The sequence below is a fragment of the Somniosus microcephalus genome, chromosome 15 (assembly GCF_052327205.1).
Source record: "Somniosus microcephalus isolate GS21.2 chromosome 15, FLI_Smic_1.0, whole genome shotgun sequence".
NCBI lineage: Eukaryota > Metazoa > Chordata > Chondrichthyes > Squaliformes > Somniosidae > Somniosus > Somniosus microcephalus.
This window is the reverse complement of record NC_141001.1, coordinates 102856976-102929064: the sequence shown is the minus strand read 5'-3', so window position 1 is coordinate 102929064 and position 72089 is coordinate 102856976. Positions and strand designations below refer to the sequence as shown.

Here is a 72089-nt window from a genome sequence, read left to right as displayed (position 1 = left end):
CGGGGCCGAGCAGCGTTATTGGGAAGAGGAGAGAGAGAGAGGGTGGAGCACACTGGGCGCGGCCGGTGCTACGAAGACGGGCAGCATACAGACCAGAGAAGAGGGAGGCAAGAGTCCCACAGGGTTGTTCCGACGACGGGGAAATTAAAAAAAATTAAAATTAAACGCGCAAAAAGCCGCGAGGAGCTGCAGTTGCCACGGAAACCGCGGCGAGCGCCGTTAGCAGCAGCGCGGAGGGAAGTGCGCGAAGACCATAGGGCGTCGCCATCAAGGCATAAAACGCCAGCAACAGCGGAGAAGACAAAAGCGTGGGAGGCGCCATTTTGTTAAATCGGGGAAGAAGGCAAAGCGCGGGAGGCGCCATCTTAGATTTTCAAGATGCCAAAGACTGGCAATATCACTGCCTTCGATAATGCAATAGAAGACTGGACCACGTATGTGGAAAGAGTCGAGGTATATTGCGAGGCAAACGAAATAGCCGATGAGAAAAAGGCATCGGTATTGCTAAATTTAATGGGCGCAAGAACGTGTTGCCTATTGCGGGACCTGATTACTCCAGCCAAACCGAAGGCGAAGAGTTTTAAGGAAATTGTTGCTATCCTACAGGAACACCTAAATCCTACACCGCTGCTGATAGCAGAAAGATTTAAATTCCACAGGAGAAATCAGCATAAAAATGAGAGCAATGCTGATTACCTTATGGAACTACGCAAGCTATCAAAGCACTGCCAGCTCGGAGCAGGACTGGCAGATACCTTACGGGACAAATTTGTCTGTGGACTCCTGAGTGAAGGAACCCAGAAGAGGTTACTCTCAGAGAAAGAGCTGACGCTAGATAAGGCTTTCAGCGTGGTAGTATTGTACGAAGCAGCAGCAAGGGGAGATGCGGAAATACAACAAAAGCCACAGGAATACGGCACCCACGAAATGACACGGGGATTTGCAAAATGTTATCACTGCGGCAGAACAAACCATGACCAGAAGGACTGCTGGTCCAAGGACAAAATATGCAGGCAATGCGGAAAGATGGGACACATTGCACGAGTTTGCAGGTCTGGGAAGAAGACCAACGACAACAAAAAGGCTACTAAGGCACCGTACAGGAAAGTACAAAAGATGACAGACAGTAGTTCCGAAGACCAGATGAGCGATAGTGAATCCGGGAACAAGAGACTAAGCTGTCTCAAACTTCACAACATAATCGCAAAAGAGGATCACCGAACCATTTGGGTCACCCTCACGATAGCAGGGTCCCAAGTCAAAATGGAATTGGATACAGGATCAGCTCTTACCGTCGTGAATCGACGAGACTACGAGCGGCTATTCTCACACATACCCTTGAGAGAGACATCCATTGTCTTGAGGACGTATACGGGGCAAAAAGTATACCCCAGAGGAAAAATAAGGGTGCCTGTCGAATACAACGGCAAGAAAATACGGAAATTGTATCTCTACATTCTGCAAGATGGTGGACCACCGTTATTGGGACGTGAATGGATCAGAAAGATAAGTTTAGACTGGCACTCCATTCAGGCACTGACGGTGGCTGGTAAAAAGGATGACGACGTCATTCCTGGACAATTGTCAACGTTCTTAGCTGACGCCAAAGAGGTATTTCAACAAGAACTGGGCACTCTTAAATGCATAACTGCCTCGATAAAAATAGAGGAGAATGCAATTCCCAAGTTTTTCAAAGCAAGACCGGTACCATATGCAATTCGCCCAGCCGTCGAGGCAGAGCTGGAGAATCTGGAGAATGCAGGGCGTGTTATCTAAGGTAGACTGGAGCGAGTGGGCGACACCCATCGTCCCTGTCATGAAGAAAACGTTAAACAATAAGTCTGAGGAGCCAAGGAAGGTTCGCATCTGTGGGGACTTCAAGGTGACGGTGAACCCAGTCCTTCACACAGTACAATATCCTCTTCCAAGGATAGAAGATATCTTCGCCTCACTATCTGGAGGGAAGCGTTTTACAAAAATTGACCTAGCACAAGCATATTTGCAGATGGAGGTTGAAGAATCCTCTAGGAAGTATCTCACGATAAACACTCACAAAGGTCTTTACCAGTATAATCGACTGGTATTCGGATTAGCAGCAGCTCCGGCGATATGGCAAAGAGCAATGGAACAAGTCCTGCAAGGGATTCCGGGGACTCAGTGTTACTTGGACGACATCCTAGTGACAGGTGAAGATGACAGTGAACACCTTGCCAACCTAGAGCAGGTGCTCACTAGACTACGTGAACATGGGCTATGAGCCAATCGCCCCAAGTGTGAGTTTTTTAAGAAACAGATATCGTATTGTGGCCACGTGATTGATGAAGAGGGGTTGCATAAGTCCCCTGACAAAATTGAAGCGGTAGTTAAGGCTCCAGCGCCTGAAAATGTGTCGCAACTGAGGTCATTCCTCGGATTGGTAATTACTACCATAAGTTTTTGCCGAATTTGTCCACAATTCTGCACCCAATGAACGCCCTACTACGAATGGGAGTAGCATGGAAATGGAGCGATGAATGTAAGCGGGCCTTTCAGAAGAGTAAGGACCTAATCACTTCAAGAGAAGTATTGGCTCACTACACCCCATCACTACCGATAAGACTGGCGTGTGATGCGTCTCCCTATGGCATTGGGGCGGTACTGTCTCATAAATTCCTTGAAGGTTCAGAGAGGCCGATAGCTTTTGCGTCACGCTCGTTAACTTCAGCCGAGCGTAACTACGCCCAGATTGACAGAGAGGCCCTCAGCCTGGTGTGGGGGGGTGAAGAAGTTCAATCACTACCTGCACGGTCAGAAATTTACTCTACTAACTGATCATCAAGCTCTCGTCTCCATTTTCAACCCTCAGAAGGGCGTACCGATAATGACGGCACAACGGCTACAGAGGTGGTCCCTTTTCCTAGGGGCACACCAATATGACATCGAGTACAAAGGAACTAAACAGCATGGGAATGCTGATGGATTGTCGCGCCTACAGTTGCCGACGGTGGAAGAAGAACTGGCAGTGGATCCAGTGGAGTTATTCCACTCGACTATAGTCGAATGTCTCCCGGTGACGAATGCAATCATAGAAAAGGAAACACGAAATGACCCGACACTCTCCTGTGTCTATGATTTAACGGTGAAGGGATGGCCAGCACATGGCGAACCACTGCTGCCAGCATTCTCACCGAGAAGAGAACAGCTGTCAGTGTGCAGAGGAACCTTGATGTGTGGATCCAGAGTAGTAATTCCACCCAAATTGAAGGATAGAGTGCTCCATGAGCTTCATGAGGGTCATCTGGGAGGGGTAAAAATGAAGAACTTAGCCAGAGCGTTTGTGTGGTGGCCGGGAATTGATAGAGAAATCGAAGAGATGACCAAGAGCTGTACAGGATGCCAGAAGGTCCAAAACGCCCCACCACAAGCCCCTCTACATCCATGGGAGTGGCCCTCATCTCCATGGCAAAGGGTGCACATTGATTTTGCTGGTCCCTTTATGGACTCGATGTTTTTAATTGCGGTGGACGCACATTCAAAGTGGCCAGAGGTAATAAAAATGTCCTCAACCACCACAGAAAAAACTATCACAGTCTTACGAACCATATTCGCCAGGAATGGGCTGCCTGAACAGATTTGCTCTGACAATGGACCACAGTTTGTGTCTGAAGAGTTCCGGAGGTTCTTAAAGAACAATGGTGTTAAGCATTACACATCCGCCCCATATCATCCAGCCACTAATGGATTGGCCGAGAGGTTTGTTCAAACATTCAAGAAGGCTATCAAGGCAATGTGTAATGAAGATATACCCCTACAACACAAGGTGGACAACTTCTTGTTTGCCTACCGGAATGCGACACATGCGGTTACCAACCAAACTCCAGCCATGATGTTCTTCAATCGAAGACTACGATGCCGCTTGGATTTGGTTAAGCCAAACGTCAGAAGAGATGTGGAGAACAGGCAGTTTCAGAATATGAATGAAAGGCCGAGCAGGAGTTTTAAGATAGGTCAACCAGTTTTGGCCTGGGACTACCGCACAGAGAAATGGCAGCCAGGAACGATCTGTACACGGCAAGGACCTCTAATGTATACCGTGGACGTTGGAGAGAGCATTGTAAGACGCCATGCTGACCAGATTCTAGAGTCACTGGAAAACGTCAACTCCATACCACGATCTGATACACCTGGCGATGAAACCGAAGTACCAATGGCATCTACCGCAGAATCGGTGATATTGGAAGCAGACGAACCAAACAACGACATTGATCCCGACTCAACCTTGCCAGAAGAACCTGATACCCCAAGGAGGCGTTATCCAGACAGAATCAGGAAGCCTCCTCAAAGACTGAACTTATAATTGCTTAACTTCAACCAATGTATCTAGCAACCGTAATTGTAATTAATTATTATTTAGGTGTTAAATGAATGTTATGTACTGTTTATCTAAAAGGGGAGGAATTGTTGTGTATGTACCTTTAAGGGAATGACTGGTCTCAGACTGCAGTACCGTCAGTGACCACCCCTGTATAAAAGGCCCTAGCAGGCTTCTGTAGTTTCAGTTTCCAGATTGTCTCCATTCAGTAGAGACTTGTTATAATCAACTCCTGCAGTCTGTGTCTCAATTATACATGGACATAATACCGGTCAGGAAAGAAGACCAGCAGCAAAAAGTCACGGCAGGAGAAGTACAAAAAAGTACACAAGGTGACAGAGAACAGTTCGGATGAACAGAAGACGGATTCAGACTCCAGCAGTAAGGAACTGGGTTGTCTGAAAATACATAATGTGGGTAACACAGCAGACCACCAAACTATCTGGGTCATGCTCCAGATAGCAGGAGTCCAAGTGAAGATGGAATTGGACACAGGGTCGGCATTAACGGTCATAAATAAGCAAGACTTCAAAAGGTTATTCTCGCACATTCCCCTGAGGGATACGAAGATTGTATTGAAAACATACACGGGGCAAAAAATATACCCCAAAGGAAAAATAAAAGTAAATGTGGTCTACAATAGTAAAGAAAGTCAGAAAATGGACTTGTACGTGTTACCTGATGGAGGTCCGCCACTACTAGGACGGGAATGGATCCGGAGAATAAAATTGGACTGGCATTCCATACAAGCACTGACTGTGGATGCCTGTAAGGAGGACGACGTCAAACCTAAACGACTGTCCAAAATCTTAGACGATGCTAAGGAGGTGTTCCAACAGGGACTTGGAACACTGAAAGGAATTACTGCAACCATCAAGGTTGAAGAACATGCAAACCCAAAATTTTTCAAAGCCTTATGCGATACGACCTGCTGTGGAAGCAGAGCTGGAAGGGCTAGAATGTTCAGGGGTACTGTCCAAGGTGGACTGGAGCGAATGGGCTACACCCATTGTTCCTGTCATGAAGCGTTCGTTGAGCAACAAGCCTGGGGAACCTGGGAAGGTTCGCATCTGTGGCGATTTCAAGATCACTGTTAATCCAGTTCTTCACACGGTGCAATATCCGCTTCCGCGGATTGAAGATATCTTCGCTTCGCTGTCTGGCGGAAAGCACTTCACCAAGATAGACCTGGCACAAGCGTACCTACAGATGGAAGTTGATGAAGCGTCACGACAGTATCTCACGATCAACACACATAAGGGCTTATATCAGTATAATAGGCTGGTTTTTGGAGTGGCATCGGCTCCAGCGATTTGGCAAAGGGCCATGGAGCAGGTATTGCAGGGAATCCCAGGCACACAATGCTACCTGGATGACATCCTGATTACAGGAGATAACGATAATGATCACCTCGCGAATTTGGAGCAGGTGCTCATCAGATTGAAAGAATATGGGCTAAGAGCTAATCGCCAGAAATGCGAGTTCTTTCAAAAGCAAATCTCGTACTGCGGCCACGTCATTGACCAGGAGGGGCTCCATAAGTCCCCTGACAAGATCGAAGCTGTAGTCAAGGCTCCAGCACCGGAAAATGTATCCCAGTTGAGGTCGTTCCTCGGGTTGGTTAACTATTACCACAAGTTTCTTCCAAATTTATCCACGGTGTTACACCCACTAAACACTCTGTTGCAAACGGCAATACCATGGAAGTGGAGCGATGAGTGTAAGCGGGCTTTTCAAAAGAGCAAGGCATTGATCACCTCTAAAGAAGTGTTGGCTCACTTTAACCCAACGCTACCTATTCGCTTAGCTTGTGATGCATCTCCATATGGTATCGGGGCAGTGCTCTCACACAAGTTTCCAGATGGCTCGGAAAGGCCAGTCGCTTTTGCATCCAGATCATTGACCTCCGCTGAGCGCAACTATGCTCAGATAGATAGGGAGGCTCTCAGCCTCGTGTGGGGAGTTAAGAAATTTAACCATTACCTGCACGGCCAAAAGTTTACGCTGCTGACAGATCACCAGCCGTTGGTTTCCATTTTCAACCCTAAGAAGGGTGTTCCGGTAATGACGGCGCAGAGGCTCCAGAGATGGTCCCTTTTCCTAGGGGCACATCAATATGATATTGAGTTCAAAGGTACAAAGCAACATGGTAATGCTGATGGGCTGTCGTGTCTGCCACTACCTACGGCGGAAGAGGCACCGGCAGTTGACCCTGTTGAGATATTTCACTCGACCATCATCGAATGCTTACCAGTCACCAATGCGGGTATTGAGAGAGAGACCCGAAATGACCCGACACTGTCTCGGGTCTACGATTTGACAGTGAAGGGATGGCCAGCACATGGCGAACCACTGTTACCAGCATTCTCAGCCAGACGAGAACAGCTGTCCGTATGTCAAGGCACATTGATGTATGGAACAAGGGTGATTATTCCTCCTAAATTAAGGGAGAGAGTTCTAAAAGAATTGCACGAAGGTCATCTGGGGGGAGTCAAGATGAAAAGCCTTGCTAGGGCTTATGTGTGGTGGCCAGGTATAGACAAACAAATAGAGGATCTGACTAAAAGCTGCTCAGGGTGCCAAAAAGTTCAGAACGCACCTCCAATTGCACCGCTGCATCCGTGGGAATGGCCTTCAGCCCCATGACAACGTGTGCATATCGACTTTGCAGGTCCATTCATGGATTCCATGTTTTTGATAGCAGTAGACGCACATTCTAAATGGCCAGAAGTGATTAAGATGTCGACCACTACCTCTGAGAAGACGATTGCAGTTCTAAGAACCATATTTGCAAGGAATGGATTGCCGGGGCAAATATGTTCAGACAACGGACCACAGTTCGTGTCAGAAGAATTCCAGAAATTCATGAAAAAGAATGGGGTGAAACACTATACATCTGCCCCATATCATCCGGCTACAAATGGGTTGGCCGAGAGATTTGTACAAAAGTTCAAAAAGGCGATAAAGGCCATGAGTGAAGATCATATTCCACTACAACACAAGGTGGACAATTTCCTAATGGCGTATCGAAATGCCACGCATGCAGTGACAAATCAAAGCCCTGCCATAATGTTCTATAACAGAAAGTTGCGGTCCCGGTTGGATTTGTTAAAACCCAATGTGCGACGGGAAGTGGAACACAAGCAATTCCAGCATGTAAATAAAAAGGCCACTCGTAGTTTTGAAATAGGACAACCAGTGTTGGCCAGGGACTATAGGGATGATAAATGGCAACCTGGGACAATTTGTGCACGACAGGGACCCTTGATGTACACGGTAGACGTTGGAGAGAACGTAATACGACGTCATGCTGACCAACTTCTGGAATTGAGAACAAGGGTCGACCCCATGTCTACGGCAGAGACACCAGTTGAAGAACTTATTGAGCCTGTAGCATCTACCTCAGACTCGAACGTATTGGATGATGTTGAATCCATAGGAGATCAATTGGATGAGTCACCCCAGCAACGGGAACCAGAGATCCCTGAAAGGCGTTATCCGGGCCGGATCAGGAGGCCTCCTCAGAGACTGAATCTTTGAACAGTTCTTGTGTGTAAATTGTATATATGTATATTATCCATGTAGTGTATTAATTGGGGTGTCCACTGTTAAGCTAAAAGGGGAGGAATTGTAGTATATGTAACCTGTACTACCTTAAGAGGATACCTTAAGGTGATGGACTACTTTTTAACGGCTCCTGTACATTGTGGTACCGGTGGTGACCACACCGGTATATAAACCCTGCGGAGCAAAGTGTACCTCAGTTCCCGCCCTGACCCTCAATCACTAAAGACCTGTTTACTTACTTCTGTTGTCTGTGTCCTGTTATTCAGTATAACTGCACTTGTAAACACAGACTCAACACACATGATGCCACCCCACCCCCGACTTCCATGTCTCTGTCCCTGAAATAAAGAATAGATTTGCCTTTCTAATCTAGGCTTTATTAACTTAAAAATCCTGTAGCACATCTTTCAACACCCAGTCCCAACTAAAGGCTGGAAAGAACTGAATTTAAGATGGCCACCACAAATCACATGACATCAACTACCAATGAGATTACAACATATATCCCAAGGCAGGAAACAAACAACCAATCACAATACTTCTTACTAAACATAAAGAATAATCACCACAGTCCCCCTCTAATTCCTCACACTCAAGCTCTTCTGCAACCCCCTGTGCTTGCTCCCCGTCAGATACATAATCCTGCTCCCCATCAGATACTTCATCTCCCATAGAGAGTCTTCCTGCTATCGCCGTTTCTCCCACTGTGCTACTCCCTTCGACCACATCTCCACCTCTGACCCTTGCACCTTGTTCCCTCACTACATGGGACAATGGCGCACCTAAATTGTTCCCTTCTGACGTCTCTATCTCGCCGATCCCATCCTGCTGTCCCTTTAAGGCGCCTGCCTCTTGCACCCTCTCCCCATCCTGCCCCCGCCTGCTCACCAAGATATCCGACTCCCCACCTCTCCCCGGAGCACCCACATCCACCACACACCCCGCTCCTGCTTCCTCTCCCCCCACAGCCACCAGACTCCCCAGGGGGAGCCGAACTGCACTAAAGCTCGAGTCTGCACTCGACCCTCACTGCCCACTGCTGTCTTTGTTCCCCTCCACAGCACTTGGCATGTTTTCTGCCATCTCCATCCCGTTTTCCGCTCCGCCATCCTCTGCCTCTTCCTATGCTCCTTTCTCCTTCATTTTACCGGCTGTGTCCTCCGACTGCACCGCTCCTCCGGCTGTTCCACACTCATCTCCTGCGCCTTCTCCCATCTCCTCATCACTCATATCGCTCCCTTCTGCCACACACTCACAGCGGGTAGGGCCTTTGTGACACACCCCACAGCTCTCCGCCTTGCAGCTCCGAGCAATGTGTCCTGACTCACCACAATTGTAACAATACAGGTCTGGACAGTTTCTTACGAGATGGTCATGTCCAAGACAATAATAGCACACCTTTACTTGGTTATCATGAAGCACACGAAAGTACTGCACTCCTTCCAGTGTCTCGAACTTCATACTGTACGGCAATGACCTCACCCCCTCTGGGAACCGCACCTTTACATACCGGGTTCCGTCTGCTACCCGTGTTCCCGGATAATACCGCCTCTTTAGTGCAGAACAGATTTTTATGTCCCACGACTCCAACTTCTTGCTTAGTACTTCGTCCTCAATGTAAACTGGCAAGTTTAAAAATGAAACCACCACCTCCTCTGAATATAGCAGAGTCACCTCCAAGAATTTCTCACCAACTTTCAGACTGAGTAACAGTCTTTCCACCTCCTCATGACCACTGACCGTCACCTTGAATCCCACATTTGGCTTAGATCGGCAGGCAAAGCAGCTTCCCTCGCCACAGTCCTCATGAACCACCTGGATAATATCCCAAGCTCGAATCTTCTTATCTTCACACTGCACCACCACCGTGTTTTCTTTACCAAACCTCCTGAGGTCCCGGCCCAAATCTTTGGGCCTTTTTTTCCCCTTTCCCACCACAGTTTCTTCCCTAATTAAATTCCTCTCGGGAACATTGTCCTCTGAGGGGCCCGGCACTCCGGACCCCTCAGCAGCCATCTGGCTGTTTTTGTGGGCCCAAAAGGCCCTAAAACCTGAAAACCAAACCCCAAAACCCACCACCAACTTTTTACAAAACTCCCTCCAACTCCCAGCTGCAATCAGGCAACCACTAACACCTGCCTCACTCCTAGCCCCTCCCACCTAGAGAGTGCTACCCACTGAGCCACAGCTGATACTTTGCAGAAACGCTTGAGTTCAGTTCAGCAGGTTAAATGTGGACAGTGTAGAATGCATGGGGGTTAATGAGCTAGTACCGATTAGAACATTGGTTGTCACCTGGCACCTTGCTGATTTTGGTATACCAAATATTGGTTAAACTACAATTTAACATTTAGCTGCCACTTCACACTTAACTGCCTTACCTAGGTAGATGGGAAGTCAAGCGAACTTGCTAGGTGTCAAGCAACAGCTGCTATTGCAACCTCTTGTTGGTTCACTTCAGTGGCTGGTGCCATCACAAACGAAAGGGAAGCAGGTGCCCCCTTTTAAAGGGGAACAACCAATAAAACTGTAACTTAAACAAGAACTTTTAAAGTAAACTTAACAAATCAAATTACATTTTTTGTTTTGGGGGGAGATGAAACACTCCAGTCCCTGCGGTGCCCACCGGCCGCAGAAGGCCTCAAGCGTGCCGGTGGCCACTGTGTGCTCCACCTCCAGGTTACACCCGGGTGTAAACATAGCTGCGGAAGGGAGGTAGACAGTCAGGCAGGACGGCCCCCTCGACTGCCCGCTGCCCGGACCTGTTAATGGCCACCTTGGCCAGGCCCCCAGGAGCAGTCCTATGAGGAGGTCCTCCTACTTGCCCGCTCCCCTCCGCACCAGGTGGCCCAAAGATCAGGAGGGTGGGACCGAAGTGCAGCCAGAGTTTGAGGACCAGCCCCTTCAAATAGAGCAGCATTTGGGAACTCGGAGACAAAGTACAATAAACTGCCTTAAAAACATTTCGCAATGGACAGAAACCACCAGTGTAGCATAAAGTATTTCGAAAACATTTATTAGAGTGAGATGTCTCCTAACCCTGGACAGATGTGCTGCAGAACCCATGTTTTTACGCTAAAGAATTTGGTTAGGATTGCCTCAGGAATTGCCACAGAATTCTAAATGCTCTGGATGCAGGGCTATCCCCTGACCTAAAATAATTCCAATGTTTCACTGCCTGTGAATTTAAGGTAAATACAAAAGATTCTGCAAAGCATTGCGAAACGCACACTCCCATCCGTGAGCAACGAAAGTGCAGGAGCTTTCGGCAGCGTGTGTTTCTCCGGTGCTGTAGATCCGAGAAAAAAATTGGTTGAGCAGACTTGATGGGTGAATGGCCTACTTCTGTCGTTATATTTCTATTATTAGTTCTAAAAGTTAATGGGGCAGATCTTCATGTTCCTGTGCCTGGGGCTCTTGGATCACCTTGGGTGCAGTGAATACAGACATCAGGTGGAGAGGAGCTAATGACCCTTATGGGGCCAGCCTTATATTCCTTCCATAAACGGGCAGAAACTCAACATTACTCCTGATGTAAAAAAACTACTAGGCACTTGGTCTGAGTATTAAACAAGGCTTTAATCAACTGTTTTTCAACATGGAGATCTAGTTGTGTCCTTCACTAGTTCCTGTTAAAGAATGTCCTGAGCAAGCTGGCCCCATGCCCGAGTATTTATACTCTCCCTGGACAGCGCCACCAGCAGGCCACCCAGTATTATTTCATAAGTCATTTCCCATGAATGACAAGATTCATGTCAACTCCCACCCGGAGAATGCACTCCTCTCCACCTGATTTTCCTGCCTTCGCTGCACTTTGGAATAATCTGATTTTCATATTATTCAACACCATTTAGCCAGTGTTCCCCCTAATTTGCATGGGCGCGTGGCCCCACGGCAAATTTAAAGGGACCACGCACGGGAAAAAAATTAGAGGGAATATTGCATTCAGCTCCTTTTCAGGCTTTCATTCAAATAACCCACTAAATGAAGCAGTGAAACACAAGTAATTTGGAAGTATATGTTCACCCCAACAATTTTTTCTTTCTCTCAGTTTGCCAGGCAAGCTGTTGAAATGTTCAATTTCCTTCATCCGCTTTTTAATTATTATTAATAACAAGTGTTGCCCTAGGCGGAGGCCATTTTGTGCGATGGATTTTATATCCACTGGGAATTGGGTTGAGACTCACATCTGTTGAGGATTGTATTGAAAGGGGACAAAACTCTTAACTCCAACCTAATGAGGAATGTTCTGGAAAGTAACATACCAGCAAAATTGACACGAGCTCATATTATCTATGTGGGAACTAACAATGGGATTGAGTTCTCAGTAACATAGTGAAACCTGGGTCACATGCCGCAGTCTAACAGACCCATAAACATCAGTCGACATAGGAAACCACTGACATGTGACCTTTCAAATGATCACTTACACAGGTGTCAGCAGAATAAGAAAATGGAAAAGCCAAAACCTTTAACAACGTCTGTGGCCCATTCCCTTCATGTGTAACCAATCCACCGTGAAGTTTTATGCCGACATTCACTGACTTTTGTACTGCTTAAAAATTAAGAGACACTTTACATTTCTGAAGGATCAATGTCCAGTTCACAAACAGGCGTGGGCTTGCTCCTCTAGTGCAGAATCATTGTCACCGCACGAGCGTTAACGCATTTGTCCATCTGCTTTTTTTTGCAATTTTCTCCCTTCTTTTCGTCACAGCACTGACTCATGCCGAGGTACAATTCCACGGACGCTGGCGGCATTCCTGTCCTTTTCTCAAATGACCATTTTGCATATGTAAACCTAGATGGTGAGAGCCATATGGCTATTTCATAGAATCGTAGAATATTACAGCACAGAAGGAGGCCATTTGGGTTGTCGTGCCTGCGCCGGCTCTTTGAAAAAGTGATCCAATTAGTCCCACTCCATATTTGACCATGGAAGATACTACAGCCACACACGCACACATCTGATAAACAGATGATCTGGTCATTTATCTCATTGCTGTTTGTGGGACCTTGCTGTGTGTAAATTGGCTGCCGCATTTCCCTACATTTTAACAGTGAGAAGGTTAAGGGGAGATTTATTAGAGGTGTCCAAATTCATGAAGGGTTTTGATAGAGTAAATAAGGAGAAACTGTTTCCACTGGCAAAAACAAGTCAGTAACCAAAGGATGCCTGAAAGAGTGGTGGAAACAGATTCAATAATAACTTTCAAAAGGCAGTTGGATAAATACTTGAAAGGGAAAATGTTGCAGGGCTATGGGGAAAGAGCAAGGGAGTGGGACTAATTGGATGGCTCTTTCAAAGAGCCAACACAGGCACAATTGACCTCCTTCTGTGCTGTACCATTCTATGATTCTATGATTCCATGACTACGCTTCAACAGTACATCATTGACTGTTAAGTGCTTTGAGACGTCGTGAGGTCATGAAAGGCGCTATATAAATACAAGTTCTTTCTTTTGTAATCCAGAGACCTGAACTAATAATCCACCGTGGAGATTGAGAATTAATTTTTTTCTTAAATCTGGAAATAAATATCTGGTATCAGTAAATGTGACCATGAAGCTGTCGGATTGTTGTAAAAACCGAATTGGCTCACTAATGCCCTTTAGGGAAGGAAATCTGCTGTCCTTACCTGGCCTGACCTATATGTTACTCCAGTCGCCACGCCAACATGGTTGACACTTAACTGCCCTTTGAAGTGGCCTAGCAAGTTACTTAGTTGCATCAAACCTTTACAAAGAATACCACATGGACTGCAACGGTTCAAGAAGAAGGCCCACCATCATCTTCTCAAGGCAACTAGGAATGGGCAATAAATGCTGGCCTTACCAGCAATGCCCACATCCTGAGAATGAAAAAAATAGCACCCCAACTGCAGCTCAGGCCGAGCTCAATTAACTCAACACAGACCAAGGAACAAAGCGGAGACCTTCTGATGTATATGCGCAGTGTGCACTTACACAGTCAACCGTCCGAGAAGTTGCATTTCTGTTTTCAATGTGGTCATATATTAGTGTAACACATCCTGAAAGTATTGCCCACAGATGCACAGTGCCCTCTACACTTTTGTGTCTAAATCAGTTCATTATTGTTGGAGTAGTGACATTCTGCAATCACAGCGTGCCCTCATTATAATGAACATTTTGGGTACCAGTTAAGTTTTGCTTGTGACCAATTTCCTGTCAGAAAATGAATGCTGACCCTAAAAATTATGCAAGTTCAAATAATTCCTTCAAACAACACCGACAAATTTAATGAAAGCCTATGATGCTAAGAAAATGGATTCCAGAGGGTTTTTCAGAGAATTTTTCAGGAATAATGGCTGATCAATTTTTATATGATGAATTTCTATGTATATATTATACACTGGATCAAAAATATAAGCATTGAACAGATAGATTGCAGGCAATCTCCATGTAACTAGTGTTGGACCCTTGACCAGAAGATCTCCTCAGGACTGAGTTTGGTTGGGTCATATAGAAGAGTAACAGAAAGTTAGATATGGAAGTATCCTATCCCATCCCATCAAAGTGTGCCTCCTCCTAACTAATGAGAAACATTCTACTGAAGCTGGACCAATAACCCTTACCAGCTGTCTCCCCCCCCCCCCACAACACCCCCAGCTCCCTTCCTGAGGATAACATGGATGCAGAGGGCTAAAATTCAAGGGGAATGTCCCACGGTAGATGCTTGTGTTCATCATTCAAAAAACATTGTAGCTGGAGTAAAAAAAAAAGAGGATGTACGGACTTTTGTTTCCAACAATTTTTTCTACTAATTTCCTCCCTCAAAAAAATTATTTGTCTTGCTGGGCTATAGTACCACAGGGATCGATGCTAATTGGGACTTCAACTAAATGGCCATTCTTCATGCTTGAGCCTTGACAGTCAGAACGCTATTCAACCTGGGCCCTATCACAGCTGAGCTGGATCCCATCCACACAAGCCCACTCACGCACATAAGGCAAGAGTTGCTTGATTACGATGCTAGGTGCAAACTCTTGCAAATTTTTGCCTCCCTATCTCAATGATGCTGCTGCCAAACCCCAGTGACCCTTACCACGGCTCTTGGCGGGGGGATGGGATATGGAGTGGAGCTATAGTAGGGGGTGATGCACAGCCAAATATAGAGGAAAAAACAAGTCAGCCTGGAAGGGAGAGCAAATATGTAATGGCACAAGGGAGTATGGCAAGGCTGGATGGCAGTTATTTTAACGTAAGGAGTCTTGCGAGTAAAGCAGATTAATTGAAGGTGTTGATGAACACATGGGAGCATGATATTGTTGCTATCACAGAGACATGGTTGAGGGAGGGGCAGGATTGGCAGCTCAATATTCCGGGGTATAGAATCTTCAGGCGAGACAGAGGGGGGTGTAAAAGAGATGGGGTGTGTCGCAATGTTAATCATGGAGTCAATTACTGCTGTAAGGAGGGATGATGGCCTAGAAATTGAGTTGACGCCGCGCCAGGGCTTTAGCGCCAGAAATTTAGCGCCGGCGCTAATTCCCTTGCGCGCGCCAAAAATTCAGTAGCGCCGCGCCCAGACGGCTGCCGGCGCTACTGGCGGGCGTGAGCGCCTCCCAATGGGCGCTGACTGCCGCATTGCGGCGCTAATCCGGCGCTGCGGGACCCGATGCGGTGCGGCAGGCTGGGGAAGTGCAGGCCTCCTCCTTCAGTTAAGGAGGAGCTGCCTGCACCCGCCCGCTGTCCGTTCAAATATTGAAAAAAATGAGCCCGGCACCTCGGACAAGTGCCGGGCTTGCAGGCCAGACGCATCTGTTCCGCGGGGGGGGAGTGGAGGAGTCCGGGGAGGGAGGTGCGGGCAGGCGGCCGGCGGGAAAGCGGCCGGCCGCCGCGCGACCTTAATGCGCCGGCGCTAACTCGGGGAAGACTCGGTTGCCAGAGTCTTAGTTGCGGCTGCCACGGGCGAGGCGGCCGCAACTGAATTTCGGCGCTGGGGCCCGTCGGCATGGCAACCGGGACGCTGCGCACACCGATGACGTCATCGGTGCCGGCGCAGCGCTACCGGCTTAACGCCGACGGAAGGGCCCCACTCAATTTCCCAACTGGCCATAACTCCGGCGCTAGGCCCTCTAGCGCCTCAAATGCGGCGCTAAGGCTACTCAATTTCTAGGCCGATATCTTAGCAGGTTCCTCTAATGAGGCCATATAGGTAGAACTTAAAAACAAAAAGGGGGCAAGCACTTTGCTGGGAGTGTACTATAGGCCCCCAAACAGTCAGGGGGAGATAGAGGAACAGATATGTAGGCAAGTCTCAGAGAAGTGTAGAAATAATAGGGTAATAATAGCAGGGGATTGCAACTTCTCCAATATTAACTGGGATAGTCAGAGTGTGAAAGGCTTAGAGGGTACGGAATTCCTAAAGTGCATCCAGGAGAGCTTTTTGAGCCAGCATGTAGAAAGTCCTACAAGAGAGGGGGCGGTACTGGACCTAATTCTGGGGAAATAACAACAGAAAATGCTGGAACAACTCAGCAGGCCCGGCAACATCCGTGGAGAGAAAATAGAGTCAACGTTTCAGGTGAACCCTTTGTCAAGACTGTTATTTCGGATTTCCAGCATCTGCAGTATTTTGCTATCATACTAATTCTAGGGAATGTAGCCAGGCAAGTGGTAGATGTGTCAGTAGGAGAGCATTTTGGTGACAGTGACCATAATTCGATGAGATTAAAGGTAGTCATGGAAAAGGACAAAGATGGACCGGAAATAAAGGTTCTAAATTGGGGGAAGGCTGATTTTAATATGATGTGGCAGGATCTGGCCAAAATGGACTGGGATCAGCTATTTGTAGGAAAATTCACATCAGAGCAATGGGAGTCTTTCAGAAAGGAAATAGAGAGAGTACAACGCCAACATGTTACCGTAAAGGTCAAGGGTGGGACTAACAAACCTAGGGAACCCTGGATATCAAGGGATATACAAGAATAGATTAGGAAAAAAAGGGAGGCTTTTGGCAGATACAAAGGACTAAAAACAGTGGAAGCCCTAGAGGAGTATAGAAAGTGCAGGGGGGTATATAAAAAAGAAATTAGGAGAGTGAAGGGGGCATGAAAAAATATTGGCAGGCAAAATAAAGGAAAATCACAAGGGCCCAGAAATTCAGTTGTTTGCACCAGCCACTAGCGCCTTAGGAGGAGAAGTGGGGCGCTAAGCGGCTGGCGCAAACAACTGAATTTCTAGGCCCTTGTGCGCCTCTCGCGAAATTCAGTTAAGATTTAGCGGCGGCGCAAAACCTTTGCACGCACTCAGCTGCGCGCGCAGATCCTAACGTCATTTCATGGTGCAATGCGCTTTGTGCACCCCGAACCGGAAATTCAATGGCGCCGGCCTATTGTGAGCCTGGCGCCCCCTGCGACTGGTATAGGGGAACGGTTCCCAGTCGCTGTGGGGCGCGGGGGGCGCTAATTAAAGGGGACTCCTCCTGCAGTATAAATGGCAGCCATTTTGCTCCACTCCTTCTTTGTGAGGGACGGATATTTGGAGAGAGACAAAGGTAGAGAACTTTCTGGTTTGGTTCAACACTCGCACAGGTACTTGTGGCTTCAGGCCAGAGCTTTGCACTTGTATTTAACTTTCAGTGTCATAGCATTGATTGGAAACATATAATGGGGGCTGCAATGGGTGGAAACGTTGGTTTACTGCATTGCATTCAAAGGGCTCAGAGACGCTGTGAGAGAGGGCTAGTCATGGCCAGATGGAGAAGGGCCAACAGGTGTCGGCAAAGGAGGCCTTACCAACCCAGGGTATACCGCCAGCAGTTCTCATATCTGAACATGTCTGAGGAGCAGTGTGTTCGGAGGCTGCGATTCAGAAGGGAGGTGGTCACTGAGATCTGCCAGCTGCTTCGCAGAGACCTGCAGCCACAGCTGAGGAGCAGGACGTCTCTGTCGGTGGCAGTGAAGGTGATGGTGGCTCTCAACTTCTATGCCACCGGCTCCTTCCAATCCGCTGCTGGGGACATTTCCAACATCTCCCAGTTTGCGGTACATTGCTGCATCCGCCAGGTGACCAATGCCCTTTTCAGAAGGAGACGTCAGTTCATCTCCTTCCCCATGACCGTGGACAAGCAGCAAGAGTGCACAATGGGCTTTGCAGCATTAGCGGGCTTCCCCATGGTGCAGGGCGCCATTGACTGCATGCATGTGGCTTTGCGGGCACCTCTAGAGAATGCCGAGGATTACTGCAACCGGAAGGGCTACCATTCGCTCAACGTGCAGTTGGTGTGTGACCACAGGCAGCTCATCCTAGCTGTCAATGCCCGCTTTCCAGGCAGCAGCCACGATGCCTTCATCCTGCGCCAGACTTCTGTGGCAGACATGTTCGAGGCCCAGCCTCACCCACGAGGATGGCTTCTCGGGGACAAAGGCTATCCTTTGTGCACCTGGCTGCTGACCCCGCTCCGTGCGCCCAGCACCCCTGCTGTAGAGCGATACAATGACAGCCATCAAGCAACCAGGAACATCATTGAGCAAACAATCAGCGTGCTGAAGCAACGGTTCCGCTGTCTGGATCATTCCGGCGGAGCCCTACAGTACTTGCTTGAGCGAGTCTCCCATTTCGTTGTCGTGTGCTGCATGTTGCACAACCTGGCTATCCGCAGGACTCAGCCACTGCCAGCAGACATTGGAGGACTACCAGAGGAGGAGGAGGAGCACCAGCACGGGAGGGAGGCAGAAAGTGCAAGGGCCGCCCGTCGGCGGCTTATTGCAAGTTGGTTCTAGGCCCCCTCTCAGGGAATGGCTTGTGCCAATGACAGAAGATGAATGTAGCCGCTCCGCAAGCCCTCAGCCGATCAAGGCAACCAAGACTTCCAAAAGCAAACATGGACAGTGCAATTTAAGAACATTTTTTACTGTGAGACCTCTGTGCCCTTCCCACATGACAAACTAATGGAGAGAAACCCCCCAAAAAGCACAAATACACCAGCCTCGGCCTTTATATATAAAACAAATACATCAGTCTCGGCCTCTATATATAAAACAAATACATCAGTCTCGGCCTCTATATATAAAACAAATACACCAGTCTCGGCCTTTATATATAAAACAAATACACCAGTCTCAGCCTTTATATATAAAACAAATACACCAGTCTCGGCCTTTATATATCAAACAAATACACCAGTCTCGGCCTTTATATATCAAACAAATACACCAGTCTCGGCCTCTATATATAAAACAGCACATTTGGCCACACCTTCTACTTTTACCCCTGCGAGGGTGATCCATCTCGCTTCCGTGATTGGCCCCTTCCCTCCCTGCAGCTCCTCCTCAATGGGACCCTAGTGGCTGCAGCAAGGCTGGGGGAAGGCTGCTGAGGGTCAGATGGTGAGACGTCAGATGCCCTTGGGGGTCAGCCTGGACCAGCTCTGGGACTGGAGGGGCCGGCTGCTGACTGCTCCAACTCTGCTTGGGCGGCAGCAGTCTGTCCTATGGCTGGTGGCAGCTGCAGTGGAGGAGTGGCAGTGTTGGCTGCAGGAATGCTGCCAACCTGACAGAGCACAGGCACTCCCTGGTCGGCTGATACAGTGGCACTCGCACGGGCCAGCACTGCAGCATACGCAGCAATCTGCTGAAGCACAGGCTGCTGGGCTGCTGCAGCGCGGCGAGTGCCCCGGCGATGCCTGGCCGATCCTGCGAGTGTGGCAGCAGTTAGTGCCCGTGTGGCCCTGGTCTGTGTCTGCATGACAGCAGCCAGTGAATGCACGGCACGACTGAGCACTTGGCTAGAAGCCGCCTGTGATGCAGCGAAGTCCTGCTGACTCCTAGCCTGTGCTGCCGCGAAGTCCTGCAGACTACTGGCCTGTGCTGCCCCGAATTTCTGCACACTCCTTGCCAGTGACTCTATGGAGTCAGGCATCCTTGCCACTGCAGCCATGAGCTCAGTGTGCCTGCGCTCAGCCTGGGCGCCCATTTCCGCCAGGAACCGCACCTCCTCTGCGCTCACCATAGCAGGACTGGAGGCCGCACTCACCCTCCGGGGAGAAGGCCGCTGAGCTTCCCCACCCCTCCCGCGTTGCTGCAGCCCGCAGGGCCCCGGAGCTTCACTATCCTCCGACCCTTCCCCCCGCGCCCCTCCAGGGAAGACGTGTCACCATCATGGCCATGGGCTGCCTCGGCTGAGGGTGTCCCTGATGGGCCGGCTTCTTCTTCCTCCTCCTCTGTCAGACTCCGACACAGTGCCAGCTTGAGGGGCCGCCTCCTCACCTGGCGATTCACCATCTGAAAGCAGAGAGGCACAAGAGTTGCTTTAGAGTGAGGACAGGGCAGCAGCAAGGGAGGCGTGAGTGCTGCTATGCACTGCATTGGTTCGAGAGTGGCAAAGGATGCTGGTGTGAGGCGCAAGTAGAAAGAGAGAGGTCAAAAAGGTGATGACCTTACCATTGGTGCCCAGAACAGGGTTGGCATCTCCAGTGGCGACGGGGCCAATCAGCCGGCCTGCCATGATCCGTTCCACTCGCTGCTCTAGGTCACTGAGCTGTTTCAGGTCAGGACGGCCTCCCCCGGTCTGTCGCTGCTGTCTTCTGTTATGTGCCAGCTTGCCCTGCAAGAGAAAGGACGGCCTCTAAGTACAGTGTGAAGCCCTGATCTTGCTTGCACTGCCTCCCATGGTCGAATAGCCCTGACAGTGTGAAGCCCTGATCTTGCCTGCACTGCCTCCCATGGTCGAATAGCCCTGACAGTGTGAAGCCCTGATCTTGCCTGCACTGCCTCCCATGGTCGAATAGCCCTGACAGTGTGAAGCCCTGATCTTGCCTGCACTGCCTCCCGTGGTCGAATAGCCCTGACAGTGTTTAAAGTCCTGAATGTGCAAGTGCTTTTCATGACAGTCCCATAGCTGTTGGATGAGGGCTGGGCATTAGGGCTTACAGGTCCCTTTGGCCATAAAGTGAGGTGCACATGCAGGGATGAGGAGGATACTGGAAACGGTACTCACCCTGACAACCCGAGTGAGGTCGTTGAATTTTTTCCGGCATTGGGTTGGAGTCCTGCCAACCAGGCTGTTGGACGTGACCCTGTTTGCCACCTCCCTCCAGACTTTCCGATATTCGGCGGGCAGCGGCCTCCTGCCGCCCTCAGGGAAGAGGACATGGTGCCTGCGCTCCACTGCGCCAACCAGCACCCTCAGGTCACCCTCGCCAAAGCGCTGCGCTCTCTCCCTGGCCTTCTCCATTCTCCTGGGCGTGGAGCAGTTGCAGCAGCAGTGTTCAGGCCTTGCTTTAGGGCTGCAGTGTGCAAGGCGTGGCAGCCAAACAATTCCACCCTCCCCCTTTAAGAGCTGACCGGTGCCTGACTGTCTGCCCTCAATGAGCAACTCGCCGCACATGCGCTGCGCCCGCCCTCGGTGTTAGCGCCCCGGATCGCCGGCTTAGCGCCTAATGAGAGTCGTGCATCGCCTGCTTTAGCGCAGCAGCAACCTCTTGGGGCGTTGCAACTGAATATCGGCGAAGGTGGCGCTAAGTTGCGCCGGGCGCAAGCCCGGCTGTAGCGCCTCAAACGTGGCTACACTGAATTTCTAGGCCAAGGTGTTTTATAAGTATATTAAGGGCAAGCGGATAACTAGGGAAAGAGTAGGGCCCATTCGGAACCAAAGTGGCAATCTGTGTGTAGAGCCGGAAGATGTAGGTGAGGTTTTAAATGAATATTTTGCATCTGTGTTCACAAGGGTGATGTAGGCATAGAAATCAGGCAGGGGGATTGTGATATACATGAACAAATTAGTATTGAGAGGGAGGAGGTACTAGCGGTTTTAGTGGGTTTAAAAGTGGATAAATCCCCAGGGCCTGACTGGATGTATCCCAGGCTGCTGTGTGAGGCAAGGGAGGAGATTGCAGGGGCTCTGACACAAATTTTCAGAACCTCTCTGGCCACAGGGGAGGTGCCAGAGGACTGGTGGACAGCTAACGTAGTACCATTGTTCAAGAAGGGTAGTAGGGATAAACCAGGGAATTACAGGCCAGTGAGCCTAACATCAGTGGTAGGGAAATTATTGGAAAAAGTTCTGAGGGACAGAATTAGCATCCACTTGGAGAGGCAGGGATTAATCAAGGATAGTCAGCATGGCTTTGTCAGGGGGACATCATGTCTAACCAATTTGATTGAATTTTTCAACGGGGTGACTAGGTGTGTGGATGAGGGTAGTGCAGTTGATGTAGTCTACATGGACTTCAGTAAGGCTTTTGACAAAGCCCCACATGGGAGACTGGTCAAGAAGGTAAGAGCCCATGGGACCCAAGGCAATTTGGTACATTGGATCCGAAATTGGCTTAGTGGCATGAGGCAGAGAGTGATGGTTGGCAGACAGGAAGCAAAGAGTTGGAATAAACGGGTCTTTCTCCGAGTGGCAGGCAGTGACCACAGGGATCAGTGCTAGGACCCCAGCTATTCACAATATATATTAATGATCTAGACGAGGGAACTAGATGTAATATCTCCAAGTTTGCAGACGACACAAAGCTGGGTGGGCGTGTGAGGAGGATGCCGAGAAACTCCAGTATGATTTGGACAGGTTGGGTGATTGGGCAGATGCATGGCAGATGCAGTATAATGTGGATAAATGCGAAGTTATCCACTTTGGTGGCAAAAACAGGAAGGTAGATTTTTATCTGAACATCAATAGATTGGGAGAAGGGGAAGTGCAATGAGACCTGGGTGTCCTTGTGCACCAGTCGCTGACGATGCAGGTGCAGCAGGCGGTTAAGAAGGCAAATGATATGTTGGCCTTCATAGCAAGAGGATTTGAGTACAGGAGCAAGGATGTCTTGCTGCAGTTGTACAGGGCCTTGGTGAGACCACACCTTGAGTATTGTGTGCAGTTTTGGTTGCCTTAGCTGAGGAAGGATGTTCTTGCCATGGAGGGAGTACAGCGAAGATTCACCAGACTGATACCTGGGATGGCAGGAATGACATATGAGGAGAGATTGGGTCGATTGGGCTTATATTCGCTTGCGTTTAGAAGAATGAGAGGGGATCTCATTGAAACTTATAAAATTCTAACAGGACTAGACAGACTAGATGCAGGAAGGATGTTCCCGATGGCGGGGGAGTCCAGAACCAGGGGTCACAGTCTGAGGATGAGGATGAGGAGGAATTTCTTCACCCAGAGAGTGGTGAACCTGTGGAATTCTCTACCACAGAAGGCAGTTGCGGCCAATTCATTAAATATATTCAGGAAGGATTTAGATATATTTCTTAAGGCTAAAGGGATCAAGGGATATGGGGAGAAAGCAGGGACAGGGTACTGAATTTGGTTGATCAGCCATGATCTCATTAAATGGCGGAGCAGGCTTGAGGGGCCGAATGGCCTACTCCTGCTCCTATCTTCTATGTTTCTATGGTCGAAGGTTGTTTTTGTGACTGGAAGCCTGTGTCCAGTGGTGTACAGCAGGGATCGGTGCTGGGTCCTTTGCTGTTTGTAGTGTACATTAATGATTTAGATATGAATATAGGAGGTATGACCAGTAAGTTCGCAGATGGCACGAAAATTGGTAGAGTGGTAAATAGCGAGGAGGGAAGCCTCAGGCTACAGGACAGAGGGTCAGAGGGACCTTGGTGTGCATGTACATAGATCCCTGAAGGCAGCAGGACAGGTAGATAAGGTGGTTAAAAAGGCATATGGGATTCTTGCCTTCATTAGCTGAGGCATAGAATATAAGAGCAGGAAGGTTATGATGGAGCTGTACAAAATGTTAGTTAGGCCACAGCTGGAATACTGTGTGCAGTTCTGGTCACCACACTATAGGAAGGATGTGATTGCTTTGGAGAGGGTGCAGAGGAGATTCACCAGGATGTTACCTGGGCTGGAGCGCTTCAGCTATGAAGAGAGACTGGACAGGCTGGGGTTGTTTTCCTTAGAGCAGAGAAGGCTGAGGGGGGACCTGATTGAGGTGTACAAAATTATGAGGGGCATAGATAGGGTAGATAGAAAGGAACTTTTCCCCTTAGTAGAGGGGTCAATAACCAGGTGGCATAGTTTCAAGGTAAGGGGCAGGAGGTTTAGAGGAGATTTGAGGAAAAACTTTTTCACCCAGAGGATGGTTGGAATCTGGAACTCACTGCCTGAAAGGGTGGTAGAGGCAAGAACCCTCACAACATTCAAGAAGCATTTAGATGAGCACTTCAATCGCCATAGCATACAAGGCTACGGACCAAGTGCTGGAAAATGGGATTAGAATAGACAGGGCTTGATGGCCAGCGCGGACACGATGGGCCAAAGGGCCTCTTTCTGTGCTGTATAACTCTATGACTCTATGACAAGCTGGTGCATCACAGGCCAGGGATTGGAACTGTATCTCTCTGCTACTCACTGAGCCACCAGGGAACCTAATGATGTAGGGTTGGAGGAGGCTCGTGTGGAGCAGCAACACCGACATGCACCAGTTGGGCCGAATGTCTTGTTTCTGTGCTGTAGACTCTGTGTAATGTAACTCTAATCCTGATGAACATGGCACTAGAAGAGTTTATCTGAAAACCTACCATTGCTTTTTGGAGTGCAACAAAGGTTCACCAGACTGGTTCCTGGGATGGGGGATGGTCCTATGAAGACAGATTGTATAGACTAGGCCTATATTCTCTAGAGTTTAGAAGAATGAGAGGTGATCTTATTGAAACATACAAAATTCTTACAGTGCTTGACGGGGTAGATGCAGGGAGGATGTTTCCCCTGGCTGGGGTGTCTAGAGCCAGGGGTCACAGTCTCAGGACAAGGGGTCGGCCATTGAGGACTGAGATGAGGAGAAATTTCTTCACTCAGAGGATGGTGACTCTTTGGAATTCTCAACCCCAGAGGGCTGTGGAGGCTCAGCTGTTGAGTATATTCAAGACAGAGATCGATAGATTTTTGAATATTAAGGAGATCAAGGGATATGGCGATAGTTCAGGAAAATGGAGATGAGGTAGAAGATCAGCCATGATCTTATTGAATGGTGGAGCAGGCTCAAAGGGCCAAATGGCCTACTCCTCCTTCTATTTCTTAAGTTCTTATGTTTAGAACTGCTTTCCTTTGTAAATGTGGATTTCATTGCAATATAAAATGTTTAGGCTTTTAAGGCATGGTGTAAGTTCTAGCCTAACTCATTATTTAAACCAAGTCTGGTTAGATGAAGTCACTGATAAGTTTGAGTGAAATCTAATGAAGGATTATATTTGTTGAGATCTCATAATGATAGGCGATGGGACACATCAATGTTCTGTTTCTATCTACTTCTATACGATCAGTGAGGGGAAGGCACCCATTTTATGTTTGTTGATCTGCCTTTCACTTGCTGAGGTGACAAGTATTTTGTTCACAGAGAAAGGGTGCCAAAACATGGATGCCTTCAACCTACACAGAAAATCTGAAACAAATTGAGTGCTCACGTCAAAAGACTTTAATGGCTAGCATTTCGGTAACCCGTGCAATGTGACTGAGAGCTCGCTAGATAAACCTCAGAGTAAAAGATCCATTGAAAGTGTTACTTATTGACCTTTAGGGTCAATGGCAGATAAAAGCCACTGAGAGCAAATCACAGACGTGACTCTTAAAAACATCAAAGTACCAGTGAGTCGTGCATTGAAGATGATCCTGAAGAATAAATGCTAAAGCTTTCTTTCTCTCTCATTGTCCTGAGGGTTATTATTAACCACCCATATCAAACAAAGAGGATGCTTGGGTTTTTTTTTTTAAAAACAATCATTTATTTTTCTTCCTATAGATTACTCCCCCCACCCCCAACACCCTACCCAAAAAAATTACAGAACTGAAAAAGCAGCGTCATTCTTCAAAGCTCACGGCTATACAATGCGCAGCGCACTCTCTGCTTTGGAAAGAAAGAACAAAAGACACGATAAAAAGCCATGCGGTACAAACAACCTGCCACAGGCGTCTCGGGCAAGTGGTGCCTCTTCACCGCCACTGGACGGCAAATTACAGCAAATCATGCAGGATATCAGGATACAGCTCTTTGGGCCACTTGTTTTTACACCTTTGAAATTCCGACGCAAAATCCATTTACATGCTTTTTTTTTTAAGTCGCGTTTGGCTTTTCTGTGAACCCTTTTGTACGGGCTGCCTCTAAAGTGCAGGATAAACACATCACTTCCCGCCCACCCGAAGCCTCCAGGTAGCACCATCTTTCACACAGGCTGCTTGTTATTCATCCACTTTTGTCTAACATACCATTTGTCGAAGTTTGCTGCTGCTGCTTTTAATGCATTATATTCTTTTGGAATTTTCTGAATAGGCTTGGATTACACAGTTAACAAAATGGCTCTTCAAGTCTGAAGCAATATTTAACGTCATGCATGAAATAAGGTGATATATTGATAATGTTATGGTGATGTGTTCAATGGAGAATGCGTGATAACATCCACAAAGCAACCAGACAAAATTGAAAACCAGTTAAACAAACTCATCGAATGATACTGCACAGAAGGAGGCCATTCGGCCCATTGTGCCTGTGCCGGCTCTTTGAAGGAGCTATCCACTTAGTTTCACTCCCAACTCCGTCCCCATAGCCCTGCAACATTTCCCCTTCAAGTATTCCCTTTGGAACTGTGGGATTGAAAACTGAAACTGAGCTATACTTTCCAAAGTGAAAAATATGACATTTCTGATTTAATCGTGTCTCATTTTGCTACAGTTTTTTTTTATTCACCAGCTCTCCCATGGTGTTGCTCAGCTAAGTTGAAGGGCAGGTTGTTTTACAGGATATGGTAGCCTAGTAATTATGGTGCTGGACTAAGCAGTTGTGAGAGTTAAAATCCCATCATGGCAAGTTGACAAATTGAATTCAATAAATTTGGTGATTTGTGGGCTGGCACCGGCAAAAGATGACCATGGAAGCTGCTGGGATTGTGGTTTAAAGCCAAGTGTTTCACTAATGTCCTTCAGGAAAAGGAACCCGCTACCACAACCTGATCTGGCTTAAACATGACCCCAGGCCCATTGCCCTCATAGCAACTAAGGATGGGCAATAAATATTACTTGCCAGTGTTGCTCACATCCCATGAACAAATACTTTTTTAAAAAATCGACAGGGGCATTATACCATGTGGCGTACAATGTATTCTTCTGCTGTGAATTGGCACATCCAATATGGTAAGAATCTACGGAGCAGAAATTGGATTGAGCCCAAATTTGGCCGTGGCCCTGGCAACGGCAGCGACTGATGCACAAGAGCACCGCGCAAAATTGGTCCCCTAGCGTCATCAGGGCGCGACTGGCCAGTCACGCCCCCGCAGGCAGTGCGCCAGTCCTGAAGGGGATGAAAGTCAGCTTGTGGGGATGCTAACTCACGTTGAGTCCGGGGAGCGGAGGTGTGGAGGGTGGTGGTGGGGGGATGTGGGGGGGGGGAGAAAGATCAGCATAGCGGGAAGCGAATGGTGGGCAGCGGCAGCCCGCAGTTTCAATGGGCTCCTCCAGGCTCCACGTTCAGGAAGGTATTTTCTTTTACTTACCTTCTTGTGGTAGCTTCCAGAGGTCCCTTAAGGACTGCTAGCTGGGCTGCTTGAGGCCCGAGAAAACTGGCCACAGGAGAGCAGGAATTAAACCTCTATTGCACTATTAGTCAGTTTGCCAACTTTAATAGTGTTCGATAAACAAAATTTTCCATAAACAACCAAAAATTACTTCATAAAATGCTCATTGTTCATTATTTAAATGGTTCAGGAGAGATTTTTTTGCACTTAATTTCCAACAGCAGTAAACAGTAACTAATTTTCTATAAGCAGTTTTCCTGTTCCTACGCTGCAGGGTGTTGGATTTTCTGGCCTCTGCAAAGACAGGAAAATCAGGAGAGGAATAGTGCATGAGACCTGCTCCATTTTCAATCCAATAATTGAAATAGAATGGAAAATCAGGTGCGATCCTTTAACTATCAAGAATGACTGTGACTGCTGCCTCAATAAGAGCAGCAATCCATTCATTTGCAAAAATTCAGCTCATTACTTTGATATGCATTCTGACCTGGGACAAACATGACAAAGATTTCTAGGAAAGCTTCTTCCGTGATCTACAAAGCCTTCTGATGGAATATTACAATCTTCCTGTATTTGTTGCCTCAGGTGCATGAACAGAAAAATCTTCCCTAATCTCTCTTTTCTTTTCGAACCACAGTTGGCGTACATACATGCTGCCTTTCACAGGAATTGTTGTTTGTGCAGTGTTCATAACAGAAAAGCACATTAAGCATTTATATGTCATCACTTGCCTGAAGCGAAAGCATTGAGATTCACTTTCCCATTTCTATCAAAGGCCTAGAAATCAGTTGTTTGCGCCAGCCGCTAGCGCCTTAGGAGGAGGAGAAGTGGGGTGCTAAGCGGCTAGCGCCCGGGCGCAGCGCGATCTGCGCCTCTCGCGAACTTCAGTTAAGATTTAGCGGCGGCGCAAAACCTTTGCGCGCGCTCAGCTGCGCGCGCAGATCCTGACGTAATTTCATGGTGCAACGCCCTTTGTGCGCCCCGAACCGGAAATTCAGTGGCGTCGGCCTATTGTGCGCCTGGCGCCCCTAGCGACTGCTAGAGGGGAACAGTTCCCAGTCGCTGCGGGGCGCGGGGGCGCTAATTAAAGGGGACTCCTCCTGCAGTATAAATGGCAGCCATTTTGCACCACTCCTTCTTTGTGAGAGACGGATCTTTGGAGAGAGACAAAGGTAGAGAGCTTTCTGGTTTGGCTCAACACTCGCACAGGTACTTGTGGCTTCAGGCCACAGCTTTGCACTTGTCTTTAACTTCAGTGTCATAGCATTGATTGGAAACATATAATGGGGGCTGCAATGGGTGGAAACGTTGGGCTTCTCCATTGCATTCAAAGGGCTCAGAGACGCCATCAGAGAGTGCCAGTCATGGCCAGACGGAGAAGGGGCAACAGGCGTCGGCAAAGGAGGCCTTACCCACCCAGGGTATACCGCCAGCAGTTCCCATATCTGAACATGTCTGAGGAGCAGTGTGTTCGGAGGCTGCGATTCAGAAGGGCGGTGGTCACTGAGATCTGCCACCTGCTTCGCGGAGATCTGCAGCCACAGCTGAGGAGCAGGACGTCTCTGTCGGTGGCAGTGAAGGTGACGGTGGCTCTCAACTTCTATGCCACCGGCTCCTTCCAATCCGCTGCTGGGGACATTTCCAACATCTCCCAGTTTGCGGTACATTGCTGCATCCGCCAGGTGACCAATGCCCTTTTCAGAAGGAGACGTCAGTTCATCTCCTTCCCCATGACCATTGACAAGCAGCAAGAGCGTGCAATGGGCTTTGCAGCATTAGCGGGCTTCCCCATGGTGCAGGGCGCCATTGACTGCACGCATGTCGCTTTGCAGGCACCTCTAGAGAATGCCGAGGATTACCGCAACCGGAAGGGCTACCATTCGTTCAATGTGCAGTTGGTGTGTGACCACAGGCAGCTCATCCTAGCTGTCAATGCCCGCTTTCCAGGCAGCAGCAATACGATGCCTTCATCCTGCACCAGACTTCTGTGGCAGACATGTTCGAGGCCCAGCCTCACCCACGAGGATGGCTTCTCGGGGACAAAGGCTATCCTTTGTGCACCTGGCTGATGACCCCGCTCCGTGCTCCCAGCACCCCTGCTGAAGAGGGATACAATGACAGCCATCAAGCAACCAGGAACATCATTGAGCAAACAATCGGCGTGCTGAAGCAACGGTTCCGCTGTCTGGATCGTTCCGGGGGAGCCCTACAGCACTCGCCTGAGCGAGTCTCCCATTTCGTTGTCGTGTGCTGCATGCTGCACAACCTGGCAATCCGCAGGACTCAGCCACTGCCAGCAGACATTGGAGGACCACCAGAGGAGGAGGAGGAGGAGGAGGAGGAGGACCAGCACAGCAGGGAGGCAGAAAGTGCAAGGGCCGCCCGTCGGCGGCTTATTGCAAGTCGGTTCTAGGCCCCCTCTCAGGGAATGGCTTGTGCCAATGGAAGAAGATGAATGTAGCCACTCCACAAGCCCTCAGCCGAGCAGGGCAACCAGGACTTCCAAAAGAAAGCATAGACAGTGCGATTTAAGAATTTTTTTTACTGTGATACCTCTGTGCCCTTCCCACATGACAAACTAATGGAGAGAAACCCCCCCCAAAAACACAAATACACCAGTCTCGGCCTTTACAAGTAAAACAAATATACCAGTCTCGGCCTTTAAGTATGAAACAAATACAGCAGTCTCGGCCTTTATATATGAAACAAATACACCAGTCTCGGCCTTTAAATATGAAACAAATACAGCAGTCTCGGCCTTTATATATGAAACAAATACACCAGTCTCGGCTTTTATAAGTAAAACAAAACATTTGGCCACACCGTCTACTTTTTCCCCTGCGAGGGTGATCCGTTTCGCTTCTGTGACTGGTCCCTTCCCGCCCTGCAGCTCCTCCTCAATGGGACCCCAGTGGCTGCAGCAAGGCTGGGGGAAGGCTGCTGAGGGTCAGATGGTGAGACGGCAGATGCCCTTGGGGGTCGGCCTGGACGAGCTCTGGGACTGGAGGGGCCGGCTGCTGACTGCTCCAACTCTGCTTGGGCGGCAGCAGTCTGTCCAACAGCTGGTGGCAGCTGCAATGGAGGAGTGACAGTTTTGGCTGCAGGAATGCTGCCAACCTGACAGATCACAGGCACTCCCTGGTCGGCTGATACATTGGCACGCGCACGGGCCAGCACTGCAGCATGCGCAGCAATCTGCTGAGGCACAGACTGCTGGGCTGCTGCGGCACAGCGAGTGCCCCGGTGATGCCTGGCCGATCCAGCGAGTGTGGCAGCAGTTAGTGCCCGTGTGGCCCTGGTCTGTGTCTGCATGACAGCAGCCAGTGAATGCACGGCACGACTGAGCACTTGGCTAGAAGCCGCCTGTGAAGCAGCGAAGTCCTGCTGACTCCTAGCCTGTGCTGCCGCGATGTCCTGCAGACTCCTGGCCTGTGCTGCACTGAATTGTTGCAGACTCCTGGCCTGTGCTGCCCCGAATTCCTGCACACTCCTTGCCAGTGACTCTATGGAGTCAGGCATCCTTGGCACTGCAGCCATGAGCTCAGTGTGCCTGCGCTCAGCCTGGGCGCCCATTTCCGCTAGGAGCCGCACCTCCTCTGCGCTCACCGTAGCAGGACTGGAGGCCACACTCACCCTCCGGGGAGAAGGCCGCCGAGCTTCCCCACCCCTCCCGCGTTGCTGCAGCCCGCTGGTCCCCGGAGCTTCACTATCCTCCGACCCTTCCCCCCTGCTCCCCTCCAGGGAAGACGTGTCACCATCATGGCCATGGGCTGCCTCGGCTGAGGGTGTCCCTGATGGGCTGGCTTCCTTTTCCTCCTCCTCTATGTCTGACTCGGACACAGTGCCAGCTTGAGGGGCTGCCTCCTCACCTGGCGAGTCACCATCTGAAAGCAGGGAGGCACAAGACTTGCTTTAGAGTGAGGACAGGGCGGCAGCGAGGGAGGCATGAGTGCTGCTGTGCACTGCATTGGTTCGATAGTGGCAAAGGATGCTGGTGTGAGGCACAAGTGGAAAGGGAGAGGTCAAAAAAGTGATGACCTTACCATTGGTGCCCAGAACAGGGTCAGCATCTCCAGTGGCAACGGGGCCACTCAGTCGGCCTGCCATGATCCGCTCCACTCGCTGCTCGAGGTCGCTCAGCTGTTTCAGGTCAGGACGGCCTCCCCCGGTCTGTCGCTGCTGTCTTCTGTTATGCGCCAGCTTGGCCTGCAAGAGAAAGGACCGCCTCTAAGTACAGTGTCAAGCCCTGATCTTGCCCGCACTGCCTCCCATGTTCGATTAGCCCTGACAGTGTCAAGCCCTGATCTTGCCCGCACTGCCTCCCATGGTTGAATAGCCCTGACAGTGCCTAAAGTCCTGATTGCGCAAGTGCTTTTCATGACAGTCCCATAGCTGCTGGATGAGGGCTGGCCATTAGGGCTTTCAGACCTGTTTGGCCATAAAGTGAGGTGCACATGCAGGGATGAGGAGGATACTGGAAAGGGTACTCACCCTGACAACCCGAGTGAGGTCGTTGAATTTTTTCCGGCACTGGGTTGGTGTCCTGCCAACCACGCTGTTGGACGTGACCCTGTTTGCCACATCCCTCCATGCTTTCCGATATTCGGCGGGCAGCAGCCTCCTGCCACCCTCAGGGAAAGGATATGGCGCCTGCGGTCCACTGCGCCAACCAGCAGCCTCAGGTCACCCTCGCCGAAGCGCTGCGCTATCTACCTTGCCTTCTCCATTCTCCTGGGCGTGGAGCTGTTCCAGAAGCAGTGTTCAGGCCTTGCCTTAGGGCTGCAGTGTGCAGGGCGTGGCAGCCAAGCAATTCCACCCTCCCCCTTTAAGTGCTGGCCGGCGCCTGACTGTCTGCCCTCAATGAGCACCTCGCCGCACCTGCGCTGCGCCCGCCTTCGGTGTTTGCGCCCCGGATCGCCGGCTTAGCGCCTAATGATAGTCGTGCATCGCCTGCTTTAACGCAGCAGCAACCTCTTGGGGCGATGCAACTGAATATCGGCGAAGGTGGCGCTAAGTTGCGCCGGGCGCAAAAGTTAGCGAACGCCATGCTGTAGCGCCCCAAACGTGGCTATACTGAATTTCTAAAGTCTTTTGGAATTTAAAAAAAGCAAAGAAACTCTAAGTGCTGGATTTTGTCAATGGGACGCTTTTGGAGGTGGCACTGCTCCTTGCCGGCTTTCAATCCCGCCTCCATCAGCTTCTGGCCAACCAGCGGGATATTCCCCTGATTGACCTTGTTAAGCCCGCCCAGCGGGCTCAGCAGGCCAATTAGGGGGAAGTCACTGACAGAGCACATTAACGTATGACGTGCCATCTGTCAAGATTTTTTGAAAGAAGAAATGTCAGCATTTGACAGCTCTGTGAAGCTGTCAAACACTGGCATTCTCCGTAGTTTGATGAGCCCTTGTGTTCAGGACTCATTAAACCTTTCTACTTTGCAGAAATCACCTGGCTGTTGGTTCGGAGGGTCTGTGAAATCTACAATGGAGATGTCGGGGCTCCGACTCCACAACGACTGAAGGCTGTAGGCAGAAACAAAGGTAAGTGAACATTTTCTAACACTTTACACTCACCTTACATACTTACCACTCCACTTGCACCCATCACTCAGCTCTACATCTCACTTTCAGACCCCTCCGACACCCGCAGACCTCCTACTCGTCTCCTACACCCTGGCGGGGTTACCCGAGGTCAGGAAGCCTGCACTTCGGGTGGAAAAATGGGGCTAATCCTATTTTCTGCCTGTTAACTACCTGTTAACTACCTGTTAACAGGCAGTTAATAGGATTTAATCCCTTTCCTGCCTCGAGGAGACGGGACCCGGGGCAGGATGGCTTCCCGCCTCCTGGCAAAAGGGCACGGAGGCGGGATGGGGGCGGGTGTGCCAACCGTCCCCAAATTCTGCAACTTCACTGGCAGTCCCGCCCCCTCGAGACTGAGAAAATCCAGCCCTAACTGTCAGAGAATGATGATGCACACCCATCGACCCTTCAACTCTGGTTGATACACAGATTGCATACTGGGATATTCTGCAAGGTGTACATGCTCAGAACACAGAGTTGTAATTGGACAAGTCTTGTGAGCTAAAAGTATCCAATCAAAGCTTAGGTTTCTGAGTGAGGCTGGGGCCATGAAGAAGCTTCAATGAAAGTGTTAAAAGAGAATTCAACGGGTAAAATTTAATCATATTTTTTAGATATAAGCTTCAGTTAATGCATTCCCCCCTATCTTCACCCCACCATTAAAAGAAGGAAAACACTTGCATTTCTATAGCGCCTTTCACGACCACTGGATGTCTCAAAGCGCTTTACAGCCAATGAAGTACTTTTTTGAAGTGGAGTCACTGTAGTAATGTGGGAAACTCGGCAGATAATTTGTGCACAAGGTCCCAGAAACACCAGATAATCTGTTTTTTTGTTATGTTGGTTGAGGGATAAATATTGGCCAGGACAACTCCCCTCCTCTTCTTCGAAATAGTGACGTGGGATCTTTAATGTCCACCAGCGAGAGCAGACGGGGGCCTCAGTTTAACGCCTCATCCAAAAGACGGCACCTCTGACAGTGCAGCACTCCCTCAGCACTGCACTGGAGTGTCAGCTGAGATTTATGTGCTCAAGTCACTGGAGTGGAACTTGAACCTACAACCTTCTGACTCAGAGGAGAGTGTGCTACCAACATTACCATTAACACACATGCCTTCAGCAGTCTAAGCTCCACACTCCAGAATTCTTTCCCTAAACCCCTCTGCCTCTCCATGTTCCTCGGCTCCTTTAAGGCATTTCTTAGAACCCACATCTTTGACCGAGATTTTTGTTACCCCTCCTGCTATCTTTCTTTGTCTCGCCGTCCATTTTTTGCCTGATTATGAGATGGACAGGCTGTTCTCTCTGCTCTGGTCTGAATAGATATTATGAAGGAGTGTTGTTTTTTTGCGAAGGACTGAGAGTTTGGGTGTGACAATTTACGTATTCCTGACCAGGCGTTCTAGTGGGGCTCTTTTTTTCATGATGGGCTGAGCCAGGGCCATGCACTCCAGTTTGGAACCGACTAATGAACCAGAAGATGCTGAGGCAGAAGGTGGTGGGTTGATATAAATAAATGTCCGCCACATGAATAAGATTCCATTTCCTACTCTTATTGACATGCACCCCTTGGATATGGGGGTTCAGTCATAGAATCATACAGCACAGAAGGAGGCCATTTGCCCCATCGGGCCTGTGATGGCTCTTTGAAAGAGCTCGCCACGTATAAACCCAAAGCTAGGGGATCTCTGGACAACAGTCTCAAATTTATAGGACTAGTTAGTTTTTTTTGTCTTCACCCTGTTGCAATACCAGTTAACAAACCCACGTCAGGTACAAAATGTGCTTTGCAGCATTCACACCATGTAAAGCTTTTGACAAAACATCTGTCCCAACGTTAGTTATTTATTTCTCCTTATCCTTCCCAGTTTAGGTCTCCCATGCCATACACCAACCTCCTCCAATAAGCCTTAATCCCAACATTGCTTTGTATCCCAGTGCTAGATGTGGGAAGTAGCCACAGGTGTCCCACGATTGTTGCTGACTGCCAAGAAGGTATCTGGCATTGATTTTCCTGCTTCCCCCGCCTCCACTCAGCACCCCAACGAAGCTCAGCAAACTTAACTGATCCTTACGGCATTTCAAAGCGAAAATGCCAAATCACGGTTAGTTTATGCGATATGGTAGCGCCCAACAGGAATCAGGGCGACTGCCGCAAGCTCAATTTCACTTCAGATCCTTTCAGCTGCCAGAGAGGGCCGTTGGATCCCTATCTGGATGAGTGCACACACCCTGGTCCCAAAGAAGAGGAATTGGCCTTGGGGCTAATATGGCTGACCAGCTCCTGATTAATGTCAGCTTCAAAAAGGTCATTCCAGGGGCTGTGATGCACTCCTGAGGAAATGAAAGGCGCTACGCAAATGCAATTTTTTTTTTATTGCCACTGGTATTTTTTGCCTGTCACAATCCAAACAACCAAAAAGGAAAGATTGAAGGGGGAAAAAACAAAACAAAAGCACAGCCGTTAGGTTTTCAAAATATTTTTATTTCTAGTTTATTTTGTTGGAAACTTGTCTAGTACAGGTCTGTTTGTGAAAATGTGCATTTCAGACCATGAACAGTGACATTTTGTAAAATATAAAAGTACAAATTTGTAATTGAATGCTTTATATAGATTGTGACCATCTGAAAATATGTGAAACATTGATTTAAAAAAAAAACAGACATCTTTGTCGGTACGTGAAACCTCTATTCAGCCTTTGGCCTTTCAGTACAGATTATCTTCTTTAATATAAAAATACAGTACACTGCCTTTTCGGTACACAACCTTGTACAACCAACATCCGTTGTCTGTGCAGCATTGTGATTATAAAATGGAAGGTTCAGAAGAACAGAGATGCCACATGCAGAAATGACTTGAGGTAAGCAAATGTTCCTGAAATTCAGACAGTATACATCAGACCCTCTTGGATCCTGAAGCATTTTCATGCAGAACCCCTTCAGATAAATGTACAACGCATTTCAGTTTTCAGTAAAACAGGACTATGAGGCAATATATGAAACAAAAACCTGGTGTAAAAAAGTCTGGTTAACTGTAGTTTGAGGTAATGTGAACAGGAACCTTTTTTTTGGAATAGAGCAGTAATCACATTAAGTAGAACTGATCACATTAACGAAAAAAAAAATCTACAAAAAACCGATGTCAATATCATAATTTTCTATGAGAAAATTAAAAAAAAACCTCTAACATGGCAGTATATGGCATTGTAATAAAAACTGATCCATGAATTAGCAGCAAAACACAATGACGAAAAAAAGAAAAAAAAATTTTTTTTTAAAGAGAAAAAGCAAAAAATTGTTAATTTCAAACCAAGCTGGGAACTTTCCATAGCAGCTCAAAGGAGTGTCCACTCCATTTCTTACAATCAACACCATAAACGGCAGTATCACACAAACATCTCTCCATCACATTCTCCTCACACCGCGACTTCAAACTGAGTTTAGTTTCTCCTCCTCCCCTCTACTACTTTCTAGCATCAGTACATACCAACATGTGCAAATTTTCTATCAATACCTAAAAGCTGGGGGGGGGGGAAAAAAACATTGGAACAACTCCATTTTTTTTTCTCTTCTCCAAGAAGACCAATTCTACTAAAACTGAAACTATGGTGTTTCATGTTTACGGCCATGAAAGGGAAAAGATCGATAAATGGGGCCTGCAGTTAAAAAAAAAAATCTATAAATGATAACGAATCCAATCCAACAGCACTCTGAACATAGGGCGTGTAATAGCAGCAGTTTTTTCAGGTATTCTGCCTCAATCCCACCCATCTGGAACTCGCCCTCTAGAAGCACCAATATTGCCTCGTGTGTCCATCAGGCCACAGAACCCAATAGGAAAAAAATAACCTGGTCGCAAGAGACTGTGGCTTGCATCTCCAGAAAGGGCAGCACAAAGTTTCCTTCCCAGCCGATCCGGTTTTAACCGTGGAACTCTCAGGAGCATCAAGTGCAGCACAGAGGAAAAGAAAGAGAGAACTTGAGTAAGAAAATGTTAATCCTGCCCACGTCAAGTGAAAATGCCAAGTTTGACCAGCATTATAGCTTTTGGGCCGGTGACAATTTCACTTCCCAACAGGAGGCACAGCACCACCAAACTGTTGCCTGGGGGTGGTGGGGGTGGGGGGTTCTATGCCGATATATCCTTCCAATCTCAAAAACACTTGCGATGCCATTAATAAAATAAAACCAAGCTGGTTTCAAAGTTAATTATTCCCCACTCGTGACAGTTAACCACAGCCCGGTTCGTTCGAGTTCATGCGTTCCCTCTCGCTCCTCGCGATCATTGCTAGGACGCATCTCTAGCCAGGAACAGCATTCTCCGTCACACATACACACACAGGTGCAGAAAACAAAAATCTTTACACGGAGATCAGTCACAGCAGTAAATCCACCGATAGTGAATGCTCCCTCAACCATCTAGAAATCCTTGTCCTGAGGATCTTCGTTTGTTATTCTGAAGATGCCTTATGGCACTCGAGTATCTTTCTTTAAGAAAAAAACTTAAACATTTACTGCGTGGAGAAAGAACAGACGTTTTTTGCATAAGGACTAAGATCCTACATCTGTGACACAAACACTTAAGCCTTGAACTCTGATGTATCTCTATTGGAAGCTTCTTCTACTTCAGACTTACAATAAATAGATCTACATTACCTTATAAATAAATTACATGAAGAATTTTCTATAGTTGTGGATAATTAAGCAAATAGTTTCCGGAACAACATGGTTACATTCTACGTGTGCTGATAAAACCTGAAGAATACATCTACACAGGCCCCATTTATAAATTAGTTGGCACATGAAAGGTTTCTACATACTGTTCTTTCTATAAAACAGGTTAGTGATGCCAGCAGTTTTTGGAATGTAGTTATCATTCACTGGAATGTCACAATCCCAAGTTCCATTTCCCTCTCAAACACCATAGTCAACATTACTTGCTTTGCAAACACAAGCATTTAATATTTCTAAACCATTCCATTTTTTTCTTCTTTTTTTTTTTAAAATTTCCACAAAAAGAAAGGATTTAAAAAAAAAATCTATTGACTTGAAAGTGCTTTGAAATGGAATGGTTTGAGAAAAGAAATATAGGCCATGGATTAAACCTGTCATTGGTTGGCCAGAATGGGTCGACTCCAGCCAGCATTCTATTTACATAGGTCTCTTCCGTCAAACAATAAAAATCAAAAGACTTGAAGACTTTAAAAAAGGTATTATAGCATTAGTAAGTGTGTGTATAATTAGGTACTTAGTCATGAGTAGTAAAATGGACCTGTACGTATAATAATAAGCTGGCACCCAGCAAGCCTTATGCACAGGCAATCCACAGACTCCAAAGGAAACATAATAATAATGCTGATAACTAAAATACACCAATGGGTTACATCAACCATTTATAAGGTGAAGAGGATAAGCACTAAGGAATCAAATAAACATCTGGACAAACTGATTATAAAGTGACTAGACACATATGCAAGCAGGTATAGAAAAGCCTAGGTTGCAGTAAAAGCTATGCATTTTTTCCTTACATTTTTTTTCCCTCCTTTTTTTTTAGAAAAAAAGATTAAATTGTTACTACCTAAAACCCTCTTCTACATTAAAAATGGTTCATTCACACTCTCAAAAATCAAATCGATTACCTCCCCTAATGATATTTTCTATGGTCTATTATTATAAACTTAGAAGCATAAAAACTTGATTTTTTTTGTATATAAAAACACACTATTTCATTAATGTCTCATATAATCTGCATGTATTTTGAAGCATAACACACGTGTTTGGCTATGCAAAAGCCTTCTCTTTTCTGCTTTTTAAAAACAATCAGTTTTGGATTATTTCATGTTTAAACGCACAATGAAAGGGCACGAGCACTGAAAGCAAAAAGGAAGCGGTTCCCTTTTTACAACGTGCTGGAGATATTGGAGGGGAGGTCATGATTTTTTTTTGATTTTTTTTAATATATATATATATATATATATAGCGAGCATTTCCTTGCAAGTTGCCAGTGACCCCTCGTCAATCATCATAGGTTCACATCTCGCACATCAGTCGGTGTGCAGGAGAGGTCCAGTTCATCCTCAACAGTCTTTGTTTCCGAGGATATGCTGTTGTGTTGTATCTGGCGCAGGTTCGTCTCGAGAAGTGACTCGATCTGTTCTTGACAGGCCCGTAAACAATCCTGTGTAAAGACAAACAAAAAAAGGGGGGTAAAGAATAATTAAAAATCAATTTACATCGCGCCTTTAATGCAGTAAAACGTCCCACAGCGATTACCAAACAAAATCTGACACCGCGCCACACAAGGAGATATTAGGACAGGTGACCAAAAGCTTTGTCAAAGTAGTAGGGTTCAAGGAGCGTCTTAATAAAGGAGGAGAGGTAGAGAGAAGCGGAGAGGTTTAGGGAGGGAATTCCAGAGCTTAGGACCAAGGCAGCTGAAGGCACGGCCGCCAATGGTGGGGCGATGGAAATCGAGGATGTGCAAGAGGCCAGAATTGGAGGAGCGAAGAGGTTCTCGGAGGGTTGTAGGGCTGAAGTCTAGATTGCCCCCTTGCCAATTCTTATTTCTTCTGTCGAGACTTGACATGGCGGAACCACATTTAAGACAATAATTTGTGTTGAAATATGGTTCCGCAGTGACAATCATGACCTAGCAGCTCACCAGAGTGCCCATTCATCAGGTGCGAGTCTGGACAGCGAGTGTCAGCAGGCGATTCAAAACATGGGACCCATCATAGCCAGGTTCAATCCTGTTCTAATCCTACACACACACACATCCTCTTTTCAGAAGGAATCACTGGACAACAATCAGGAATGGAATCCCAAGCTAAACTTTGCCCTCCCCAGCTCACAGAGATCAACTGTCATGTTCAACTGCTGCCCTGGCTAAAAACCACCACCTCAGCACAAACTTGATGATCAAACTAAAGACTTTCCTAGTCTGCAATTCAGTACGACACCTTGTACGAAGGTGCATTTTGCCAACTATACCATCGGGGGAGCACAATTCAAGGTTTCCGTAGGCCAAGAGAAACGACCTACTGCTGGGTGGATTTTGATGTTATCCTGGCTCCTTGCAACCCTCCAAATACCGAGGTACCGCAACGTCCTTAAAGAGTTGATGACGCAAGTATGGCGAGTGCATCAATGAAGTTTAGCGATTGATACAGATCACTGCACTGACCATTGTTCCTCCTGTGAGAGCCATGCAGGACAAGCCCAACGTCGCCCACATTCAACAACAGCAGCCAGCCTCCAGATGCAGTTTCCAGTCCAGCGGGAAAATGCATGAACATGATATTTTTCTGCTGTGTGTAACATTCCAGAATTGTGCCTGGTATACAGTCAGCCCCAATGGAAACCATTTGAATTTTGGGCAAAGAGCTGTCTAGATTCCCCACACAAAAAAAACAAGAATCAGAGAACTGTTCGATCCTGTGTGTTTAGAAACTCATCAATCCATCTGGTTTAGCTTTTTTTTTGAAGGCACATCATGACGCGACCTTTCCCTCTGATTTTCTTTGACCTCTGGCATGTCAATCCTTGCAGTCAAAGCACTCTTCAAATGATAAATTAGTACCTTCTGTTATGATTTGCATGACTGGAAACAAATGACATTTTTGGAAGAAAGGGCATCCTTCTGTTGCCTCACCAGAGTGTCGTTCTCTTAGTCTATACTTCAACTAATATGCTTAATCACAGAATCACAGAAACCTCACAGTGCAGATAGAGGCGATTTCGGCCCATCGAGCCTGCACCGACACATATCCCACCCGATCCCCGTAACCCCTACACCAACACATATCCCACCCTATCCCCGTAACCCCACGTATTTAATCCCCCTAACACTAAGGGTCAATTTTATCGTAGCCAATCAACCTAACCCGCACATCTTTGGACTGTGGGAGGAAACCGGAGCACCCGGAGGAAACCCACGCAAACACAGGGAGAATGTGCAAACTCCACACAGACAGTCACCCGAGGCCGGATTCGAACCCAGGTCCCTGGCGCTGTGAGGCAACAGTGCTAACCACTCTGCCACCGTGCTGCCTTAATGTGCAATTTGCTCTCCTTATTTCATCACTGCCACAAACATCACTGAAATAGACACCGGCCAACTTAAGAATTTAGTAAAGTGCAAATTAAGGTGCACAGTACGAGTGGCCAAAATTCAAGTATTACAAATCACTGACTTTTCTATGTGCGTTTTTTGTCAAATCCAGGTCTGATACTTCCTTTGGATAGAGACACTTTGCAAAACATTGCCACAAGCTTTTACATCTGGAATATGCATGGGTTACACGGCAGCAATATTAATCTAATCAGTGTTCAGACCACGCTTACTTCACAGAGTATCAGTGCGGCATTACTGCTACAGACTCGTTGCCATCAATCATGTTGTCTCAGGGACTACAGGCCTAAAAGGGACAGAGGTCGCCTCACAGTTATTCCTTTAAACCTTTCCCAGGGCTTATTTAGTCAGAGTGACAAAAGAATGCCTGTCTATTAACTTCCTCACCATTTCCCCCAACACCACTGATGGTATCTCTTGACGATTACACACAAAATGACCTCGAGTCCAACATCGAACGCATCTGTGAAGCAGCAGAAGGCAGCACACCTAGGACCTGTGACACTTGCTACCTATAGCACTGATTTGTTCAAAGCAACCTCAGTTTCTATTTGAAAGAGCAACAATGCACTTCTGGATACTTGTGAAAGAATGGTAAAAGAACTGAAACAGCAGCAACTTGACAGAAACCATGGGGGGAAAAAATAACATTCACTCTCCAGGACAGACAAGAACCAGAAAAAGGAAAACATTAACTGTGGTCTTTTATCCTCTCACCTCGCTCGTTTTGTATTATTTACAAAGACTTGCACAACTCAAAAAGCACTTTACAATCAATTATTACTGAAATACGGGCAAACACAGTGGCCATTTTACACAGAGCACAATCCCCCAGATTGCCATCTACTTGACTGACTAGTTCATCTGTTTTAGGTGACATTGGCTTGATGGACGAATGCTGGCCCGGAGCGTACAAATGCTTTTTCATAAGTGTCATGGGATCTTTTAACATTGACCTGAAATCACTTGGAACGGGGAGATAGGATGCTGGTTTAACATCTCATCTGAAGAACAATACTGGAGTGTCAGCCTAGAGCATGTGCTCAAATCCAACAACATTCCTCCTCAGAGACAGATGCATACTACCAATTGAGGCGCGCTTATACAGCTACTGTATCTGTGCTACACTTGATCCCTCCTTCTCAATGGTCAAAATCTTTATTTTACTGATAGTGCAAACGTACGAGCAAGCAACTCCCCTAGACATAACATGATGTAAATGGCACAATAGTGGATAGATTATGGGAAACAATGCATTGTTTGAAAATAAGCATCTTCTGGCTTCATTCCATTTTTCTCTCCCTTGTTCCCTCCTCGCCTGAAGGCATTGACTCAGGCCAGCTTACATTTCTCCAATGGTGCCAGCGGCCATCCAGAATCTCACTCAAGTGGACACTCTTTCACTTATGAGATTAGATGATGGGCCAGACCACCATTGGAGCATCGCCAGCCGGTCAAGCTCAACCATGGCCTCATCCAGTGTCTCTGTGCACACATACGTACACACAGAGCACAGGTCACTGGATAACCCTTGTGTAGCTCACCCTGCTGGGAAACACACCACAGCCTTCATTCAATGCTTTACTGTCTGTAGGAATTACATAGAATCTACAGCACAGAAACAGGCCATTCGGTGCAACCATGCTAGTGTTTATGCTCCACACGAGCATCCTCCCCCTCCTCTTCATCTAACTCCATCAACATATCCTATTCCTTTCCCCCTCATGTGTTTATCCAGCTTCCCCTTAAATGCATCTATGCTATTCGCCTCAGCTACTCCTTGTGGTAGCGAGTTCCACATTCTAACCAATCTCTGGGTAAGTTTCCCCTGAATTCCTTATTTGGATTTAATGATTACCCTGCTGTTTTTTCCCCCCATTTCCTATATTCAGCAGCACTGAGGACAACTGCAGCACCTCTACCGCCAGCCCAGCCAACTCCGCAGTGACCAGGGAACAAACTTGGGATCTCCCTAATCTGTCCAGAACCAGGGGTCACAGTCTAAGGATAAGGGGTAAGCCATTTAGGACTGAGATGAGGAGGAATTTCTTCACCCAGAGAGTGGTGAACCTGTGGAATTCTCTACCACACAAGGCAGTTGAGGCCAATTCATTAAATATATTCAAGAAGGAATTAGATATATTTCTTAAGGCTAAAGTGATCAAGGGATATGGGGAGAAAGCAGGGACAGGGTACTGAATTTGGATGATCAGCCATGATCTCATTAAATGGCAGAACAGGCTCAAGGGGCCGAATGGCCTACTCCTGCTCCTATCTTCTATGTTTCTATGTCCTGGTCTGTCACTGCACCGCTATCAGCAATGGGACATTCTCCCACCTTTAGCCCAGGGACATCAAGGGCCTCACTGCCCCGTCAGCTGAGATCAATACAGACAAAGGGACCAAGATCTTGGACCTAACATTAAGTGTACTGCTGAGTTAATACTCTCAGAAGGTCAGCTCCACACAACCAGCGCTTCCTTTAGCCATTGAGAGAGCCGTTTAAATTCTGTTCTCACATCACTTGCATTAAAGCCAAAAGAAAATAGCACCAACAATCCCAGAACATTAACTAGCCATTTTTCTTGCGCATGATATATTGGATACAGAAAATGCAAGAACCTTTTTTGGACAGATGAAGACTTTAAACTCTTGTTTGATTAAGTGTTAGAAAGCAGCAGCCGTGATGTAAAGCTACAAATATGCAACCATTAAAGTGCTCAACTATTCCGAGGTAAAGGCCCTGCACAGTGCGTTGCTGAGCTACCCAGACCAGGAGGGTCAAAGGTTTGTTCTTTAGTTTGGTCTGAGTTTGCCAATCTCAAGTCAGAGTGGTAGTGGGGGTGTTTTTCGTGGTGTCAGGGACCCTGGGCTAGAATTGGAAGGCAGGGGGCAGACGAAAATCATAAAGACTTGGACATAGCTTGAGTGTCAGGTAAAGACAAGTTTCACCGAGACAAACCCCCCCACTCATACAGTCGAATAGTTTGCCAACACCCTCAGACTAGATTCACATAGGAATGCCAAGAGGCTGGGCTGCACACAGGTCCAAATTCCAGTACGAGTCACCAGCCTCAGAAAGAGGAAAATTAGCTAAAACCTTAGGTTTCTCATATTATCCAGATTTTGTTCCCAAACTCTCGTTGGCTGCTTGGAAGTTTTCTATTTTCTGCCAATGCACACAGTGGTTTCTCATCTTAAAAAAGGCACAACAGTGGGAGAAGCTTTTTGGGGGGGCAGGGGGGTGGTGAACGAGGAAGGCTTGTTCCCAGATTTCACCGATGTCCCGGCAACTAGCCACCACGGATAAGCCTGATGCAACTCTTGCTGCTGCGAGACACCATCGCATTCACCGAATGCCTCACCGCTGGAGGTTCAGGACCAGAGCAGAGCCGGACTTGGAACTTGCTACTGTCTCCGTTCCACAACTAAGTGTTAGGAGTCAGTGCCACCACTGATTTCTCAGGACCTTTTTAAGACTTTTGAATTAGTTGAAAAGGAACTTGGTTTTTTTCCTCCCTAAAAAGTAAATGTAAATAAAGGAGGTGCACCTCCAATGAAAAGGACTCGAATAGAACACCCATTCCGCACTTGCAGAGACCTGTCTCTTGAGATCTTTTACTTAAAATAAATCTGCCTTTCTCTCCAGTCTGTATGCATCTTTCTTTAAACAGGAACTCACGTGTTCCTCAGAGTGATGGTGGGGGGGCAGTGCACCACAAGAACGGTCATATGTTTGCTTTTTGGTGTTCTCACTTCTATGATCTCCCGAGAATAACATATGCCTAATCTAAGGTGTGTGGCAGGCAAAAGATTAAGCTGAAGACAATTAGGGTACTGGAAACTTGATCCGACCTAACAAATTCACGGTGCTCACACAATGGGGTAAGACTTTTTGAAAAGTAGAAGACTGCCCAAGGGTCACAATTATGCTTAATTTGGGTTCCATTTACCAGTGATCAAAGTGAAAACAGGATATTAGACTCAACGCTAAGGTGACTGAGCCAGAACAGAGGTACTATATATGCTCAGGTGACATTTCTTCTTTGTGTGTATGTGCACCTATAAAGAACATCCTACCATTCTAAGTATTGGGAAGTCAAGGTAATCTCTCTTCCACACATTTCACTTCTAATGGCTAGTCAGTTTCGAATTCTATTTGTCAGTTTCCCAATTAAATCTGCATTCCAGGATTACAACGATAAAGGGCTACTATGAATGTACAGTCCAATTCAAATTATTCCATAAATTTTTCAGCACAAAATTCCCATGTTCTTATATGATTTACAATTCAAATTACTGGACAATTAATTTTGTGAGTGCAGAGAATGATAAATCGGGGTAATTTCAAGCTAACCCATCCAGAGAAACTGAAGGGATTAGATCGTGCACCTGTTTTACACTCCACCCAATGTTACTTTCTGATAATGTTAATGGCAAGTAAAATCGGGCGGGGTGTAAAAGGCGGGGGGAGGGGAGGGTTAGTTTCCTGCCGAGTGGGTTAGGTTAAAATTACCTACCCGCTCCCACCCCGTTAAACGATTAACTGAAAAGCGGTATCAGGATTATTGTTAATATTTCAGGTCCAAATCCTACCTCATCCACCAAGTGCATCACAGCTCCCAGGTGGAAAGTGACTAAAGCAGCATTCCTACGGTTAATAAATGACGGAGTCAAGCCACCTCATCTGCCAACCACTGCGCTACATTGTTTTCGGCTCATACTTGTGACCACAACCAATAGCATCGCCAGCAGTACAAAACAAAGAGCAATAATTAGAAATATCTTGCTTGTTCTGCCTTCCGCTGGCATAGATTCGATGGGGCAAATTCTTGGGAAGAGGCATGCGGGAAAACGTAGCTCTGGTCTTAAATGTTAGTTCAGTACATTATTTAAATCAGTCTTAATTATCGCCTCTTGAGAAGCAATTACAACCCCTTTTTTGTTTACCGTTCTCGAGCATTGTGTTTTCCATCAACATTGTAAAGGCAATCTTTGCTTTTAGGCCCATACTGTTGGTCCTTGTCAAATGCTGCTAAAGTTAATTCTGACACAAAACTCTTGACCTAACACAATGTTTGGCCGCTGCATTGTGATGGACAAACAAAAGCACATCTCTGCATCCGAGCTCACGCATCACTGTGCCACACATTTGCATTTAGCCCTCCGCTTGTTAAAAAAAAAACCTTCTTCCTCGGCCAATTGATCCCTGACTGCTTTATTGCCCGGTTCCTACTGAGGCACATCTCCTGCTATCCAGCCAGGCAGAAGAAAGCTGTGGTGTAAATCAGGCAAATATCTGCTTTAACAATGCGATAATGTCACCATTAGGCTCCTCGGCCAATGACTGTCGCAGCGTAGGTGCAAGGTGGTAATAAAATTGGACTCAGATCATTAGGAAACCTCGAATAAAGGACGTTGGCTCCACTTGACATTAAGAGGTGTCGGGTTACAGGCCACACATAAAGGTCACAGACACCATGAGGTCCATTTATCACATTTCTTATGAGCCATTTCCTTTTAAGCTTAACCCTCTGCCTGTCTCTACTGATACACTATTAATTGCTGGATGGCCACTAAAGAGTCACACATCACAAAGCCATTGTTCTATTGAATGCAGAAGAGTTACAAGTACATAACATGGCTATTATTGCTAAGCCATTCAAATCCTTTCCATTCTGGGCCTCCCTATCAAGGCATTTCACACCCACTAAGCTTTTATTAATTTTTGACTGAAATTCTTTAATCAGTAACACTGGCATTGCAGTATATAGGTATACGTTTTTTTATGATTCTGTGGTACTTCATTGCAGCCGTGACTAAATGTAATTACATATTAAACGTCGTTATTCATCGAAAGCAAGTCTTATGGGCGCCCTGTTCTCCTGAGCCACACATACAAGGAAGTTCAGGATCTGATTCCCCAGTGGGTTCTCAGGTCACTGACCGCCCCCCCACCCACCGAGCCAAGAAGTACGGTTGCCATCTAGCAGGGGCATGTACATCAGGCAGCACTCTCGCCCCTGCTCCCTCACCAGTGATTGCTGCTGCAAAGCTCAATTAGGTGAGATTTGGGTGATGACGGGAATGTACCCTTCCTGCAAAAAGTGTCTCCCCCCCCCCCCACAACACGGTTGAATAGGCTGCCAACGCTTGCTATCTAGGCTCACACGTTAAATAATGACCACTTGGGCAAGGCACCAGACAACAGCTGTGGAATTGTATCCTGTAGCAGCCTTTTAGGAGAGGTGGGAAGAAATGTGTTTTAATCTTTAAGTTTTATAACACATTGGACACAATCAATACACTCCCATGTATTTTTTTAAAAAAGCAGAAGGCGAAACAGCTTCCAACGATGATTGCATGTCACCGTAAAGCATTTGCCTGGTAATTGTGAAGAGAATAGCAGAGCCAACGTGCCTCGAATTAGTCAAACACTGAACACAAACACAGTCAAACAGGCAGAATTCCTGATAACTAACGCAATAGCATGTGGCAGGAACATAAAGGTGCATGGCGGGGCGGGGGGGGCAATGGAAGTCACTGCAATTATGAAATGAAGGTGCAAACTCTTAGAACGATACTGCACAGAAGGAGGCCATTCGGCCCATCGTGCCTGTGCCGGCTCTTTGAAAGAGCCGTCCAATTAGTCCCGCTCGCCCCGCTCTTTCCCCCAGCCCTGCAAATTTTTGTCCTCTTCAAGTATTTATCCAATTCCCTTTTGAAAGTTACTATTGATTTTACTTTCATATTTTTTTTAAAAAGCACATTCCTGATTCTGAAATTGGGAGCACTTACCGGGTCACACTTGATGATTTGTGATAGGAAGTCTGTGAGGGCCTGATAGGAAAGAAAACTGTTGCTGTTGCCCAGCTGGAGGCCATGAACTGCTGCGGCCATACTGCCAGCGGCGATCATGGAGGGTGGATTCGATATAAATTTGACATCTGCAAAAGAGAAAGCCGGCGAGAATTTCACAATTAGCACTTTTGAGAAAGGAGTGGCCGGCGAAAGGCGGCAGGCTGGTACGGCTTTTTTTTTTGTTTTAAATTTTATTTGTTGCGATGCGTTGGCTGCCCTCCCATCGCAGCGACTGTAAAGTTCAGCGAGATGTGGCAGAACTAAGTGACGGGAGGCCTCCAGAACTTGGCAGGCACTCGGCGGCCTTCTGATCTGACGCCATGCTGACAGCGGACCGAGCCCCATGCCAGACTGCATTGCTGTAGGTCCGGACTCGAGGCCACTCCCGTGGGTCTTTTGTGAGCCGCGTCACTGCGATTCAGAGCCCTGCCATCTGCGGGGGGCGCGGGGGGGCCTCCGGAGCGAGCCTTGGTACTGGTGGCCCCTCTTTGGCCAGCATCTATGGAGGCGGAATAGTGACATTGAAGCCTAAAAGACACATTTCTGTGTCCACTTTTATGCTCGTGACTGCTCCAGACAAACAGCATGGTCTGCCCTTTTGTCACGCGCAACAAGGAATTATTTGTACCGGAGGCCACTAATTTCAGCATATTAATGAGGGGTGGTGGTGGGGGGGGGGGGGGGGGAGGGGTGCCTCTGGCTTATAATTGGGTGCCCCAGAGTGAAAAGTGTGGCATCATTGTCGACCTCCCATCGCCTCATCTTGCGCTATTGAGAGCACAGGAGCAGGGTTCCGCGCGGCAAGATGAATTGGACCTGACATTCCAACAAAAGGCGAAGGGGGTGGGGTGGGGGGGGGTGGAGGAGGAGGCCACCATCGCCCCCCCCTCCCCCCTATCAATTCAAGCGCACATCCCTCTTAGCCTATCTTGAGACTTCATCCGAAAGGAATAAACAACTTCAGTGTTGCAAGAAGAAAGGCCAGCCACCCCAGAGGAAGACAAAAGCCTCCAAAACTCTTTCTTTCGAAAAAAAAGGAGAGAGAGAGAGAGAGATGGGGGGGAGGGAGAAAAAAACCCAAACAGGACGAGTCACTCCTTCAATTCTAAATGAAGCAGTACCATCACAACCCAGGGCTGGGGGCCATGAATGAAAACCTTTCATTCAGGCAAATCAAAACTGCTCATAGAATTCACTTGCACAGACACGACAGGTCCTGACGAGTTGCATTCTTGAAGCAGCACAGAACAGGACGCACATGAATTGAGAGAGCAGCGGAGGTGCAGTTGTTTCAAGTTTGTGTCATTAATAACAAGTCAAATTTTTAACTATATAATTATTAGAAATATGTAATTAAAAACCTGCACCGGCCTGGTTGCGGATTCTTTATCCGGGAGCTCACGTTATCACGAATGCCATTCTAACTTATGGTAAATAGATTATTTCTTTTGAGGCTTATTCCAGTATCACTTGTCCATGCCAAAATCTATTCATTACCGGCAATTATGTGTTAACTTCAAACAACACTAGTAATTTTTTTTGACCTACCGCAGAACAAAAGAAGGTCTTTAGCAAAATCCAGCTCTATTAAGTAGACAATTCAGAGGCTGGATAAAAGGAATTCTGCTCAACATCACCTTGAATGTAATCCCTTCCATTAAAAGTCTTTTAAATCATCCCTTCCCCCCTCCTCCCCACTTCTTGTTCAATCTTTTGTAAAGGATAATTACTTCAGTGCTCTATTTATGCGCTCTGTCCATTGCTGAGGGGCAAATGTTGTGTTTCAGGCTTTAGGCTCGCCTGTTTCTCTCCTTCCCCCCCCCCCCCCCGAAAAAAAAGTAACTGGAGCCATCGATCAAAGTACTGGAATGTCAGCAATGCGCAACCTTTGAACTGTCCTGATTTGTCCCTACATTGTAACTGCCAGCACAGCAAAGCATGGTTCAACCTGGTAAAAAAAAACATTTAAAAAAAAAAGTTCGCCATCCTCAAAGTAAATGGAAGGGCCAAAAGGTTTCTGGGATGCACAGCAACCAACAAACTTCCCAAACCACTTTCCTTTCACTGTACACACTAGCTTCACTGGCTCCTGGGCCACACACCGCACTCGGCTCTGTGCTTTCCGTAACTTCCTCGAGTCAAGATTTCTGGGACTTGCTCTCTGAGTAAAAGTTTACTCCGAGTTTGCACAATAACAATCGGCATTTTCCTTTGGTCACGACAGAAACTTTGTTAATCTGCCAAAGGTATGAATAACGGAACCTTGATTGGAAAAAAAAGAACGACTTTTGTCAACCCCCCTCAAGTGGCCTCCGACACAATTCACCACTGTGTGAATGTAACCGGTCCATCGTTTCTTATTGTTTTTAATGATGGCGCTTTAAGGGAATTGGTTACCTATCTGGCGATGCTAAATGAAACATTTTTGCATCAAAACAGCAACAACTCACGTTAGCCAACTCCAACTAGATTCAGCGTGTTTTCAAAACACGTTTTAATATCTCAACAATAACTATATATTGTTTTGCCTTTGCCAGTCCTCAGACACGCATGACGTGCACACAAGCTGTGCCCGGTCCTCTACGCCAGATGGAATTGACAATTCGGTGGCAAAAAATTTCAGTGCACAGGAGCCAAACAGCCACCAGTAGGCGTGCCAGCTGACAACTCCCTCTAAGAACCCGACTGCTTTGCGGTTGTAATGCCAGTTATAGGCTGTACGTGGATTCCTCAATGCGCTTTCTTCACATTTATCGACACGGGGACAAAAATGAGATAATGAAAAGAGATTGCTGAAAGGCAGACACAAGCCCAAGATATAAAGTTTGCACCCTGGCCTCTGCTTGCATTTACAGGAGTGCTCCTCCAGAGGGCGAGCTTCGCCAGCGCCAGGCAAGTCACTGATGCTGTGGCCTGGGTGGGAGGACAAATGGGGGAAGCACAACAGTTAGGGATTTCCTCGACGTTCCATGAGTTTATCCGGTCAGTATCTTGGGCATAAATGCCAGGAAGGTTCCAGGCGCAATCCCAGCACGTGAGTTAGCTACTCTCAGCCAGCATACTAGAAAGGACCTCAAAGCCACAAGCTTAGGCAGGCAAGGCAGGGGTGGGGGGGGGGTTAATAAATATATTTTTTTAAATGGCCAGTGTTCCTGCTCCAGTGACTTCCGCTGCAAACGTGCATGTGTCAGGCGAGGACAGCACCTAGCTCAGCTGTGATGCCTCTTGTGGACGAATGGCCTCCCTCCATTTGTGATTAATACTCACACGATTAAAAGTGAAAGAGGACGCAGGATGCCTGTGGACCTGTACTCTCCAACAAGAAGTCCATGCCTTTAGGAGAAGGGAAGGTGGGGGGGGGAACGGGGGCTGGCGCAGAAATATTGGTGAAAAAAAGGGCCAAGTTACTCTGGCACTATTCTAGCCTCCTGGTAGTTAGGCTGAGGAGCAGCATCGTGAGTGTCCATGGCTCCAACTAAGTATGGCAGGCAGGCCAGCTTTAGTGGAGAGGAAAATGGGATTAGGGTTCAGCTGCAGTTTTTTTTTTACTTTAGATGATTTAACATGTGACTCAGTCAAATATATATATAATAATAATCTAATTTAAGGGGAAGCTCGATAAGCATGAGGGAGAAAGGAATAGAACGTTATGCTGATAGGATTAGATGAAGAGGGGTGGGAGGAGGCTTGTGTGCAGCATAAACACCAGCTGTAGATTCTCTGTAATATTCTCTGCTACCTTTACAGGAAGTTTGAGTTCCGCTGATCTGCAATCCTACCTGAATTCTGCCAACAGCAAAATGCTCTTTCTGACAAAACCTTTACGTCATTGATTCTACGCACTTAGCCTCCAATCACTCGTCCCCGAGTAGAGAAAAGTCAAGTTTAGGTTCAAGCGATTCATAGAATCATAGACGTTTACCGCACGGAAGGAGGCCCTTCGGCCCATCGTGTCTGTGCCGGCCGAGAAAGAGCCGTCCAGCCTAATCCCACTTTCCAGCTCTTGTTCCGTAGCCTTGCAGGCCACGACACTTCAAGTGCACATCCAAGCACTTTTTAAATGCGATGAGGGTTTCTGCCTCTCCCACCCTTTCAGGCAGCGAGTTCCAGACCCCCACCACCCTCTGGGTGAAAAAAGTTCTCCTCAACTCCCCTCTAATCCTTCTACCAGTTACTTTGGATTCACATTCAGGAAATAGTTAACAGTGGAGAAGCAGAGACACAACTCACTTCATTCACCCTGTACTACAACACCCAACATAGTCTTGGCTTCTTGCTTGTCAATATAGTAAAGATAAACCTACCTAGTTTCAGGTATTTGTCAGCTGTACTCACAGTGTACTTGTACAGCAAAAAAGTGCTAAAACTGTAACCCATTATAAGTCGCATTCAATTGGGGGCCAATTGCTGCACGATTCACTGTGTTGGCTACAAGTTATTGCAGTGGGTTTCCTGTACACAGGATGATCCATTTATTAATCAGTGGTGGGGATCTCGTCTCTCCACTCCTATTATTTTCCCCACATACCATACCTTTTCTTTGAGTTATGTAAATTGGAATTAACAGACCATTTACATTAATACAAAAGAAACAGTTTGTGACTCGAAGTGCTCTATTGAAATGTGTGGCTCCTAGTTGTTAGGCATATTAAATCGGAGAAATAACACCAGCACCCACCCCAACGCCCCCCCCCCATCCCATCTGACACGCCTGATTGAGCAGAGGGGCTCCGTACCTGTAGCACAAAGAGCCACAAAAGTCTGGCAGTGTTTGCGGATGATCTGCTTGCTGTCCTTGGGGATGGGTAGCTTGCTGAGGAAGTGTTCAATGAAATCGTGAGGAGTCACAGAGGCTAGATCCCACTTCAGTTTGTTGAGCACAAGCAGCTCCATTTGCTGAAAGACAAACATATATACACATATATGTATAGCGGGCTGTGTCGAGTCCTGTAGGTGGAGACCATACATTGCAGATTACACAATGACAGAAATGGGCGTGGGAGTGTTTTTATTGAGGGTGAATCCATTTGTAACCTCTAATGGTAAGCCTATTCCACAGCAAAGCAGCAAAAAGATTGGTTTTATACGAATATGTTCCTCCACTGTACAAAATCCACTCCAAATTGAAGAACCTGGCTACAATTTATTGACCCTTTCATTTTGATATGTTTTAAATTGTGCCCATAAAAAGAAAAGACTTGCATTTATAGAGCGCCTTTCACGGCCACCAGACGTCTCAAAGTGTTTTACAGCCAATGAAGGACTTTTTGAAGTGGAGTCACTGCTGCAATGTGGGCAACGCGGCAGCCAATTTGCTCACAGCAAGCTCCCACAAACAGCAACGTGATAATGACCAGATTAATGTTTTTTTGTTTTATGTTGGTTGAGGGATAAATATTGGCCATGGGCTTTAAACCAACAGCCTTCAATTGTGTCTTGCAGAGTATACTGCTTTAAGAAAAAAGAAAAAAAACCTGCTCTTCATTCATTATCCTATTGACAGGCACCGCGCTGTATTAATAGATCGCTTGCGAGCGGAAACAGCAGCATCCTGCCTATTCGCGTCCGTGTCAACAGAGGGCGCCAACGACTCGCATATATATGGAAATATACAAGCCATTGGGAACATGTCAAATGTTGAAATAGGTACATTTGCGGTCCTGGTTTTCAAACTGCACGTTTCCATTATAAAGCCCCAGAATCGAGCAATATTCAAGTTCACAAACTTTTAACATCGAGAACGATGAAATGTCCCCAATCACTATTCTGAAATGAATGACAATGTAAAATATTAATCATTAATTTTCGGGGGGGGGGGGGGTTTGGTCATATTTTTGGGTTAAATTTACTTAGCAAACTAAAAGCACATTGGCATTTGGACCGAGTGCAAAGATAAATAAAATATAGGTCCCAGTTAAAGCCATCCTGACGGGCTTATTAATGGGATCGGACGCTGGGCGTGGAATCTGATTAAAAAAATATATGGCAAATTATTTTTTTTAAATGACTGATCAGCAATATTAAGAGTGGCCGAGCGGGCTGGCAAACAGGACAGCAACATCACTAAAGAGGTGTGTGTGGGTGTGTGGGTGGGTGGGGGGATGTTTAGCGACTTCCCCAAATTTACATATATCGGGGTACTGCCACGAATTTCCTGGTGTCTGCACTTGCTGTGATTGTATTTTAATGGTTTAGGAGAGAGAAAAAGGAGCTATTGATTATTAATATAATAACGGGGTGGGGGGATAATTCTTCTTCAGATGGAAGATGCAAAGGAAGTTTATTGTTACGGGAAAGTGAGATTATTTCCCTAATTGATGTGTGAATTCGAGAGCGAGGGGGGAGGTTTTTGCCATTTACCAGTAACTCCTCGGGTCGGATGGAGTTGTCGGTATAAATGCAGAGTTTTTCCGCTGTCAATGGAATAGTTTCCTTCATTTTCGATGCCAGAAACATGCAAGTTGCTCCCAGTAATTGCAAGTGGCTCTTTTTCGTCAGTTCAATCGACAAGTATCGGTCCAAATAGTTCATGGCTATCGGAAATACCTCCTCTTCGCATTTCTGCTCTTCGCAAACCTAGAGAAGAAAGGGCAAGTGGGAGAATGCAACAGATTAGCTCAGTAAAAAGATTCCTTGAACACAAAGTAAACTTTTGAGCACTGAGCGCTAATTTCATTATTCCGACCAACAATTCGGACCTAACTAGTGTCATCCGACACACTCCCAACGTTTTCCCTCTCTCTCTCTCTCGCTCTCGCTCCTCTCTCTCTTCCCCCCCATTAAGAGTCGGCACTTGAATTTTCAGCTTCGTCATCTTTTCAAAAAATATTTAAAAATATTTAAAAATTAGCCCGGCGGATGGAAATGAGACGAAAATCTCCCCCGAGCGATGCTTTTTCGATTGCCATGTCGCTTTGGGCATTTCAGGCTGGCGAAACCTCTCAAAAGAACTAAATTTCAGTGCCCCGGGGGGGTGGGGGGTGTAGTCGGGAGGTGGTGGCGCGGGGAGCAAGTTTCGAGCGAAATGCGCCGACATCACAGGAAGCCTGTGCCCTGTGCAATTTCAAAAATTGATTAAAAATAAAGAATGGGCGCAAAAGCGGGCGAAAAGGGCACGAAAATACGCAAGACCTTCTCCGCCTTGCGCCCAGCTAATTTTCCTGCCAATTGACCCCACTCGTTTCCCGCAATTTTAAGTCTTTTTTTCCCCGGGTGTTAAGTTGCTGGGAAGATCTGGAGAGGCTGGAACGTGGGTGCCCTTCGGTTTCAACAAAGAATCGTGTCAATTTCCGACAGTTGAACGCCGAAACGCCTCGAAACTGACCAGCGATCCCCCACACCTGGCGCTGCCAAGTCTCCCAGAGGCAGGAGCCCCTCGGATTTCACTGGCTTTTGTTTTACCTGAAACTTATGAGGGGGTTTCGTCGCAATACGGATCAAAGATGGCGTATAATACTGGCACGCATAGAACTGCATACGTGTACAAGCTTATTTAGGGTTTTTAAATTAATTTCTGCGCCCCAGAAACAGGGGCAAACTTTTTTTTTGCAAAAACCAAAAAGAGGAGATGGGAGAGGAGGGGGTGGGGGGAAGCCTTTGCATTCAAGTCAACCAAAAGCCGGCCTTTGAAATGCAACATCAGCTTCTCTCTCTCTCTCTCAATAAGATATAGAAGGGCATTTGCAGAATAAAACCTGCAAGCACAAGGCAATAGCGTGGGGTGGAGAGGGGGTGGGGGGTGAGATGTCCAAATGGGGCAAAGGAACCTACATTTTTTTTTTAAATTCAATAAAATTAGGGGGGGTGGGGGGAAGAGCGAAACGGGGGAAACTTGCAAGAGTAGGTGTGACATGTCCCCCAGTTTGCTGTCAGGTTGCAAGCTGGCATCTCAAATCAGAGGAAACTAAGTTTTAAAAAAAGCCCGACCTGACAGATACGGTGGCTCCGATTTAAGCTCTCCAAAGTGCAAATGTAAGCTGCTCTATATATATAAATATTTATATTTATATAATTTTCTGTACAAACCTCCAGCATCCAAGTGGCAACAATCTTTCTCATGGAAGGCACGATCTCTTTCTGAACACACTTGAAGTAGCTGAGGGAGGGCAGAGAGTTTTCTTCCGACCTGAGCATGTTCTGCAGGACGCGATCATTGATTAAATTGGGGTCCTTGTAGGCTCTTCTGATGGTCTCCCCTTCGCAGCATAATAGCTGATGTTCCATTGCGAGGGCTTTTCTCTCTCTCTCTCTCTCCTCTCTCTCTCTCTTTCGGCTATTGCATTGACTAAAACGGGGGATGCTACTGCCTCTGGAGGCTATAGTTCAGGGGAAAAAACTTAACTATAACTTGCCCGCAAAGTGACGCAATTGCCTTTTAGTTGTTGTTATGCAGAGCAGCTGGGACTGAGAGATCAAAGAAGGAATAGAGAGGCCAGCGCAGGGGCAGAGCCTATAAAGCCGCCCCCATTTGCAGGGAAAAAGAGGCAGGATTTATCAATGTACATTCAGATTCGACCTTATTGATTGCGGCCACTCGTTGCAGCGGGTTTATTCCGAGACACCACATCCCTGCCCCCCACCCCCACCCCCTATTTTTTTGTGTGCAGGACTTGAACCAGACGTGTATATTTTTTAAGAGATGCACTTTTTTTAAACCCCCCCCGCAAAAATATAATTTAAGAAAAAGAGATCCATGTTGCAATACAGTAGGAGCTTGTAGTCAGCTGTCAATCAAGCCGGGGTTGATTGACAGCTCGGTGGAAACAACTCAAGTTAGAAAGTGGAAGCATTTGGTACAATGGGAACAGATTGAATTGAATATAAAGATTGTATATAAAACCTGTGGATCTATGCATGTGCACGCGCACACACACATATTTGGGCATAAAAACCATTGCTGCACTATTGAGTTAAATATGAATTTCATTAAAGATTGCGATTTAGAGTTTCGCGAGGTTTGAAGTGATCCACACAGTGCATTTATATATTTATTTATATATGTATTGCTTTGTTTTCCGCCTATGAGCCGACTTGTGGGGGGGTCAGTTCAGTTTATCCCAGGCTTCCTGCTTTCCCTGCAACGTTCATTCCGCGTGTGGTACAGAATCCATTAAAAAAAATACAGCCTTCGCCCGCTGGAAAGTTTTTTTTTTCTCTTTCTCGCGCGTGGGGAGGAGGGGGGCGGGGAGGTGGGGGGGAAGTTAAATTGGCAAAATTTCCTCGATCTGTGAGAGGGACTCCTTAACGCCGGTAGAAGAGGCGAAGGTATTAGCATAACCAATGGCGAAAAAGATTGTTACTAGGCAGATCAGGTCAGCTCTCCGCTTTGGCTGCCCATCGATCACTCAGGCATCTAGCCCCATCCCTTTTGCTCAGTGGAATGTGAAAGCAGTCACAATAGTTTTATTTTAGGGTGGAGGGGGAAGAGAGGAGAGCCATCAAGAAGGAGGGATCACCTTGATTTCAATACCTTGCCCTTTATTATATGTATATATTATTCTACTGAATCCCAACTCTTTTAACAGACACCAACCACTGCGATTTTGTAATCAAACTCTGTAACTTCTGCTTTGCAAGTGATTGCACTTTCAGCAGATAAGATTGGACTGGATTCTTTTTTAAATTAACGGTGTCTGGTTCATTATTCTCCCTTATTATCGGTTGAATGTTATTTTATGCAGTGGAAGAGATTCCCCCCCAACCTCTGCTCTCTCTCTCTCTCCTCTGGCTCTTATTTTTTCTCTCTCTCTCACTGTGAATCTTGTCGCATGATCATTAATGGGAGTCGGGACATTCCTGACATTCCAAGCTGCGCCTACATTAACAAGTCCACATGCTCCGCTTGCATCTAATTACCGTAATACAGCTAAGCTATTGTTCCCGCGGAAACCAGGCTTTTGCCAAGCGACCCAGATCATCTGTCAAAACGGATGTGAGGAGCGATCTGTGTATTTCACTTAAAACACACACATACATAGCCGACGCCACTGACTGACTTCAAATTCCGACTGGCTGTACTGCACTGACCCCAGCATTCCTTTGTATAGGAATGATTATCACAATATTTCAAATTAAATAAACCCATTATTAGGGACTAAAACGAACACGGGAAGGGGGGGGGGGGGTCGCGGGGGGAGAGGAATTATCCCAGAGTCGCGCGTTTAGAAAGGGAAAGAGATCTGAGCGAGCTTCACTGGGACTGTCTCTCTAAATCCTCCCAGACTGACACATCCACCGCTGTCCCGCGTGGTTACTTCTGTAATAGGATCGGAAACCAAACTTTGAACTTTTAATTTACCGGCGAGATGCTGGATTAGCATCATAAATGTGAATTGCTCCCTGCCTCCCCCCCAAAAAAAATATTAGGGAAGAGGTTTTTTTTCCCACCCACAATTAAATAATAACTTGGCTTGGAGGAGGAGGAGGGGGCGTGAATTTATTTCAGCTTTATTTTGCATCAAAACGATGGTGTAGTTTAGGTTCTGCTTTCACCTGGTTTTAAGTATCATAACCCATTTTTACTGAGGGGGTGGAAATGGGAATCGAATCAGTGAACAAACTGGGACAAATGCGTTTCCCGTTCGCCATTATAAACTGGTAGAAAAATCAGAAATAATGTTGGCGGAGACGCAAGTTGCCTTGAACAAAATGCACTCCCCCTCCCTAATTCGGTAAAATGCTGCCTATAACGTTGCTATAAACTGTTCCAATTGTTTTATTTTGGGTTTTTTTAAAATCCACGCGGCCGTCTTTCGCTTAAGAAGGACTTGGATGGGCTGCGCCAGCTTCTTGCCGCAGGCTGGTAACGTACGGCAGATAATACGGTAAACTGGCTGCCGACAGGGGATGGGGAGCCGCGCCGGCTACGCGGGACAATACGGCACTGGGTGTGTTTGACGGACAGGTGGGCGCAACTGTTCCAGGTGAAGGGGAAAATAACTGGAGCGGCTACAGGCGTCACTTGGGAACTTTTATACAAAGATGAAAGATTAACATGGATTGTTTGGGCGCTCAGAAATCTGACCTACAGATTTAAATGAGCAAATATTACTGGCATAAAATATATCTTCACCTGCCATGGCCCTTTCCACTGGTGGCACTTGTTTATTTGATTTCAATTGCAAACAGTTTTTTTTCTATGCTTGCAAATAACCCAGTCCTGATTTTGGTTAATTACTTATATTCATCCCGAATATTAATATTCTACAAAACTGCGCATGAATGAATCTCACAGGCCTACTGCGCTATATATCGAATTATTTACCTTTTTCTTATACGTGCAACCAGCTGTGGCTGTTGAGATGGACATATAAAGTTATTAAAACCTTTTTTTTGCTGTTTCCAAGCCTGCAATGAGAGTGCCATGGTGTCTCACGTGTTACGCGCACACACTGTTCTACATGGCACAGTTTGGCATTGGTGGCAGGGAGCTTGTGGATAATTTCAGGATTTGCTGTGTTAACCCAGGAGGTGGGATGAGTTCCATAATTCCCTCCCTGACCAAACAATTAGAGATCTTTATGAATGAGGTGTGGATAGTGCTGCAGTTATATTAACTTGGACCCTTCCCCGCCCTTCACATTATGTACTTCAGATGATATGTGAATCATCTACTGTTTTATTTCACACCTGGAGATGAATAGGAGACAAGTAACGCATCCATCTTCAATGACCTCATAAAGACTTTAAGATAGAACAGGAGTGTACCATTCAGCCCCTCGAGCCTGCTCCGCCATTCAGTTAGATCATGCTTGATCTGTACCTCAACCCTATTTACCTGCCCATGCTTAATATCCCTGATACCCTTACCTAACAAAAATCTATCACTCTCAGCCATGAAAGTTTCAATTGACCCCCAGCACGCACACCCTTTGTGTGAAGAAGTGCCTTCTGATTTCACTCCTGATTTTAAGGTTATGTCCCCTTCTTCTGGTTTTCTCCACCAGAGGAAATAGATTATATTTCTCTACCCTATCAAATCCATTTATCACTTCAAATACCTTGATTAAAAGGCCACTCAATCTTCTATCGATACTATTTAGGGAAGATCTAGTTACAGTAATGCAAAATCATTTTAAGTGAATTCTAAAGAAAGACTGAAAGACTTGCATTTACATAGCACCTTTCACGACCTCAGGATGACCCAAAGCGCTTTACAGCCAATTAAGTACTTTTGAAGTGTAGCCACTGTGGTAATGTAGGAAACGCAGCAGCCAATTTGTGTACAGCAAGATCCCACAAACAGCAATGAGATAATGACCAGATAATCTGTTTTAAGAGATGTTGGTTGAGAGATAAATAATGGCCAGGACACCAGAGAGAACTCCCCTGCTCGTCTTCAAAATAGTGCCAAGGGATCTTTTACGTCCACCTGAGAGGGCAGATGGGATCTCGGTTTAAAGTCTCTTCTGAAAGACGGCACCTCTGACAGTGCAGCACTCTGTTTAACTTTTATCTACAACAACAACAACTTGCATTTATATAGCGCCTTTAACATAGTAAAACCTCCCAAGGCTTCAGATCAACATAACCATTACAGTTAATACCCAGAAAGAGTGGACACTACAGCTGGTCACAGAACTCCAAAACTGTGGAGAATGCCAGCCATAGTTCCGACTCCTGATCACTATCCAATAACCCTCGTTGGAAGGTATGTGGATATTAGGTATAGCCAGGTGGGGCTCAGTTAAGATGCTTCAATGTTCAATGGTCACACTCAAGTAAAGTTTCCAAGTCCAGGCTGTTCAGCAAAGTATTTTGTCCACCACCAGTGTGTATTAGAAATGCCTGCAATTTTTTGATATGCACTGGTGGAAGGTGAGATACCTTGCTGCCTGACTGGACATGGACAACTTATGCTTTAGTGTATAAGCTCATACACAAAGTGTCGGGTACCGGAGGGTTGATGGGTGTCGGGTACTGGAGGGTTGATGGGTGTTGGGTACTGGAGGGTTGATAGGTGCCGGTTACTGGAGGGTTGATGGGTGTCGGGTACTGGAGGGTTGATAAGTGTCGGGTACTGGAGGGTTGATGGGTGTCGGGTACTGGAGGGTTGATGGGTGTCGGGTACTGGAGGGTTGATGGGGGTCGGGTACTGGAAGGGTGATGGGTGGCGGGTACTGGAGGGTTGATGGGTGTCGGGTACTGGAGGGTTGATGGGTGTCGGGTACTGGAGGGTTGATGGGTGTTGGTTACTGGAGGGTTGATGGGTGTCGGGTACTGGAGGGTTGATAGGTGTCGGGTACTGGAGGGTTGATGGGTGTCGGGTACTGGAGGGTTGATGGGTGTCGGGCACTGGAGGGTTGATGGGTGTCGGGTACTGGCGGGTTGATGGGTGTTGGGTACTGGAGGGTTGATGGGTGTCGGGTACTGGAGGGTTGATGAGTGTCGGGTACTGGAGGGTTGATGAGTGTCGGGTACTGGAGGGTTGATGAGTGTCGGGTACTGGAGGGTTGATGGGTGTCGGGTACTGGAGGGTTGATAAGTGTCGGGTACTGGAGGGTTGATGGGTGTCGGGTACTGGAGGGTTGATGGGGGTCGGGTACTGGAAGGGTGATGGGTGGCGGGTACTGGAGGGTTGATGGGTGTCGGGTACTGGAGGGTTGATGGGTGTCGGGTACTGGAGGGTTGATGGGTGTCGGTTACTGGAGGGTTGATGGGTGTCGGGTACTGGAGGGTTGATAGGTGTCGGGCACTGGAGGGTTGATTGGTGTCGGGTACTGGAGGGTTGATGGGTGTCGGTTACTGGAGGGTTGATGGGTGGCGGGTACTGGAGGGTTGATGGGTGTCGGGTACTGGAGGGTTGATAGGTGTCGGGCACTGGAGGGTTGATGGGTGTCGGGTACTGGAGGGTTGATGGGTGTCGGGCACTGGAGGGTTGATGGGTGTTGGGTACTGGAGGGTTGATGGGTGTCGGGTACTGGAGGGTTGATGAGTGTCGGGTACTGGAGGGTTGATGAGTGTCGGGTACTGGAGGGTTGATGAGTGTCGGGTACTGGAGGGTTGATGGGTGTCGGGTACTGGAGGGTTGATGGGTGTCGGGCACTGGAGGGTTAATGGGTGTCGGGTACTGGAGGGTTGATGGGTGTCGGGTACTGGAGGGTTGATGGGTGTCGGGTACTGGAGGGTTGATGGGGTCGGGTACTGGAGGGTTGATGGGTGGCGGGTACTGGAGGGTTGATGGGTGTCGGGTACTGGAGGGTTGATGGGAGTCGGGTACTGGAGGGTTGATGGGTGTCGGGTACTGGAGGGTTGATGGGAGTCGGGTACTGGAGGGTTGATGGGTGTCGGGTACTGGAGGGTTGATGAGTGTCGGGTACTGGAGGGTTGATGAGTGTCGGGTACTGGAGGGTTGATGAGTGTCGGGTACTGGAGGGTTAATGAGTGTCGGGCACTGGAGGGTTGATGAGTGTCGGGTACTGGAGGGTTGATGAGTGTCGGGCACTGGAGGGTTGATGATTGTCAGGCACTGGAGGGTTGATGATTGTCGGGTACTAGAGGGTTGATGAGTGTCGGGTACTGGAGGGTTGATGAGCGTCGGGTACTGGAGGGTTGATGGGTGTCGGGTACTGGAGGGTTGATGGGTGTCGCGTACTGGAGGGTTGATGAGTGTCGGGTACTGGAGGGTTGATGAATGTCGGGTACTGGAGTGTTGATGAGTGTCGGGTACTGGAGGGTTGATGAATGTCGGGTAATGGAGGGTTGATGAGTGTCGGGTACTGGAGGGTTGATGAGTGTCGGGTAATGGAGGGTTGATGGGTGCCGGTTACTGGAGGGTTGATGGGTGTCCGGTACTGGAGGGTTGATGGGTGTCGGGTACTGGAGGGTTGATGGGTGTCGGGTGCTGGAGGGTTGATGGGTGTCGGGTACTGGAGGGTTGATGGGGGTCGGGTACTGGAGGGTTGATGGGTGGCGGGTACTGGAGGGTTCATGGGTGTCGGGTACTGGAGGGTTGATGGGTGTCGGTTATTGGAGGGTTGATGGGTGTCGGGTACTGTAGGGTTGATGGGTGTCGGGTACTGGAGGGTTGATGGGTGTCGGGCACTGGAGGGTTGATGGGTGGCGGGTACTGGAGGGTTGATGGGTGTCGGATACTGGAGGGTTGATGGGTGTCGGATACTGGAGGGTTGATGGGTGTCGGGTACTGGAGGGTTCATGGGTGTCGGGTACTGGAGGGTTGATGGGGGTCGGGTACTGGAGGGTTGATGGGTGGCGGGTACTGGAGGGTTGATGGGTGTCGGGTACTGGAGGGTTGATGGGTGTCGGGTACTGGAGGGTTGATGAGTGTCGGGCACTGGAGGGTTGATGAGTGTCGGGTACTGGAGGGTTGATGAGTGTTGGGTAATGGAGGGTTGATGGGTGTCGGGCACTGGAGGGTTGATGGGTGTTGGGTAATGGAGGGTTGATGAGTGTCGGGTACTGGAGGGTTGATGGGTGTCGGGTACTGGAGGGTTGATGGGTGTTGGGTAATGGAGGGTTGATGGGTGTCGGATACTGGAGGGTTGATGGGTGTCGGGTACTGGAGGGTTGATGGGTGTCGGGTACTGGAGGGTTGATGGGTGTCGGGTACTGGAGGGTTCATGGGTGTCGGGTACTGGAGGGTTGATGGGGGTCGGGTACTGGAGGGTTGATGGGTGGCGGGTACTGGAGGGTTGATGGGTGTCGGGTACTGGAGGGTTGATGGGTGTCGGGTACTGGAGGGTTGATGAGTGTCGGGTACTGGAGGGTTGATGAATGTCGGGTACTGGAGGGTTGATGAGTGTCGGGCACTGGAGGGTTGATGAGTGTCGGGTACTGGAGGGTTGATGAGTGTTGGGTAATGGAGGGTTGATGAGTGTCGGGTACTGGAGGGTTGATGAGTGTCGGGTACTGGAGGGTTGATGAGTGTCGGGTACTGGAGGGTTGATGAGTGTCGGGTACTGGAGGGTTGATGAGTGTCGGGCACTGGAGGGTTGATGGGTGTCGGGTACTGGAGGGTTGATGATTGTCGGGCACTGGAGGGTTGATGATTGTCGGGTACTGGAGGGTTGATGAATGTCGGGTACTGGAGGGTTGATGGGTGTCGGGTACTGGAGGGTTGATGAGTGTCGGGCACTGGAGGGTTGATGAGTGTCAGGTACTGGAGGGTTGATGAGTGTCGGGCACTGGAGGGTTGATGAGTGTCGGGCACTGGAGGGTTGATGAGTGTCGGGTACTGGAGGGTTGATGGGTGTCGGATACTGGAGGGTTGATGAGTGTCGGGTACTGGAGGGTTGATGAGTGTCGGGCACTGGAGGGTTGAGTGTCGGGCACTGGAGAGTTGATGAGTGTCGGGCACTGGAGGGTTGATGAGTGTCGGGCACTGGAGGGTTGATGAGTGTCGGGTACTGGAGGGTTGATGATTGTCGGGCACTGGATGATTGATGAGTGTCGGGTACTGGAGGTTTGATGAGTGTCGGGCACTGGAGGGTTGATGAGTGTCGGGTACTGGAGGGTTGATGAATGTCGGGTACTGGAGGTTTGATGAGTGTCGGGCACTGGAGGGTTGATGAATGTCGGGTACTGGAGGTTTGATGAGTGTCGGGCACTGGAGGGTTGATGAGTGTCGGGTACTGGAGGGTTGATGAGTGTCGGGCACTGGAGGGTTGATGGGTGTCGGGTACTGGAGGGTTGATGAGTGTCGGGTACTGGAGGGTTGATGATTGTCGGGCACTGGAGGGTTGATGAGTGTTGGTTACTGGAGGGTTGATGGGTGTCGGTTACTGGAGGGTTGATGAGTGTCGGGCACTGGAGGGTTGATGAGTGTCGGGCACTGGAGGGTTGATGGGTGTCGGGTACTGGCGGGTTGATGAGTGTCGGGTACTGGCGGGTTGATGAGTGTTGGGTACTGGAGGGTTGATGAGTGTCGGGCACTGGCGGGTTGATGAGTGTCGGGTACTGGCGGGTTGATGAGTGTTGGGTACTGGAGGGTTGATGAGTGTCGGGTACTGGAGGGTTGATGAGTGTTGGGTACTGGAGGGTTGATGAGTGTCGGGTACTGGCGGGTTGACGAGTGTTGGGTACTGGAGGGTTGATAGGTGTCGGGTACTGGAGGGTTGATGGGTGTCGGGCACTGGAGGGTTGATGAGTGTCGGGCACTGGAGGGTTGATGAGTGTCGGGCACTGGAGGGTTGAGTGTCGGGTACTGGAGGGTTGATGAGTGTCGGGTACTGGAGGGTTGATGAGTGTCGGGTACTGGAGGGTTGATGAGTGTTGGGTACTGGAGGGTTGATGAGTGTCGGGTACTGGAGGGTTGATGAGTGTCGGGTACTGGCGGGTTGATGAGTGTCGGGTACTGGAGGGTTGATGATTGTCGGGCACTGGAGGGTTGATGAGTGTCGGGTACTGGAGGGTTGATGATTGTCGGGCACTGGATGGTTGATGAGTGTCGGGTACTGGAGGTTTGATGAGTGTCGGGCACTGGAGGGTTGATGAGTGTCAGGTAGTGGAGGGTTGATGATTGTCGGGCACTGGAGGGTTGATGAGTGTTGGGTACTGGAGGTTTGATGAGTGTCGGGCACTGGAGGGTTGAGTGTCGGGTACTGGAGGGTTGATGAGTGTCGGGTACTGGAGGGTTGATGAGTGTCGGGTACTGGAGGGTTGATGAGTGTCGGGTACTGGCGGGTTGATGAATGTCAGGTACTGGAGGGTTGATGAGTGTCGGGTACTGGAGGGTTGATGAGTGTCGGGCACTGGAGGGTTGATGATTGTCGGGCACTGGAGGGTTGATGAGTGTCGGGCACTGGAGGGTTGATGAGTGTCGGGTACTGGAAGGTTGATGAGTGTCGGGTACTGGAGGGTTGATGAGTGTTGGGTACTGGAGGGTTGATGAGTGTCAGGTACTGGAGGGTTGATGATTGTCGGGCACTGGAGGGTTGATGAGTGTTGGGTACTGGAGGTTTGATGAGTGTCGGGTACTGGAGGGTTGATGAGTGTTGGGTACTGGAGGGTTGATGAGTGTCAGGTAGTGGAGGGTTGATGATTGTCGGGCACTGGAGGGTTGATGAGTGTTGGGTACTGGAGGTTTGATGAGTGTCGGGCACTGGAGGGTTGAGTGTCGGGTACTGGAGGGTTGATGAGTGTCGGGTACTGGAGGGTTGATGAGTGTCGGGTACTGGAGGGTTGATGAGTGTCGGGTACTGGAGGGTTGATGAGTGTCGGGCACTGGAGGGTTGATGAGTGTCGGGTACTGGAGGGTTGATGAGTGTTGGGTACTGGAGGTTTGATGAGTGTCGGGCACTGGAGGGTTGAGTGTCGGGTACTGGAGGGTTGATGAGTGTCGGGTACTGGAGGGTTGATGAGTGTCGGGCACTGGAGGGTTGATGATTGTCGGGCACTGGAGGGTTGATGAGTGTCGGGCACTGGAGGGTTGATGAGTGTCGGGCACTGGAGGGTTGATGAGTGTCGGGTACTGGCGGGTTGATGAATGTCAGGTACTGGAGGGTTGATGAGTGTCGGGTACTGGAGGGTTGATGAGTGTCGGGCACTGGAGGGTTGATGATTGTCGGGCACTGGAGGGTTGATGAGTGTCGGGCACTGGAGGGTTGATGAGTGTCGGGTACTGGAAGGTTGATGAGTGTCGGGTACTGGAGGGTTGATGAGTGTCGGGCACTGGAGGGTTGATGAGTGTCGGGCACTGGAGGGTTGATGAGTGTCGGGTACTGGAAGGTTGATGAGTGTCGGGTACTGGAGGGTTGATGAGTGTCGGGCACTGGAGGGTTGATGAGTGTCGGGCACTGGAGGGTTGATGAGTGTCGGGTACTGGAGGGTTGATGAGTGTCGGGTACTGGAGGGTTGATGAGTGTCGGGCACTGGAGGGTTGATGAGTGTCGGGTACTGGAAGGTTGATGAGTGTCGGGTACTGGAAGGTTGATGAGTGTCGGGTACTGGAAGGTTGATGAGTGTTGGGTACTGGAGGGTTGATGAGTGTCGGGCACTGGAGGGTTGATGAGTGTCGGGTACTGGAGGGTTGATGAGTGTCGGGCACTGGAGGGTTGATGAGTGTCGGGTACTGGAGGGTTGATGAGTGTCGGGCACTGGAGGGTTGATGAGTGTCGGGTACTGGAAGGTTGATGAGTGTCGGGTACTGGAAGGTTGATGAGTGTCGGGTACTGGAAGGTTGATGAGTGTTGGGTACTGGAGGGTTGATGAGTGTTGGGTACTGGAGGGTTGATGAGTGTTGGGTACTGGAGGGTTGATGAGTGTTGGGTACTGGAGGGTTGATGGTGCCAATGTACCAATAAACCAACATGAACCACTGCCTTTTGAAGGGAATAATAGCGGAGAGAATTGCAGATACAGCTTGGCTCAGTTGGTAGCACTCTTGCATCTGTGTGAGATGCTTCTAACTTCAAGCTCCACTTCAGGAGTTTAGCACATGATGTCGGCTAATAGATCACTTTTTGCTGAGGGAGTGCAGTATTTCAGATGAGATGTTCAACTGAGACCCAGACTCCCTGTTTCGTTGGTTTAGGTGGACATTATAGATCCCGTGCACTATTTAAGGAAAAGCAAAGAGTTGTCTGATATCCTGGTCAACAATCTTCCCTCAACTAACAGCCTCAAAATAAAGGTTAACTGGTGATTTGCCTCATTGCTGCCTGTAGGACATTGTAAGAAGTCACACAACACCAGGTTATAGTCCAACAGTTTTATTTGAAATCACAAGCTTTCGGAGCGCTGCTCCTTCGTCAGGTGAAGTGGAGAGATGCATAAAGACACAGCTTATATAGTCAGAGAATAATGCCAGATGATTACAGGTAATCTTTCTAACTGCCATTTATCACACCTCGGCAGATAGTCACAGCAATCAAAGGTGTGAATGGTGTCCAAACAGGTTAGTCAGGAAAACATTACATCAATTAACATTCTCCAAGGCCTCCTTCGAGACACACGACAATGCAAAATCGTAGAGCAGAAACTGATAGCCAAGTTCCGCACTCATGAGGACGGCCTCAACCGGGATCTTGGGTTCATGTCACCCTACATGTAACCCCACCTGACGTAGGGTCACCCAGACTCGAGTCGTCGTTGGCTTGTTCTCTCTACACAGATGCGGCCGGACCTGCTGTGATTTCCAGCAAAAAAAATGTTTTTTTGTCTGTTGTTTTGTTTTTCATACAGACCCCAGCATCTGCAACATTTGACCCCTTGTGACCCCACCTCATTGTTCTTTGATGTAATGTTTTCCTGACTAACCTGTTTGGACACCATTCACACCTTTGATTGCTGTGACTATCTGCCGAGGTGTGATAAATGGCAGTTAGAAAGATTACCTGTAATCATCTGGCATTATTCTCTGACTATATAAGCTGTGTCTTTATGCATCTCTCCACTTCACCTGACGAAGGAGCAGCGCTCCGAAAGCTTGTGATTTCAAATAAAACTGTTGGACTATAACCTGGTGTTGTGTGACTTCTTACATTTGTCCACCCCAGTCCAACACCGGCATCTCCACACCATGTAGGACATTGCTGTGTGTAGAATGACTTGTATTTGCCTACATAACAGCAATGACTGCACTAAAAATAACTGTGAAGTGCTTTAGTTTGTTTCTGAAAATCATGATAAGACCCTATATTATTCCAAGTTCATTTTTCTTTCTTCCTAACTTTCTCCAAAGCCATCTTATTTGGATCTTGTCAAAAACTCGGTACCTCGCTCCCAACTTCATCCCCCTCTCCTGTTGCTCATTCAGGTTTAACCTTATGGAGTGCAACCTTAGTATCCTGTTCAACATGGAGCTTAGCTTCAAACTTTATATCCTAAGACAGCATACTTCCACATATGTTACCTATACCTCACTCCCTCCAATGCTGAAAGCCTCAGTTTTTGCAGGACTCAACTTCCCAAATGGCTTCCTCGCCAGCCTCCCAAACTTCACCCTGCTCAAACTCCAATGTGTCCACCACCCATATCCTGTCCCACACCAGGCCCTGCTCACCCATCTTCACTGTCTTCTCCAACTTCCACTGATTCCAAATTCACCAAAGGACATTGGTTCTGATGACTCCATGAGAATAGCCTGCTGCAGTGGGGTTGTCAACCCTCCAGGATTGTCCTAGAGTCTTCAGGATTCAACGATTAATCTTCAGGACACTGTTGCAAGCAACCCAGGAGAAAAAATATAGAGGCATTTTAAAAAAGTTTCTTTTCTTTTCTTTGAACATTTTCATTCATTAGTTATAATGACTTTCAATGCGTGTTTGATAAACATAAGAACATGAGACAGAGGAGCAGGAGTAGGCCATATGGTCCCTCGAGCCTGCTCTGCCATTCAATAAGATCATGGCTGATCATCGACCTCAACTCCACTTTCCCGCCCGATCTCCATATCCCTTGATTCCACTAGAGTCCAAAAATCTATCTATCTCAGCCTTGAATATACTCAAAGGTTCAGCATCCACAGCCCTCTGGGGCAGAGAATTCCAAAGATTCACAACCCTCTGAGTGAAGAAATTCCTCCTTATCTCAGTCTTAAATGGCCGACCCCTTATCCTGAGACTAAGCCCCCTAGTTCTAGACACTCCAGCCAGGGGAAACAACCTCTCAGCATCTACCCTGTCAATCCCCCTCAGAATCTTGTATGTTTCAATGAGATCACCTCTCATTCTTCTAAACTCCCGAGAGTATCGGCCCATTCTACACAATCTCTCCTCATAGGACAGCCCTCTCATCCCAGGAATCAATCTAGTGAACCATCGTTGCACCGCCACCAAGGCAAGTATATCCTTCCTTAGATAAGGAGACCAAAACTGTGCACAGTACTCCAGGTGTGGTCTCACCAAGGCCCTGTACAATTGTAGCAAGACTTCTTTACTCTTATACTCCAACCCCATTGCAATAAAGGCCAACATGCCATTTGCCTTCCTTATTGCTTGCTGTACCTGCATGCTGGCTTTCTGTGTTTCTTGCACAAGGACACCCTAATCTCTCTGAACACCAATATTTGAAAGTTTCTAACCATTTAAAAAATATTCTGTTTTTCTATTCTTCCTACCAAAGTGAATAACCTCACATTTCCCTACATTATACTCCATCTGCCACCTTACTGCCCACTCACTTAGTCTATCTATATCCTTTGCAGCCTCTTTGTGTTCTCCTCACAGCTTACTGTCCCACCTAGCTTTGTATCGTCAGCAAACTTGGATACATTACACTTGGTCCCTTCATCTAGGTCATTAATATAGATTATAAATAGCTGAGGCCCCAACACTGATCCTTGCGGCACCCCACTAGTTACAGCCTGCCAACCTGAAAAAGATCAGTTTATCCCTACTCTCTGTTTTCTGTCCGTTAACCAATCCTCTCTCCATGCTACTATATTACCCCCAACCCCATGAGCCCTAATCTTGTGTAATAATCCTTTATGTGGCACCTTATTGAATGCCTTTTGGAAATCCAAATATACTACATCCACTGCTTCCCCTTTATCTACCCTGCTAGTTACATCTCAAAAAACTCTAATAAATTTGTCAAACATGATTTCCCTTTCATAAAACCATGTTGACTCTGCCTAACCATGTTATGATTTTCTAAGTGTCCTGATACCACTTCCTTAATAATGAATTCCAGCATTTTCCTGATGACTGATGTCAGGCTAACTGTTTTCTCTCTCCCTCCTTTCTTGAATAACGGTGTTACATTTGTGACCTTCCAATCTGCTGGGACCGTTCCAGAATCTAGAGAATTTTGGAAGATCAAAACCAATGCATCCACTATCTCTTCAGCCACCTCTTTTAGAACTCTAGGATGTAGGCCGTCAGGTTCAGGGGATTTGTCGGCTTTTAGTCCCATTAGTTTCTCTAGTACTTTTTCTCTACTTATATTAATTATGTTATGTTCCTCACCCTCATTAGACCCTTGGTTTCCCATCATTTTTGGTATGCTTCTTGTGTCTTCTACTGTGAAGACAGATACAAAATATTTGTTTAACGTTTCTGCCATTTCCTTATTCCCCATAATAATTTCTCCTGTTTCAGCCTCTAAGGGACCAATGTTTACTTTTGCCACTCTCTCCCTTTTTACATACTTGTAGAAGCTCTTACAATCTGCTTTTATATTTCTTGCTAGTTTTCTCTCATATTCTATTTTTTTCCTTTTTATCAATTTTTTGGTCATCCTTTGCTGGTTTCTGAAACTCTCCCAATCCTCAGGCTTACTACTATTCTTTGAAAAAAGCTTCTTCTTTCAATCTAATGCTATCCTTAACTTCTATAGTTAGCCACATTTGGATCACTTTTCCCATGGAATTTTTGTTTCTCAATGGAATGTATTTTTGTTGAGAATTACTAAATATTTCTTTAAATGCTAGCCACTGCTTTTCTATCGTCATACCTTTTAATCTAGTTTTCCAATCTACGTTAGCCAACCTGCCCCTCCTACCTATGTAATTGGCTTTATTTAAATTTAAGACTCTAATTTCGGATTTAGGCAAGTCACTCTCAAACTTAACGTGAAATCCTATCGTATTATGATCACTCTGCCCCAGAGGATTCTTTACTATGAGACTGCTAATTAACCCTGTCTCATTGCACAATACAAGATCTAAAATAGCCTGTTCCCTGATTGGTTCCATGATGTATTGTTCTAGGAAACTGTTCCGAATGCATTCCATGAACTCATCCTCCAGACTACTTTGCCAATTTGATTTATCCAGTCTATATGAAGATTAAAGTCCTCCACGATTATTGCATTACCTTTGTTACAAGCTCCTACTATTTCTAGATTAATATTCTGTCCAATGGTATAGCTACTGTTAGGCAGCTTATATACTACTCCCACCAGTGTTTTCTGCCCCTTGTTATTCCTTATCTCCACCCAGACTGATTCTACTTCCTGATCTTCCAAGCTGAGATCCTTTCTCTCTACTGTCCTTATGTCATCCTTTATTATCAGGGCTACTCTCCCTCCTTTTCCATTCTGCCTGTCTTTTTGAAACGCCAAGTATCCTGGAACATTGAGTTCCCAACCTTGGTCATCTTGCAACCACATCTCTGTAATGGCTATTAGATCAAACCCATTTATCTCTATTTGTGCCATTAGTTCGTCTATCTTGTTATGAATGCTTCGTGCATTCAGATAAAAAGCGTTTAATTT

General features: G+C 47.4%; 1 protein-coding gene across 2 annotated transcripts; it reads right to left on the bottom strand.

Moving 5' to 3' along the window:
* Positions 1 to 35447: 35447 nt before the first annotated feature.
* Positions 35448 to 56393, bottom strand: ccnd1 (cyclin D1). Of its 2 annotated transcripts, none has more exons than XM_086008189.1 (5): positions 56001 to 56393; positions 54336 to 54551; positions 52712 to 52871; positions 47913 to 48061; positions 35448 to 39161 (listed from the first exon to the last, which is right to left on the bottom strand). In XM_086008189.1, exons 1-5 carry the CDS (start codon positions 56196 to 56198, stop codon positions 39006 to 39008), a joined length of 879 nt encoding a protein of 292 aa, XP_085864315.1. In that variant the 5' UTR covers positions 56199 to 56393; the 3' UTR covers positions 35448 to 39005. The 2 variants fall into 2 exon arrangements, with proteins under 2 accessions (XP_085864315.1, XP_085864316.1); XM_086008190.1 differs by lacking the exon at positions 56001 to 56393 and adding an exon at positions 55377 to 55459.
* Positions 56394 to 72089: the final 15696 nt, after the last annotated feature.

Excerpts from the sequence above, each read along its gene's own strand:
- ccnd1 (XM_086008189.1), bottom strand. The coding sequence starts at position 56,198 with ATGGAACATCAGCTATTATGCTGCGAAGGGGAGACCATCAGAAGAGCC. Across the intron at positions 54,552-56,000 it reads TTGCCACTTGGATGCTGGAG|GTTTGCGAAGAGCAGAAATG; the intron begins GTTTGTACAGAA and ends TTTCTTCTCTAG. Across the intron at positions 52,872-54,335 it reads TCCGACCCGAGGAGTTACTG|CAAATGGAGCTGCTTGTGCT; the intron begins GTAAATGGCAAA and ends TTTGTCTTTCAG.